Source organism: Vidua chalybeata, chromosome Z (genome assembly GCF_026979565.1).
Source record: "Vidua chalybeata isolate OUT-0048 chromosome Z, bVidCha1 merged haplotype, whole genome shotgun sequence".
Lineage (NCBI taxonomy): Eukaryota > Metazoa > Chordata > Aves > Passeriformes > Viduidae > Vidua > Vidua chalybeata.
In genome coordinates, this window is record NC_071570.1 from 54,055,694 (window position 1) to 54,127,782 (window position 72,089).

At 39.4% G+C, this 72,089-nt stretch overlaps 1 protein-coding gene across 1 annotated transcript; it reads right to left on the bottom strand.

Annotated features, from left to right (window-relative positions):
* Positions 1–8,603: 8,603 nt before the first annotated feature.
* GRAMD2B (GRAM domain containing 2B) lies at positions 8,604–37,108 on the bottom strand. Its single transcript, XM_053932534.1, has 14 exons — positions 37,017–37,108; positions 24,997–25,119; positions 22,848–22,929; positions 22,470–22,536; positions 21,428–21,531; positions 17,920–18,015; positions 17,228–17,299; positions 17,030–17,110; positions 16,291–16,402; positions 14,504–14,626; positions 14,227–14,314; positions 13,641–13,742; positions 11,937–12,030; positions 8,604–8,860 (listed from the first exon to the last, which is right to left on the bottom strand). Exons 1-14 carry the CDS (start codon positions 37,106–37,108, stop codon positions 8,819–8,821), a joined length of 1,278 nt encoding a protein of 425 aa, XP_053788509.1. The 3' UTR covers positions 8,604–8,818.
* Between the last annotated feature and the right edge of the window lie 34,981 nt (positions 37,109–72,089).

Below are 72,089 nucleotides of genomic sequence, written 5' to 3' on the forward strand. Positions count from 1 at the left end.
CACTAAGGTACAGTATCACCCCAAACCTCCAAATCTGTTCAGAATTCATTGACTGAAGCATGAATCTAACAGGCTGTCAAAACTATCTATTGCAATTAAGGAAAAAAACCCACTAAGAACACAAAGGAAGACAGAACAGAAGAAACATTATTTTGATGGTTGTGTTCCTCTTAATGTGTTCTTTGCTGTGAAAATTGCCCCAATTTCATGAAGCATGCTTTGTGAAAAAAAAAACCAAGCCAAAACACCACACCAGTCTCTTTGTTCTGTGTTTCTAAAAATCATCTCTGATGTTGCAAACCATGCATTTCAAATATCTGTGAGATTTATGTTAGCCATTGTTTGTCTAAGGACTCTGGCTTGCATGCTGATCCTATCATTTTCTCTTCCGGCTGTTCACTGCCTTCTTCTTTATGAACAAATACTGAAAGTTCACAGAAAGGGTAACTCTTCCTTGTACTTAGTCTGTGTTATTCCACGCTGTGTTATTCCTATGGGAAACAGTAAATTTGAAGAATACTTTGCACAATTCTCTTTTAAGTTCTTCACACCACAAATTTCCTAATTAAGTGAGAAGTTTGCAATTCCTCAGAGTCTTAGCTTGTTTCTTTGGTTTTTTTTTTTAACTTTTCTTTTGTATTTTGGAGCCTGCTGAATTTGCAAAAGATGAATGATTTTCTTGGTTTTCAATGTCTTTTGGCTACTCAGAAAACATATTTTGAATTCTGTATTTAAGCTGCTAAGAAAACTTCTTCTGCAATGTGGGTTAAAACATGGAAGCCAGGGTCTTTCACCATTTGTCTGCCAGAAATGGGACCAAGTTCTGTTGTAGAAATATAGCAGATATTATCTGAGTCAAAACAGTTAATTTTTCCCCTTAATATCTGTAGACTGACATAATAGTCTCTCTATAGCATCTCCATGAACTTGCTATTTTTATTTTTTTTTTTTTAATCTGTTCCATCATTCTGAATGCTTTTCATTCCTTGGTACTGAGGGAATAGTTAACTTTTGTTATGGCCTAGTAAATTATGAGAGCTGAGCCAAAAATATTTGTCCTCTTTCTTCTTCTGAATTTGTGCTGTTTCTGTTTGTATAATTCTGTCTAATTACTCTAGATTTGTATTTGCTGGGGATAGAGAATCTGGACCTACCAGGCCACTTAACTAAGACTCTCTTCCACCCAGGCAAGATGAATACAGTGAGTGCAGCCAACACTCAAAAATCTGTTTCTTCCCCGTCTGTTATGAACATTTCCTTTCCACTCTCCTCTTTCCCAGGAGAGTGGGTGCAAAAAGCTGTATTTTTCTCCAATATGCTTTTCTGCTGTCCTACTCGTCCAAGAAAAAAGCTGTCTGTGCTTCCCTGCTGCCTTTCACTGTGGAAGCCTACATTCACCCAGCTGGGGTGCCCTCCCAATTTCTCATCAGCAGGGCTGACTGCCAGGGATCAGAGTTACCAAAAAAGACCTCACACTGCATGAGCCACAGATGTGATGGTTTAACTGCAGCATATCCTGACTGCTGGGCAAGAGCAATCCAGGAACATCTTGGGCTGAGCGAGGTCTGCCCCTGTCTACGAGATTTCCAGAGGAATTATTATTGGTCCACAGCCACACAGTGCAGTGACAGATTTCAATATGAAGAGAGTTCCATCTCTGACACAGATGTGGTCAGAGCATTGCAAGGTAAGATTTTGGCTTGTGCATTGAATCAGAGGCTGAACAGGATCTTGGTTACACTGTTGCCTCATCCTCCTGTTTCCCACAGAGGCCATGTGCTCCCCTCTGAAACAATGCTGTTTTCTCTGTGGCCCACCAAAAAGTCTGCATCAGTTGCTGTCCCGAAGCATTTGTCAGCTGGATTTGGTAAGTTTTCTCTGAGCTAGGACAGGGAATCTAACAAAACGTAGCTGTGACTGTTTTCTTTTTTGTCCAGGCATGTGTATGATGGTCCTATCCAACCTTGGCCTAAGCATAGGAAAGTGCTGCTAAAAGGGAAATAGATACCTAAAGCAGCATCTTCCACATCTACCCATAAGATATGAATTTATTATTACCCCAGACTCTCATAAATTCCAGTTCCACATTCCTCCACCAAACTGATTACTCAGATGCTCTAATCTATTTAGCAAAGCAGATGCAGCAAAGTGATGCAACATACCTTAGCAATGTGAACTTTGCACAAAATATTCCAGCTGATTTTCCTGGAAGAAAATAAGGGATACTGCACCACAAGTATACTGGTAGGGATGGCAAGCAGCAGCACATGACCAGGAAGGTAGTGATCGTGGGGTGACAGTAATACTGGTCTGTAAGGAAAGCAGCTGCTGGCAGGTTGTACAATAGTCACAACTGGCTTCAATTAAGTGCTTAATGGCAGAGGAGATGGACATGTGCAAGAATCAGAAATGACTCAGGCATATGAATCACTAAAACCTTAAGGATCAGGCAGTGCTGATTTCTTTACATAATTTTTAATCTCAGGAAAGACATCAGAGTTGTGTAGAAGCCTAACTTAGTGCTGCTGACAGATCAGGTCCATTGTCTGTGACCATGGCTCCCTAGGGAAGCACAGAGGTACAGGACAGGTGTGCAGAGAACTTCCCTCAGAATATTCTTGCAGTTTCCAGTGTTGCTTCACATGGAATTAGAGAAACAATAGAGGAAAAAAGCTGCAATGTCAGCAAAGCTCCTAAAGCATTATTTTAGGCATTGCTCATGCATGTCTGCATTTGATACCGGGCTCTTTTACAGACTCTTATCCATATCTCTGGTGGAAAATTAACTGGTTTTGGATGGGTTACTATTTAGAAGATCAGCTTTTGGATCCAGGCTACATCTGGTAGAACAACATGGGAAGTGGAGACAGAGGATGGTCTATAAACAGAAGAAGTGAGTAGCTAAATACTAGAGCTCTCAATATTCAGCTACAAGCAGTCTCATATCCTTAGTCCTAAACCTAACACAAATCTTGTACTTAGTTCCAACCCACAAACTGTTTTTGTGGTAGCATTTACTGTGATGGTCAAAGAGTGATTGCAGAATCAGAAATCCAGGAAGAGACTTGGAAGTGTGAAGTATGTGTTCATACAATCACAAACTTGGCTTTTCATACAGCATTCTTCCTTACAGCCATTACTATTGATCAGAGTCTTTAGAAGTGTAACCATTTTCAAGTCAGCTAATGCAGATTATATTGTTTTCTTTATGTGTGCTGTCAGTGGCATCACTTAAACAGTTTTTGGGAAAAAACATAGAAGGACATCTCTTCATGCGAGTATCATAAAACTAGTGTTGAAGCATTTATGTTTCATGATCTATTTGTGAGAGAAGGTCTGTGGTTCTTTATATAAGTTGTGGAAACAGCTGCTAGTACAAGCTGGCTTTCTTCCCACCTTGCCCTTGCTCTGGAATTAGTCCATGTGTGCACATTGCCACGATAGCAAGCTCTAAGTGCAGAAAGAATTCAGAGCTGTTTCTTGTATGCCAGATCCAGCAAGTAAGGCTATAATTAAGTTACTCATTACCTTTTATTCTTGGAGAGAGCCTTTATCCATCTACCTGTAGATAGTGTGAAGAGCTGATTTTTAATTTAGTACTTAACAGCACATCGGAATGATTTTCCTTTAATCTCCTGCTAAGCACTGCTAAAATGCCTAGTCAGTGGAAAATTACCTTATCAATACCATTAAGTGAGAACAGGAGTTGAAGAAGCCTTTATTGTACAGTCCAAAGTACCCGCATTGCCAAAGACTGTAAAATCCTTTTTATGAAGCTTAATGTAGAATGTCACACCTCTAGAAGATGATGCAGCTACTACATCATCAAGACATGAGTTTGATGCTTATTTAAAGCCAGGGAAAGGTATCTTTTCAAATTTAAGGACATAATGAATATTTAAGCAGTTTCCAAATGGACTTAGTACAGAAACTGGAAAAATAAGAAAGTCACATAGACTGTAAAACACATCAGCAGAAGCTCTACCCACAGTGGAAAAATTAAAAAAAAAATGATGAGGGGGAAGAGCTATCCAGACTCAACTCACAGAGACTGGCAGGGCAATCTTTTCTACAGCAACTCTCTTCAAGAACTTGAACTAATTTTCAAAGTTTTTAGTACAGATGTTTACTTACTGAACAGGCACCCGACTCAGGGTGGACTTTTTGGCACAAATACTGCCCATTGTGGGGAAAATAGATAAAGTGATTCAAGCAAAGCATTTTTAACTTCAGTAGGGGATAACTAGAATATTCTTGTCCATTTTGTGCATGAACCACAGTCTTTGGAAAGGCTTTACTGACATACCTTGAATTCCTGGTCAAAGTCTGCTGGCTAAGGTGCTGCATCCTGACCCCTTGTTTGTCAATTACAATAGATAAGAAACTAGGTACAGGAATAAAAAACCCACCTCTGATTATCATACTAATCCTGCTAGTATCCTCTCATACACACTTCTAATCAGTTTCTTCTTGGAATCACCCCTTTTGAGGGTACTACCAATAGCAGGTGTAATCAAGGTCATACAAACACTAGATCACCCAACTCTAGAACACATTGTCACCCAAATAATTTGATATTTGATCCAAGATGAGTAGGCATAGTCTCACTGGCCAGTTTGACTAAATGGAAACTTGAGGGTAAGTACCTCAAGTACTTACTTACTTGAGGTGCCACTAGGAAGACGACCAGAAGGTCTGAAACAACAACAACTGTATAAGTCAAATGCCTATATTTTGGACAGGAATAGTGATAGGCATCACAACATTCCATGAAGCCCAGGGAATAAACTCTCACAAGTGTTGTGAATTTACTGTAGATTATACATTGTTTTATTGTTTGCATTTGACTGATTTTTTGTTAAAATCCAGGATGGCTTGTGATAAACGGAGAGTAACTTTAGACAAAATTAAATGAAATTTACTGACATATTTTTGTGGCTGTTCAATGAACAGCAGGATATTATGAGGCTCTACATTCATAAAATGATACTACACAGATTTTAAAACCCAAGAAAGCAAAAAACCCATCACTTTTTGAAGTCTCATTACATGCAACCATGTTTAGCAGAATGGTCCACTGGTTTCAAACCATAAACCTACAAGTGTCAGATAAGATGAGTCAATTTTCCCTCTTCAGCAAATTTGCCTGCCAGACTCAGTCTCACCAGGGAAACTGAAAAGCAGGTGCTGGTAAAATCCTTTCAAATGACATTATTCCTCTGCTGTTTATAGAAGCATACACACAGGCACTGAACACAAAAAGAACTGTTTGCTCAGTGTAACTGTTTGCTTAGTTTTCTGTCTAAATAACCAGTTTTTTCTGATCATTACTGCATGTCACACCTGGTCTGTAAATGCAAAATCTCCTACATATTTGGGAATAACACCTCACTAGCAGTTGAAACTGAACCAGCTGAGCAAAGGTCTGGATATCACCAGCCTGGGTATTTCTTTAGCATTTGTCAAGTGACTATGAGGTAGAAACATGGAAATGAAAGCGCAGGTGTAGCAGGAAGCAGAAAGCATTACCACACACTTGTACAAAGGTTCACGTGAAAGCAGTTAATAGTACTAAATTCAGATATACTCAGACAAAAACACATACAAACCTGTTTGTCTTTCCTGCAAACATGAATGGGACCTACTACCTTTGATGTTCTGTTGAGAGGGAGGCTTTGACTCCTGCCTAGATTGCTAGCTGCATCCTTCACACCAACAGTACCATAAACTTGATACCTTGAGAGAGAACTAATTCAACAATCCCTGAATCCAAACAGCCAATACAAATCCTCATTACTTTTTTCACTAACTACAACTAGAGAAAACATAAGTGATGTGCCCCTCTTGCCTTCCACCTGGAAACTCAAAGCATCTTCCCAAAATCTGGTACTACTAACTACTAGGTCCTGCATGGCTGGTAGAACTCAGCTGTTTTTCTAGCCTCTGTGCTGTCAAGGACAACAGGTAGACAAAACTGGAAAAACACACAAGGAATTTTAAAATTGGCTTTTTAAAGCAGATTTCTATGCAGCCTATGCAGCAAATTATGAATGATTGTTACTAAGAGTGTGTGCTAAGAATTTTGTGTGCATTTCTGACTTTCCTAAAGTCACACATCTTTCCTACCTACTTCTGCAAACTCCCACTTTTGCCAAAAGGCAAAACACCTCCTTGTAGCCTTTGTATGCACTACCTGCCACAGACACTGGAATAAGTCTCCCTGCTCTTTAACAGACTCCCAAGCCTTGGGGGAAGCAGCTTTTCCTTGCTTATTCCTGCTGTAAGTACTTCCCTCCCAAACACTGGGGCAAACCCCTTCCAGTCCAGTTACAAACCTGAATCACAGGATTTAAATCACTCCACTCATTTCTAAGCTTTCTCCACGTGGGGCCTCGCAGTGCTCTCTGGAGTACCTCAATACTGCATGCTGCCCACCTGTGCCCTGATGCCTGAAAAGTGTGACAGCCTGAAACATCCTCCTCTTCCCTCTAGGGAAAGGGGGAATGAGGGTAGCACCTGAGGGGCAGAGGTCACACTGAACTGTGCCAGTGCGTTCACGTGGCCGCTGTGTCACAAGCCAACCCTTTCTCTGGAGTGTAGTTCACTTTCCTGTATTAGAAGAACACTGTTACACCTTTGTCCAGACTCGCCTCCCCTGGCATGCTGCTGCAACAGCCTAAAGGGCATACATCCACCTCTGATTCCTCATTCCACACAGTAATTATTTTGTTCCGTATGGCTAATGATAATGATTTATTAAAGGCACCTATCAAATATTATCTCTCTCCCTGTTCTCCTGCAGAAAAGCATAGCCTTGACAATGTAAGGTAAGTAAAAGGCTAACTCAGTTCAGCTGCTGGATATAACCAAGTCTTCTTGTAGTTCCTTTTCATAAAAGTGACTCATGGCATCGATTTTCCAACCACAGAGCTAGAGACTTCTGATAAAGAATTAAAGGGAGAGAAGAGAAGGCAGAGAATGAGCTTGAAAGTCCAAAACATTACATAAGCTGTGCAACTGTAGAAGAATGTAGGGAAAATAAAAGAAAAAAATTAAAATTAACTTATTTCAAGAGTTTTCTTGTGAAGCTGAGTTTTCCAATAAAGTCACAATAGTTGACGAAGCAAAGGCAGAGACTTCAATAGGGAGAACGGTCAAATCTCACAAATTTCTTACATACTGTGATCATGTGGAATCTTGAGTCAGGCAGGTATTCCAGAGCCTTCATATCCCTGTAAGCTGCCTCACCATTCTGATACCCATCCAATATCCTCCAAGGAGAAAACTAGAGAAACCTGGGGAACTTGAGAAAACTATTAACGTGTCCCCAAAACTCTGGGGGCCAAATTTTCTCTTACTGTTGTCACTGAGATCCAGAAAGAAGTCACACACAATGGAGTCAGAGGAAGGACTGCAGCAGGATGCAGTTCCTAACCCCTTGTGTTGTGTGCTGGGTTTTGCACAAACTTTGTCCCTTGAGGTGTAAGCCTCATGAATATCACACTTGACTAAAACTGATGGATGGACTTGGGTTCATCCAAATTATAGTATTGAGTCACTGGTTTTAAAAAAGTTTATTTAAACAAAGTAGGTACATTTCACAGAAATGGTTATAAATGCATAGCATATTATAAACAATGCTGTTACTTCACAGATAGTAGTTATTATGCTAAATATTGCTTTTTAAAAACTAATGAGCCTGCTTGGTGAATCAGAAAGCTAAAAATCCCCATCTTAGGCACTCTGGGAAAAAACAAGTATGTGATATAATGAAGCAGGTGTCTACTTTTTCATTCACTCCACTGATTGTTTGTATTGCTGCACCATTAATTTGCCAGTTCTCATTATGTGGAAATATCCAGTCCCTGAAGTCACATACCAAGACTAGATTTCCATTTACTGGACTACAAATTGCACTTGCTCAGCCAACCAAAGCCCCATGCAACTCCAAGGAAAGCTGACTGAGGATCTCCACACTGATTAATTTATAGGACAGAGACCATATGAGTGGACAGAAAACAAGTACTTTTTCTAAGTTGCGCAGGTGCGTCACACCCATATTGCTATCATAAGTAACTCAATTGCAAATTGGCAAGTCCATACAGATTTCAGGTTTGACGTCAATGGAACCTGAATGCCCAGTAGAAACAGACCTTACCCACTATACAGTGTCACAGAAAGTGGAATTGAGCCTTTTTACAGCACTGGAGAACTGAGCAGACCTCAAAACATTCATGACTTCGCATACCTAAACACAGAGGCATTTGTTTTCTGATCTTTGTGATGTCAGAGATTGTGCAGAGAAGTAAGTAAAAATGAAGACTACAGCACCAATCCATAATCATAGCTAAAACAGATACTTGCTCATTCACGCAACACTTCAGTACATGAATCATGACTGACATTCTTCACACATATATTTGTATGACAATAGGCATAAAGTACATGTTGAGGTAAAAGGATATGCACCAGGTTTGCACTGGTGAAAGCAACTCTAAAATCAAGCAAGCTATAAAATCCATTAATTCACACACAAAAGAGAAAGAAAAATCCCCACATTTTTAAAACATAGTTGACCAAACCATAGATACATAGATACATAGATACATGTAGACCAAACCATATATGTTTGCAAAATATATAGATACATGCTGAAGAATCAACTGATGTTTTTGCATGATGACACGAGCTTTACAGTAGTTTAAGCTTGGCTTGGACTAAAAATAAAGAAGCATGAACTCTGGCCAGCAGAGCTCCTTTGGAACAGTTTGTCAAGACAGAAGAATGAGGTCTGAAGCAGTCCAAGAACATTGGTGTTTCACTCACCGTCTTCAAGCAGTTTTTGTAAGTTGTTCTGTATCTTAGAAAAAGAGAGGGAAAGAGTTGTGAGGCAAGAAGTGTTATGCTGCATTTTAAATAAAAAATAAAATCAAGACATACTCTTCAATATACTCTATCTGGATGTTAATTCTCTTGCACCTTTTCATACCTGTGGTATTCCTGTTAAATGCTTCCTTTATTTTAAGTGTAATATAAGTGCATCAAATGGAACACCTAGACAATCAACTAGCAAGTTTCATATGATGAATATCCCCTGAAATTTTCTCCTATAGATTGTCTCCTCCATTAGTCAAAAGAAAATAAGACAAAAATAAAAATCAGAGCTAGAAGCAATGGGACAAGAAACTGAATTATTTTCACCTTGATCAAAATCCAGTAAAAGCCTCAAACTTCCAAGTCACAGCTCTATAGCTAAATGGATAATTCAAATAGTTTTGTAACAGCTTCAGCCATGATACATGCACAGTAAAGTATAGTCTTCTAACCATTAACAGACATGTCCCATTTACCAGATTTAGTGAATTGATTGTGGGTTATCTTCCTTTAGCTGCAATGAAAGTAATGTCAGCCAGTTGCATCCTTGAGAATAATTTGAACAGATCTATTTTTACACAGCCTATTTATCCACTTTTCATCTCCTTGTCCCTAAAAGCAGAGAGGAGGGAACAGAGTGGGTCACATCCCCAGACACACATGTCAATATCTCAGTATCTTAGTAACTTGCCAGCAGGTTACAGATTTAGTCACAGCTACTTTCAGGCTTTAATTTGAGGAGCCACTGTACTTCCTGTTCAAAGATACCACATCCTGATTTCTATCTCAGATGCACACCTTTCCCAAGAAGGACAATTTGAGGAAAGGGAAACAGTAAGAAGCACTTAATTTTATGAGAGTTGCTTCACATCAACATAAACAGGAATTTCCTTTTAGCTTGGTAAGTTAGTGTAAGGGAACGAGTAATACTAGGCCACATTTTCCCTCCCACAATTTAATGCTTTATCCTTTGATAGACACAGTGCATTTTAACAAGCTCCTAAATGCAATTAAAAGCCAAGTTAGTATAATTTTGCTAAACATTGGTAGTTCCTTGGCTCCAAGTATGAAGGCGAACTTGTAAAAATCACAAGGTCACACTGAAAAAGTCATTGCAACATATTTGTGCACTAACCAATTTTTAACTTGGTTAACTTACTTAAGCAAAGTAAGTTTTAGTTTTTAATCTAGATAATCTCAGTGTTCCAGTTTACAGTCCTGTGGTCACAGGGAAAGTAAGGGGAGACATGACAAGTTATACTAGAACATGTATACTAGAACATGTAACTGCTGCAGCCAGTTACCAGCACTTTTCACTAAGGCATATGAAACTGTTAAGCAACTGCAGTAACTTTGCTCAGAGAACAAAAAGCTATTATATTTCTAACCACTGCTCATCCAGATTAGAACAGGATGTGGCAATATGCAGCTACAGGCAATTCTGATTTAGCCTGTATGCAGAGCACTTCATCACCCCGAATACTGGCAGATAAAGGTAAGTCTTTAAGGCTCCAATCCTACAGACACTAAACACAGAAAAGCAAGACACTAAACAAAAAACGCACACCACTTAAGACTCTAATTCAGGACAGAAGGTCACTTCTCTGGGAACAGCTGAATGACCTAACTATCCAGCTGTCCATTACTGTCTCCACACAGAGACTATATAAGGGAGTTGGACAATGCCTAGCCTTGTTGCAAAGCGCTGGCTGGCTGGCTTCCCACTGAAATGAGGTCTCCTATGAACCATCTTGCCAGCCTGTCCCAGACAGCAGAAAGCAGTAACCTCTTAAATGACCTAATTTGGCTGAAGACTGTCTATGGTAACCATCTGGTAAGCATTTCCCCTTTGTATTCACACTGTTATTATCCAGAAAATACAGAGGGGTTAAGCAGCATTACTCTAGATTTCCATAGCCAAGAGGGTGAAGATGTGGGGGAAGAAACTCCTTTTTGGCAGTAGTTCTAAAACCTATGCCACACATGTAAACAGTGATATTATATAGTCTTAGCTTTATGCTATTTGAGAAATTTGGTTTGGGGGGAAAAAGGTGTTTAAAAACCTTGGCACAGACTCAGTTTTAGAAACAGAGGCACAAATATCCCATGTGACTTAAGCACAAAGGAATTAAAGTAACTTTTGGTTTTGTTCCACTAGTGCTTTTGTCATGCTCAGCCTGTGTATGTGTACCTAACACATAGTATTTCACCCACCAGTACCAGGTGCATTTGTCAAGGTTTGGGGGCAGGTGGGGCAAGGTCTGCAGGGGCCACAGCAGTGGGCCAGGGCCAGGGCCTGGGCCTGCCCTGTGCTGGACACAGCCATTGCAGCAGCATCCAGCAGACCCATCACAGGGCACAGCCATGAGAGCAGTGGAGCCTCTGGTAAAGTGTTTTAGAAAGGGGAAAAACACCAAGTAAGGAAGTAAGATCTGCACACCCACTTGTTTCACACTGGCTTCCAATTTAAGTCACCAAATACATTTAGCTTCCCAATTAGAGAATGGTAAAAAGCAAGGGTCAAGTATAGGGAATTGCACAACTAGTGCAGCAGTATTTGTGTTGCTGAAGTAAAACAAGAAGATCTCAGCCACTCTGTGTGAAGAAGCTGACTACATATGTAAGCAAGCACCATTTTTCTTAATCAAAACCCCAAAACTCCAACAAAAGCCCCAAACAGAAAAATTAATCAAATACCATTAAAGGTTGAGCTCCAAATCCTTAGCTCTGATGGATTAAAAAAAAAAGAAAAAAGAAAAAAAGAAAAAAAGAAGTTGAGATCACTACATAATGCAATAATCACCCCTGAAGTGTCTGCCTCAGGGACACTTGGCTTGGTTATAAGCTTCAGCACAAGGCAAAGCTTTTACACATAAAAGCTTTTGTGTGTTTATACTAGGGCTAATTTATAGTCCAAAACCTAGTCCTTTGTCTAGGAAAACCTGCCACCTTTTGGTATTGAATCTGGGGGTAATTCAACACTTCTCAAGATAAAAGATTATAGAAACATAGCAAGAACCTAATTTTTCTATCAGCATTTGCATTATATCATACGATGTTACCTTTTCCAGTTTTCTAAGATTAGCAGTTAACTCATCACAAAAGGCGTCAGCATTGATTTGCAGGTGAGATCCCAAATCTCGGTGCACTTGTTGTCTGTCAAATAGAATGAAAAAATAAGTATGACAGACTCAAAAAAAGAGGAAAACAGAACTGGATACATGTGTAGATGGCAACACTGCCAAAATTGTAAACTGTACTAGTTTACAGGAAAAAAAAAGTGCTAAGTCACTTCTTGACTACATTTTTTACATGATCTCATTTTCTAGAAGTTTGGATAGAACACTTTAGAGCTATTTCCACTGAAAAGTTCTGTAAGTTCAACATCCTGTGACTTGGAGGAAATCGTAAAGCCCAAGCCCTTGACACTGCAGCAGTACTGTACTTGTACTGTTTGGGATCAGAGCAACAGAAACAGCACTTTCTTGTGTTAGTGTTTCTGAAGAGGGACATAGTATCCTGCTAATAAAAATATGCCAGAAGTGAGAAAAAAGGCTCTTGACATTGCCTACTATGTGGGACAGGTTTACCCCACTTCTGGCATTATAAAACAGTAAAATATAAATGCAAGGCTGCATAGATAGAGCACCATTTCCCTCCTATCCCTTTTTTTATGGAGAACCTGCCTCTGTCTTCTGACACAATGCATACAAATCCTACTGCTTTCCACAGATGACAGCTGAGACCCGTTGGATCATAAACAGCACAGTCATTGTTTGGTATGACCACAAGTTCAATGTCAGAGTGACCTGTTTTGTCATGGATGGGTAATCAAAGAAAGCTGAATTTAAAAGCACACTTATGTAAGAGCTTGATAAATTTGAACCACTTTGCAAAGTTCCACCATGCCTGAGTCAGCTCTGTCTTGAATTTTATTTTTCCCTTCTCTTTTTCATGTGGTGCTTCTCCAGCTGTCATCATTTCCACTCATGTTGCATGTGGCTGCAGATTTTGCACGGAGTTTACAAATGACTTTTGAAGTCATATTTTTCAGAGCAGCTCAGAGAAAAAAGTCTGTTATATGAAGGGGAGAAGACTTAATACAAAATCTAATGCTCAATATATATAATTATAATATAAATATAATTTAAATATAATATAATAATATATAATAATATATAATAAAATAATATATTATATAATAATATATATAATAGTATTCTCACCAGTATCCAGTTTAACTTCCTAAGACAAGAGCAGGGAGCCAATACAACTTATAGAGGCAAACTGTGGAAAAAAACCACATACCTCTGCACCGCCTCTCCACATAATGTTTGCATATTTTCTATCTATGCAAGATGGAGACAAAAAAAAAAATCAAAAAAAACTAACTGCAGGGGCAGATGATAGCCACGACTCCAGCTACAGAAAGGAATTATTTATGTAACTATGGTCCCTTTCCCTATTTCCTCTTCAAATACAGAGACACCTATCCCTTGGTGCGTTTGGATTTTGCTTTGGTTTGGTTTTGTGGTGTGGAGTTTTTTATTTCAGAAAGACAGGATATCAGTTTCTAAATGGTATATAGACAACACAAAGCTTTATACAAGCAAGACAGATGTATTAGCTGAAAGAGCATGAAGTATGTTTCTAACAAACGAATCAAATTATGCTAAGACTGAAGACAGAAGGTACACCTTTTTCATGGAATCATTGCTCTGGAAAAAGATTTTAAATCCCCACTATTTTTCCAGAGTTTATCTTACTCCTTAATATGTGAATCAAAGGCTGTCATGGACATAAGGCGTTCCTCCAGGACACTGATTTTATATCTCATGTAGAAGGTAGAAAGTATTAAAACACAAACACTGTAAGAGAGAAAAATAAAGTATATCAGTTAAGGAAACTTTAGCAGTACCTGACAAATTCGTTGTTAAAAGCCATTTAAATTGTTACTTGCATGTGTTCAATAATAAAGGTATTGTTCTTAGAAACATTTCAGGAATACCATCAATGGCATTCAGACAGTTATGAAAATCTCAAACCTGAGTATGTGTTTGCTAAGTGGCATGAAGAAGGAACCTCTGCAAGTACTTCAACACTTTTCACATTTTCTGAATCAAAAGACCCTTCGCTTTTAAAAGTAAATGGTCAGTTTAAGTATAAGCCTGTCACAGCAGGCTTATATAGATATATGTATATACACATTTCTGGGAAGTGTAAAGGCCACAATTCCCAATAATTTCCTTTTCTCAAGTAAAGCTTAGATTATATCCATCATGCTTACACTATATCAATCATGTAAATATAAGAAAATCCTAGTTTTTGACAATCTTGTTATTGTTAACTTACAGAATTGCATAAAATACAAGTACATGGTTCAGAGATAAGAGCTTCTGGGACTTCACTTTGTGGAGGAACATGAAGGCTTCTGAATGGCCTGCAATGGAAAAAACCAAATCTTACTTTGAGCAGAGCAGACCACAGAATATAAACAGTGTTCTGAAGAATTCAACAGGTGATGCAGAGGGAGAAACAAGAAAGAGATCTTCCATGTTATGTGAACTGACATACTTATGCAAACTTATCTCAGGTCATTCCAGCTGAAGATCTGTCCTTGATTTCTTACCATTTCGAGGACTGTTTTGGGCTTTTCCATCAGGCCCATGTTTACTATGTGCATCTGAATGAACAGACTTGGCCTCTGGCTTGGAAAATTTCAAATGAGTCTCTGTTTCAACAACGTGATAATCTGGGAAAAGAAAGAATTTTAATAGACGTGAAATACGAAGTTAAAGGAAATTGCTGATAGCTTATTTTGGTCAAGAAATAGAGGAAGAGGAGAATATTAAAAGGTGCATTTCTGTACTTTTGGGTAAAAAGTAGAAGTTGGTTTAGTATCCTTGAAACAGTTTACATACTAATTCCACATCAACACTAAATAAAAAGAAGCACCTGGATTGAAAGATGATAATATTTGTTGCATTTATATTCCAGATCTTTTAAAAGATGGCAACCCATGAAAATCTTGAAAGCTAGTACTGAATTTCTAGGCAGAAGATTATAGTCACAAAAGTAATCTCTCAAAAGGCCTGAATTTGCTAGAGTAATGATTCCAAATTACTTTAATAGCAACACCAAATGGAGATAGTGCATTGTTACTTTAAAAAGGACATTAGAACTCCCTTTCCTGACTGTCTTTAAAAATGCCAGTGGAATCTTGAAAGAAATGGAACAGAAAAACCTAATCACACTCAGTTTTATGCTCGAGCTGTTTACCCTGGACTTGCTCTAATGATGCACAAAAAACAACCATGAGTGACAGACGTGCCTTTCACCTCTGCTTTCAATTCCTTTTCCTAGGATGGTTCTTTGCCTGGATATTGGTTTTCATTTGTGGAAAAAGAAATGGTTTGAAGTAGTTACTAGCCATCAGAAAGTAATACAGCAAATTAAAGAATTATTTAGAAGCACTTCTGTGGCATGTGATGACGCCACTATTTAATGAACAGCACCACACAATTAAAGACAGATGCACAATAAATATCAAATACCAATGAAAGCAAATAACTCCAAATCATTCTGCTGAACAAAAGACACAGAGCAAAAAGGAGAGTTAATAAAAAATAACGATAGATAACTGCTATAAAAAATGACAGTATCTTTCAACAGTTTCTTATACAAATTATAGTCAAGATGGAACCCAGAGTACTAACAGCATAACAACACATTAATATCTTAACATATATTAATTGTACAAGAGAACAGTCTAGGTTTTCAAAATAACATTCAGCATGAGCTACACAAAACAAGTATTGCTGTACTCATGAAGATATGAAGTATGAGTTATGAAGTGAGTTTCAATCAGAACAGCTGCTAGTTAGGTGAAGAACTTGAGACAAGAGATTACAAAGAGTGTGGTAAAGAAAGAACAACTTTGGATGGTATCTTCAAATATCTTAATAGCTGCAAAGAATAAAATTAATGTTTAAAAAAACCCACCAAAAACATGTCAAAAATAACCTTGATGACCAAAAGCCACCACAGTACAAAGTGTTATTTGTATAGTTCAGAAGTTGCACTATGACGTGAACTACTTTAGAATGGGTTTTGATTGTTCATTTTTCCTTTGGGTTTTAAAGCATGAACAGCTCCTACATTCTATTTCTGTGCACATGGCTAAGCAACTGAAACCGGTAGCAACCATTTAGATCAGCTGATGACCAAGTCATTGCCTGAGTCTGGATTGCAGAGGGCCATAGTAACAGAAATGCAGATACCGGGGCCTTGAGGAAGATCTCAAAATCCACATAATTCTCCAGGACCATGGAGAATCTTGATTCCACAACAGAAGGGGATACAGAAGCAAAACTGAGCTAGTCCATTCTTCTCTTGGGGCTCCATGATCCCACTCACCTTGGAAGCACTCCAGCTCTGGTGTCTGTGAGCCTGTGCTGCTGGACTCTTCCATCTCTTGTCTGCGCTGCTGCACTATTCCATCCAGATCAGAATAATCTTGGTTGAAATCCTGATGGGAAGAACGAAACACAAAAAGTCTCAGCCTTGTTCTAAATTGAAACAATCTAATTTCCTCTAGAATTTTAACAAATTATCAAAGCTTTAGAACTGTTTAACTAGGAACAATCTCTGATATCAGCATGTGGAGATCAAACAAAAAGCTCCATAAGATCACCAGAATTCAAGCTTCATCTCCTGCCTTGTCTATAAGAAAGACTGTTAAGTTAGACAAGTTGTGAAGTCCAGGAGAAGTTCACAGACTTAGACTCTAGTCATCACAGGCAGCTTCACAGCTCTTTCATATGAGTGCTTTACAGAGTTTTACAGAGGAAGGTTTGCTACTAGAAACACTGCAAAAACTGTCTATGGCAGACTTTACGTCAGTACAGCGAAATCTGACTGCTAGATATGAAGAACATACAGACCTTGAATAAATCCAAAGCGTACGCATGTATATAAACTGCACATCATGGATAATTATGCTAATTATTCCAACTGTTTCCCAGTGTTAAAGACTCGTGGAAATTCTAGAAACAGATGTCATGATTTTCTTCAGTTTCTTTTCTTCAGGCATTATAAACAGTATTTGCAATGAAAGACGCCATGCAACAAAAGAACAAACTTCTAAGCCATTTACCAGGTGCAGAGTTCTAGGGCGATCAGCCCTGAAACTGTTTTCTGCAGAAGAGGGATTTGGACTGTTGCCCATGCTTGTATCCTGAAAAAAAGCAGCACTTTTAACACGGAACACAAGCAGAAAGTACCATTTCACAGCAAGATAGCAGTAATGATGAACACAAAGCTACATACCATCTTCACTGCCACTAGTACTTACGTCAAGATGTATACAGATAGATTTTAATAGCTTGTAGGTGGTATCTCTGGAGAGTAGTGAGACAAACATGTACTGCAAAATAAAAGTTCCATGACGTTTGCAAAAGACAGTCTTCCTCTTATCTAAATAAAACTTGGTGATTTTGTTAATTAAGTAACAATTTTCAAGAACTTTAGTTTGGCAGGAGGAACCTGCGGTCCTCCTAAGCCTTACGATGTGATGTTTATCACACAAACACAGAACAGGTACATAAAAGTTAACATGTAGAACAAGACCATATTCCAGATCTGTTCTGTCTTTTAAAAACACTTTTCATGCTATGTTTTACCTACCCCTTAAAAAAACTCCAGACAAAATCCCAAACTTGCTTTTATGTACTGTCTCCTGCACTTACAGAATATTTGTGCAATGAAAATGCTCATAGGATAATCACATTTTCTACTGATTGATGCAACTACAATTCCTGAATGTCATTGTAAGCAACAGTTTTTTGTGTGTCTAAGGTATGAGTGGTTAGGTAGGAGATACAAGTAAACGGAAGAACACTGACAAGAGCTGCTAACAAGAAGGTAACTCTCTGTGCATGCACCTCCTGACTCAGCTTTTTCCTCTGGTGCTATGAATTCTTGGAAAAAAGGGAATGAACAATTACAGAGAGCATGTGAAATACCTTGTCCTCTACCAATACTTACCCTATCTGTCACTGTTGCTATAATCAGAGCATTTGGCACAAGAAGGGCAGTTTTGGTTTTCTTCAGAAGTGTCACTGACAGCACAGGTATACTAATCTGAAACAAGAACAATGTAGCGTTGGAATCCAAATACTTGCATACAAATCTGCATCACGCTCTCTCCGGAGGGGCCAGCCCAGCTACTGGGATAAGCCAGACCTTCACCATTTTAAGATGTCTCCACTACCCTTCTGATTACTATTATTTCATGTAAAATAAGAAATAGTAATAATCTGAAACCATACCTAACTACTTTTACTTCAGCTTTTATACAATACTAATCCAGGCACTAGTTTGTGTCTTTCTTTCCTGATCCCTTCTGGCTCTCACAAGACTATGGGCTTAGTGCACTGCAGATCAGCAAAATGAACCAGTCTTAAAGCTATGCTTCTTTGTTTAGAAACCAAGTCTTTCAGAACATATTAGACAAGAAAAGCTTGTTGAATAATGAGCATAAAAGTCTTCACACCACTTACAGATCTGCAACAAGCAGGTGAATAAACAGCTTGTCCTTCAGCAAGGTTGAAAGACCCAATACTGACATACTTGCTGATTTCAACTGATTCCTGTGTGTACCAAGGAGGCAGTCTACGTTTACATTGAAAAGTTCTCAATTTTCCTTCTTCCCTTATGTTTACATCCAATGCCATTACCATAACATCTACTAAGTTTCAGAGCATTTCACTTCAGATATTCTGCATGGGCTCTTCCTGTAAATCCCAATTTACAAAGGTAAAAAACCTGGTTGGAGACAGTGACTTGAAAAGCCTAGAGATTTAGTGCGTTAGGCAAACAGAATAATCCTGGATATGTAATTAATATAATAATCATGGCTAATAACATCCACGATTAAGAAACAGATCTTGTTAAAAATATCCTTGGCACCGGCTCTCAGAACTACCTGAGAAATTTGGAAGCAAGAGTCCATAATTTGTTCAGTTGGCAATCACAGCACTGAATTAAAATATGCCACTGGAGGAGAATGAAGCTACTCTGTGCAGTTTCTTGTTAACTTGTGTTCAGAATAGTAACACAAAATCATGAAATGAAAAATTGTACCAGGTAAAAAAAAATCTTTGTGGATAACAGTTTGGTTGCAAGACTGTCAAATACTGTTTGAACAGAAATCCCGCTACAAGCTACAAGAAAACAGCTTACAATTTTTCTAGTTGGTTCAAAATTTAACTTAAAGAACTTTAAATCAGAGATGTAAGCGGCATTCTACTGTGTATAGTTTAGATGGATAACATTACTGTAATCAAAACTAATGTGTCCATTCAGCACTTGCTTACTGCACAGTTCCACAGCATTAGATTGGAAGGGTGGAATCACTGTTTGATCACAAATGCTTTTATCTGGAACAACAATTATTTCAGAATAAAAGATTTACCTGCAGGCAACATACAAAGTAATTTAAAAGTGTAAAACAATGTCTAAATCCAAGAAAGACTCAAGGCCAACATATATAGCCAAATTAGTGCTACCTGGAAAGAAAGTTTTTCAATGCCTATTCAATCCTGCAGAAGCAATCTTTTACTTTTGAATATACACAGTGTCTTTACTGCATACTCAAAACTCCTGAATTGCATAGCTGTCCCTTGCATGAAAGCCTTCAGAAAAAAAAAAAAAAAAAACCAAAAAAACCCTGCAGGTAGAACTCCTGTCAAAAATTAAATGGAATGTGTAGATCTGCTGTTTCTCACAATAAAACACTTTATCCCAAAGCTCATATTGTTTTATAAGTTTTAAGAAACAGAAGCTTTGCCTCTTGGAAACTCTGTCAGTGTATCTGACTGCTAAAAATGTTCCTCTTCCTGTCCAGCTTGATTTCCTCCTTCCTTTCCCATGGCATCATTTTTCAATGTATCCCTGATTTTAAAGCTTTTTTATTGATGGTATTCCTAAAAACTGAATGAAGCTGTAAATAAATGATAAGCGCTATCTCATTAACTCTTAATTTTCTCCACAGTGTTTACTCAATTCTCGGTCTTATTTTCAGAAATTTGCAATATTGCTATAATTAAATTTCCAGTGTTTATTCTACCTATCTTGTAAAATGTTTTCACTCTTCAGCATATAGGTATGTATATATATATATGTATTTAAAACCCTGTTGACAAGTAATTTCCTACTACTACATCATCATCATCATTCTGCATATTTTTTACCAGTTTTTCTAGTCAGTAAAGTTCTACCATATTCTTGTATAAATTTATCTTAGTTGACATTAGAAAGCTGTTCAACAATTTGAAGTAGTTGCATTTGTTCATGGTGAACAAAAGATAGCTAGTACAGCAGCTTAAATTTTAATAAATTGCAAAGATAGCTGTTACTAATATTGAATGACAGTAGTCAACCAGTTGTTTTTTGCTTTGTGTCATACTGCTTTCACCAACATATACACCATCCACCATATACACTGTCTATGACTAGAAGAATCCATTAACCAGAAATCAACAATAGTCCTGGGCCAAGTAGTGGAACACAATAACACATAAGGCTGCTAAGGACAATGTGCTGTCAATAATTTTAAACATTCTATAACCTGTTACACTTTATAAAAAGCCCTTTTACAACAGATGGTACATCATCAAAACAGTTGACCACAGAGAAATGAGATAATCTCAACCCCTAAACTGATTTCAGGATTCAATTTACTGGATCTAACCAGGAACTTTGTTCAAGGATGCACCTGAAAGGAAGAAGCCAAAGAAATCCTTGAAGCAAATGATCTGTTTCCCCAGAAGAGGTCAAAACCAAAGCAGTTTATGTAAACAAAGTGCACTCCAAAAGCTCCAAATCAACAGACCAAGTCTTTGTTTTTTCTGTATGCATATAATTCACCTCAGGGGTACTAAGCTTTAGGTGGATCACCAAGAAAGACTAATTTATGGTCTTCCCAGTTCACCTATGAGACCTGCATACTGGGCTCACAAGTAAAAACCTTGCCGACTTGTTTTTCTTTTATTCTGTTCTCTTTTTATGCAAAATGGGACTGCTAGAAGAATTCTTCAGAGAGCTTTGCTATTCAAGTCAAAAGCCAGTTTTAGTTCTTCCTTTCTAAATGCCTTAATATGCTTGATCCTTCTCTCCAGTGCCTCATCTATAGCCTTGGAGCCCTTAATGTTTTTCGTCTTCATTCCTTCTGCTCCTCCTCCTTAATGTACTTACCCCAAGAGAAACATTTTTGCAATTTGTGTTACATGGGTTTGACAATGCCCTCACTCCTGCTTGTCAGATCCTTTCATCTGTTTTTGCAGACATGAAGTCCTTAAACAAGAGATTAAATCTCTAATAATAATAGTGTTCAGTTCTAGACTATATTTCAAGCATCACTTATAAATAGTGATTGTATTCAATAAAACTTGGAAGTATTACTATTCTAGCCTTGCACAATAATTTGAACTTCTGGTGATGAAAAAGTTGTTAAGAATAGCATTACCATTCTATACATAAACATTTTACTAACCTTAGTGTCTTTACCAAAAACCTTGGAATGGAAGCAAATCCAGTTTTCAGAAAGGAATAACTTTCCTTGGTACAGAATTTCTTTCTGCAGAGCACAGGTAAAGCCTGAAACAAATAGAAATTCTATAATCTTGACTGTAATCACAACCCAAGCCAAGCCAATTTGGCTTCTGCTCTGTTCTTTTTACAAAGCTATGATATGTTTAGGTTTATATCTTTTGATTAACATTGTCAAACCTCAAAATTTTCATTAAGTTTAATTAATACTGACAAGCTCCGAAGGTGTCCCAGGCCTAAGTTTAGACTCAAAGTATTTGAAGGACAACAACTGAAATAAATAAAATTAATAGCAACATGCAACTACCTTCCAAAGGTCAAAAGTATTTTCTGAGAGAATACGATCTAGGTTCCTATAAACTTTACTAACTTCTAGGTAACTGTATTACTTAAATGTGAAGAGCTTAATGAAAGGTTTTGTCTTTAAACTTCCAGCTCTACCGCTGTTGTCTAAACTAGATGTCTAATAGGGATGTAACACATGTAAAGTAATACTGCTTTTACTTCACAGACATTGAGCAAACTATCTCACTCATGAACCACCTTCCCTGCATTCATTTCAAGAAACATTTGCTATACATGTCTGTGTAGAATTCCCTTCTTCTAAGTACTACATCATTAAAACATTAAAACATCATCAACAGCAAAAACTCAAACACTCAAGCTAAATCACTTGACCAATGCTGTCTCAAGTACTGTCTTCATTAAGGAAGATTCAGTACCAAAAAATACTGCATTAGCTTACTCTCCAGGAATGGCAAAGTGGGGTACAATTTCCAAATATACCAAACATGCAGAAATCTAAGTTTTCCAAGATTACAACAAAATGCCCATTGCATGTGGATCAAAGCCTCGTAGCTCTAATCAACTGGAGTTAAAAGTTTTTAAAATTTAGGTAGCTCTTCTTATACATCACCACATTTGTTTGGTAACAACATTATCTAGGATCTACAGCCAACAACAAACAACACGAGATTAATACTTACTTTGTTTCAGTGGCTCATCAATGGGAACATCTAGAAACAGCTTATGAAAGTGTGCATTTGCCTTCAACTAAAAAACAAAAAGCCCGACAACAAAAACACACACACTTTATTAGACAGTCTGACAATCAAGTAACCTGCTCCACTTCCTGTTCCCCACACACCTTCCCATTCTGCCCACTTGTTTTGCAAGAAATCCTCATTTTTTTCTATGTGACTATTAAGGCTATATTGTGCTTTACCCATACTCTAAATACACTGATGACAAAGGAATCTGTGTCCTTATACAACCATGAACTATAGTGTTGCTAAACAAAAGCTCTGTCATGGTAGTAATGTGTTTACTTTTACTCTATGTAAGCAGATGAGTCTCTGACTTACCTGATTTGAGGCACGTTTTTTCCTTTCAATCTTGGAGTCACTCTTGATTGTCAGAACTGGACTATCTGTGCTGCTCTTGGTCCTGAAGATTTAAAGCATTTGATGTAAGCTTGGCCCCAGTTCATTGGTCTTGGTAAGTTACCAACAGGATGTGTTTTTTCATGGAACATAATAATCCTTTAGATAACTTATCTAATTCACCAAGGATTATGCAGAGATAAAGAGGAGCATATCTTTTCTTAAATTGCATCAGTCTGCTGTGACAGTCTGATGAAGATCTCCTTTTAATTTAGAAGGGGTATTCTAAATAACCAACTAGTTGGTAAGGAAATACAAGAAGTTCAAAACATTTTTCCAGCTTAATGAATTATCACATTGCTTAGCTTCACCTTTGTTTCTGGGCAACATGTGAAATACTAATACTAAGCAAGCACATTCCTTACTAATTCAAGGGGGAACGGGGTAACTAAGCCAGCTCAGAGTAAATTCTATTGTGACTGCTTGCAATAGATAACAGAGCAATTCAAGATAAAATTATATAAAGCTTAGTAGTTGAGGTGGAAGGCAGTGTACAGAAAGCTATGAACTTGTAACACAAGGTGTGAGCTCATTTGAAAAGTACAACAAAGAAGAATAGGTGTACAAGTCAGAGGATGGCTATGAACTGTGTAATGTAGTGTAATGAAATCATTAAGACAACAAGCAACCCTATAGGAAATGAAATGGAATTCTGAGTGCCAGTTGTATACGTAGCTGTACTTGTACAGCTCCAGCCATCTATAGTGGGAATCCAAACAAAACCCCAACCAACTTTAAAAAAAAACAAGTACAGATCAAATTCTCTGTGGACAGCTGGGGAAATCAGTTTTGCCTGTTTTATACAGGAGGAATCAATGACACAGATTCTTCAGAAAAACAAAAAGAGAAGTAGGACAACTGTTTCATAAATCACAAAGAGGAGAACACTCTCTCTGAGATCTATGCGGCACAGAATAAATGCGTATTAACATACTAATAAAATCAGGTAGCTTTTTTTCAGAAGCCCTCAGATGCAAACTGAATAGCAGTATTAAAAAACACATCACAGGATTCACACTAAATGACCCGAAAAAATATGTTGTGGTAAAGATACAGTAGGGAAATAAAGGTGCTACAAAAGTTTCCATTACTGCACTATTTGAGTGAGAGGAAGAAAAACCCTGAATGTTATGGAAACAAAGCAGGAAAGAGATTGTATAGCAATCTGACTTAGACAGCACAGACACTGGCTGCATATCCCAGGCAGTCCCTCATAGAAGAAAACTCTAAAATATGTGAGTACAGGTATTTGTGTGCTTATGTAAAGTACAGGTCAAACTGAAACAAACTGCAAGCCTGACAAAAATCTTATATTTAGCCTTCACCAAAAGTAGTCAATTACAGCATACGAGAGGTAAGATTGCAATGTTTGGGAAAAAAAAATGATAACATATTCCTTCAAATACCTTTTCCTCAAAGACGCTTCATAAAATTCAATTATGTTTTTTAAAATATTTGCCCTGTGGTCAAAACAACAGTGTCAGGCTGACCACGAACTTTTGCCCTGACGGTTCAGCTGACAAAGTGAAAGGGATGCAAAAGTTCAAGCCGTCCATGTGGGATTTTAGCTTCTTTTAGAAGCACTTAAAATGCATTCTAGTTCTCCAACAAAAATAGAATGAGTGTCTTTGTGGGAACATTAAAAAAATCTGATGCAATATATGTCACAGAGTCCAAAATTAAAACTTATGTCATAGTTTTACCATTGGCAATCAATATTCCAGCATGAAAGTGTTCTGGAAACAGGCCAGGACTAAAACTGCAGCTCTGTTTGACTGCCTGTCAAATTGATTATGAAAGGAATGTAACTAGCAGTGGCACCAAACAGTGCAATATATTTTTTCCTAGAACAGGGGAACTAAACCAGCTCAGAGTCTAAATTCTATTGTGACTGCTTGCAATGGGTAACAGATCAGCTAAGGAAGGTGCCTGGATTCCAATTCACTTGCATAGTATGCAAGCTAACCCTAGGATATCTGATAAATATTGCTACTCAGTCTAGCTTTTGAAGTGGGTTGCAGCCATTCTAATTATCTTACTAGAAGAAAACTGACAGTATTTCTGACATTACCTATCAACATCAACTTTTTTCCGGTCATCAAAATACTCCATTTCAGTAGTAGGGGTCTGAAGCGACACAGTGGGTGATTTTCCAGCCTTTCTTTTTTCATCAGTTCCATCTTCTCCATCTGAACTGCAGGGGGAAAATAAATAAATAAATAAATAACCAAAGGAATAGAAGTGTCTATTTCAGGATTTACAGTAATGTTGAATGCCACAGCAACATGTTGACAATACAGCACATATTAAAGAATATTGTAACTTATTGTAACTTATTGTAAAATTGTAACTTATATTTCTGCTGAGATCCTTAAAAAATCTTTGTCTACAGACTCCACAGTACTATACATCCGAGCTCCAGTACTGAAATTTCAGCAATGAAAAGTGGAAAATTGAAAGACTGCCATGGATATCTCAGCACTCATAAAATTTGTAGCTCCAGCTTCTGTTCTGAAGAGAATGTCTCGTTTAGGAAAAATGCATTCCATGTTCAGTACTCAGATGACTAATGGAAATAAATTGATTGGCAAGCCATGAGAAGAACATCTTGCATGACAGCACTTGGTGCTTAGCAGATTATTTGTGGCTCAATATTGCAAGAGGAAGATGGGTCCTATTTTGCCTTTTACTTCCCATCTTCTATGAGAGTCCACATGCAGAATATTCACAATAAAGGTTTCTCTCCAAGTACAAAAAGTATTGGTTTTATTTCACAAAAGCAGCACTGCCACCACAGTGAAGCACATGCCACCAGCATGTGCCACTGCTTCAGAAACATGTATTACGGATCCAGAGTCTGAAGGCTAAGCAATGTGCCACTAGAGCCTCCCCCTGGCTTCCCCTTCCATAATTTTCCAACAAAATGACAACTCAGAAAACTTAGGGAAAAAAAGCTGTTATTAATGGGGTGTGAAGAATGATGATACTTCAAAATGACATGACAAATACATACACACAATTGCCTGCAGAAACCTGAAGCTTCACAAAAACGATAGGATGCTCTTAGGATTAAAAAGGAAAGCCAAACCATGTCACCCATTATTATAATGCCTGGCCTGAATGACTCAATTTACAGAAGCTTTCCATTAAAATGTTTCATTTCTGCTATTTTACAGCAAGACTACAGCCATCATGTGACACTGTCTTTACTATGAACAGGTTTTTTTTCTTACTGAGACAAAAGTTTTGTAAACAGAGGTTCTCAAACTAATTTAATCTTCCTTTAGGAAGGGCACAAAAAGATCTTTTGCTTTTATTACACTCTGATGAGTAAGATCAGAAGATATGCCTCACCTTAATTGAAGTCTGATGAGGTGTTATCCTACCTCACAGCTAAACTAAAGCTTATGTCACAGGACAAATGCCTGGATTCTCAAGGCATCTTATATTCACATAGAGCAGTTATTTCCATATCTAAGCCTTCTACAGCACCCTTAGCACTCCCCACCACAGAGGCACTGAATTCCTACTCCCTAAGTCACATGTTATTACTGTGACTTTCAATCCTTTCAATTATACACAAAACCACTAAGGAAAAACCCCTATTATTTCCCCATAACTTCACTCTTGGATCAGCTCTGCCTTGACCATGCATCATCAGCTTTTATTTTCAGTCAACATAAATGACAACTAAATAGGAAATTCATGAGATTCAAGTGGAACCCAATCTGCCTGAAAAACCCAAATAAGCAGCTTTATGCTGTTTGAGATTTTAAACAGACAGACAGACTACCTACTCGAGGCGCTCCCTTCAAGCATAGGGGAGTTTGCATTCCAAAAGTCTGTAAATCCTGCAAATATCTTATTCACAGTCTTGCTATGTTCCTATTATCCAGATCCTTGGGCTCCAAGAGTGGCCAGAGAATACCAGAAATGAGTGGAATAAGGAACAGGGTGAGGCAAAATTGCCAGATTCAAAAAAAGCTTAGCATAAAAATTCCCAAGTGAACAGAACTACATAACACAGGATTGTTTTTAAGATTAGTTGCTTGAGCCTGAAGCCTGACTGGTGTCCATCACTGCCTTGGTCAGCCTGCTATTCTCACATGGCAATGCTACCAACTGATCAAGGAGCCCTGTCTCACGTCTCTATAGTACAAATATCTTTTAAAAAACCCTATAACACAGGCTCTACCACTCACTTACATCTGTCAGCATGGTTAGATGCTTTGCTGCTTTTCTTACTTGCAATTCATACTCCCTTTCCCTCATGCATTCTTTCTGTTTTCCCTAATAACTTCTACTAGTCCTGAATCTCTAGCATCTGAACCCATTCCATCCAGCTGCTTTCAGATGGCAGAGAGCTCAGCCATCCCAATATGCTAATCCTGCTGACAGCTGCGTGTGGGAATGCTGAGCTAACTTGTGCCAACCTGCTCACGTCTCCAGGATGCCTCCTGAGAACAGCAGCACAGCTGTGAAGAGACTCATCCATGTAACGCATGACACTGACAGTAGCAATACGGCATATTCCTACTAGCTGATACAGTTTCACCACGTCTATCTTTCACCCAATGTCCTTAAGCCTCCTTTACATAATGAAAAACTACAGATGGATTTGTCCTTATATTTCTGATAATTATGGCTCCACACAGCAGGTGTTTTCTAAGTATCAGAAGAACCTTCCCTTCCCTTCCCTTCCCTTCCCTTCCCTTCCCTTCCCTTCCCTTCCCTTCCCTTCCCTTCCCTTCCCTTCCCTTCCCTTCCCTTCCCTTCCCTTCCCTTCCCTTCCCTTCCCTTCCCTTCCCTTCCCTTCCCTTCCCTTCCCTTCCCTTCCCTTCCCTTCCCTTCCCTTCCCTTCCCTTCCCTTCCCTTCCCTTCCCTTCCCTTCCCTTCCCTTCCCTTCCCTTCCCTTCATCACAAGTAAATTAAAGCACTCCTCACATTCTCATGAGTGAGTTGGTATAACCCATGAGAAAATATCCATTGCAAATGCATCTTTTGGTTCTGTTTGATTAATTGGATAGCTGTTGGCAGACTGACAGGATTTGACAAAGGAATCAAAGTAGTGTGAACAGTCCTAATGCTAACAATAGGGTTGTTAAAGCTATTCTTACTCCCTTACATGAGTCTATGCAGGTAAAGGACTGTATTACTTTTACAGAAACTTAAGGTCAAAGGGAGAGACTTCAAATGTTTAAGGATCCCAAATAAAGATGATAGACTTCGGCAGGTTTTTAAAAGCAGAGAATATGGAGCAGGATGAAGAGACTTGTCTAGGCGCTGTCCAAAAGACATACCAGCAACATGCTTCAAGCAGAGATGACTACAAGAAGGTAAGATGGAATGTACCAATGCTTGGAGGGATATTGTTCAGCATGCTGCAGGTCACAGGTCTCTTTCTAAGCACTTAGTTTCCTTGACCTATCATGTGCTTGAGAAGCAATCATCTCCAACTATCTTTTACTCGGACTAAAGTCTTGAAGTTTTCTTTCAGAAGAGATGCCCCATCATTCTACTAGATATTTTTTTCTATGCCACACCAGTCTGAACAAACCTTTTTTGCATGTCTAATCAAATTCTGGATTGCTTTATCTGATGAGCTTGCATTCATACTGTACACAGTCCAATTACTTCTCACCCGGACTGAAGAAAATACTTTTCCACTGCATACTCTCCCACTGTCCTCTCCATACTGGAAAAACTAATAATAGTGCTCAAATTGAGGATTTAGGTGTTGTCTGTACAGTCTGGTCACTCAGAAGCAAAATGCCTCCTTGTAGCTTTATAGCCATGGTCTAGTGTTATGTGGCACACAGCACTGTTTATATGAGATAACACATCTCCCAGAAACAATTTCTCAAAATGTTGTGATTTAATCTACTTTGAAGACCACATGCCATTCCTACCATGCAAAAGAACAGCTAGACATTGACTATCACTAAGACTCCCAAATTATCAAAACAGGCAGAAAATTAGCTACAGCTACTCTAATCACAAAAGGGCAGAAAGCTGCTTAACAACTGCTATAATAGATGTTAGATTGACACAATGTATCCATTTGGTATTTGTATAATTCCATATACTTAGTACACAGCTTGAGGTTGAACTCTGAAGAAAAGAAAGCAGCTGACTGTGAAGTGCACAACTTTGTATGTCTTTTGTATAGTTCATCTACAGCCAGCAAATGGATTTATACCAAATACAGAGAGTAGCAAAGCATTAATGATGGTGTGGAGATGTGAAACCCTGCATGACACAGAAGGTGAGTTTGCCAATATGAATAGGTATGAACCAGACTGAGATTTAACTTCCTCAGGTTGTTCAATGAGCAGGCTAATTCTCTTCTCATGAGATCAAACACGGCATAATGGAGGCAGAGTTACACAGCTGCACATTAACAGTGTAAAACATGCATATGGATGGGCACACTTGCACACCATGTGCTTCTCTAGGCATTTCTAGGATGAAACACATCTGTAGGCACAGCTGAAATCTTGAGGTCAGATAGCACCAAAAGAGAAATGAAACCAATTGTTTAGGACTTCCTCAAAATCTGAAACTAATTTTATATATCAAGTTAATTAATTGCAGAAATGCTTACTGTGGTCTATTCCACATCTATCTCTTAGAAAACAATTACTCACCTGTGAATAGTTTCATATGTTTGTGTTGCAACGTCTTTATTAAAAACACAAATGAAATTTTGGATTCAGTACTGAACAGAAACCCCTCCAACACTGTAAAGGACAGATTTCTCCTCAGCTGAACAGACGTTTCACATAATAACTAGATCAAGTTTCAAACTGCCTTACCACTTGGACATCAGCAAGATCAATGTGACACTGCAGACGTCATTAGCAAGTATGTAAATTCTCTGCTCTAAATACCATCTATTATTAACTGTCTGTATTCCCTGTCTAATCAAAACCAGACTGCTATCAAGTTCCACAGGGAAAAAAAAACAAAAACAAAAACAAAAACAAAACCAAAAAAACCTCACAGAAGAATTCCCTGTGCTCTGAAACCAGAGACACTATAACAAGATACTTTACTAAGTTAACACCAGAACAGGAACACAAGCCATTTAGCTCTCTTGTCTTCTCAAAAGTTTCCCTTTCATATATCTACTTCAAAAAGCAAAAGCCCTTTCATATGTATCTTCACTCAACTCCACAAGATTCCCATAATGCAGTTTCCATGGGAGTTTCAGTAGGATGACCAACAACTATTTATCTGAACATAGGCATAGTCAAATCTAGCACACAACAGAAATCTGTGACAGACACATTCCTGGGGGAGAAAAAAAAAAAGAAAATGAAACAAAATACACTCATTCACCTCTACTTTGGATGGGAGCATGTGTTTTTCTCATTCTTCAACCTGCTTGCATCATGTTTTCATATCTCCTAGTTCTAGCCTACCTAACCTTCTAACCCAAAGCAGACGAAAATAGAATCACAATTCATACTGAAAATGAAGTGTACAGTCTTAACTCACATGCTTATCTTTAGCTTCCAGAAGTGACAGGAGAAAGGGAAAAGAAAAATCCTGATTTATGACTTGTTCAGGTGCAAAAAGAGAGAAAAGGCACTTAAGTGCCAGGTCTACCAATTGTTCAATACCAAATTAAATTAAAAAGATAAATACTTCAACTATGTACAGTTTTTATGTTCAATACCACCATATAAACATCTATCAATCAGAGCTGTTCCTTAACTCAGGCAGAAACAGTATGTACCCATCTGAAAAAATAAAAGCATCTTTACAATCACCAGATCACCAGAGAATAATCATAAAGGTTTGGCCTCATTGCCTGAAGCTGCACCTCTGGTTTCTGGAAGAAGAACTCCAGAGAAACATACCTCAATGACGTGGATGCCAGTTTTTCAGCATTAATTGTGCTTTGAAAAAAACTAAGTAGTTACATCAGACTCAAATACTTAAAAAAGAAAACAAAAAACCAAAAAACCACTAAAAAAACCCCAAAAACCAAAATGCAAAAGAAAAAAAAATCAGACACCTGCAATTATATTAACAACTATTATTAATAATGCAGTTATAAAGCAGAGGTCTGGGAATAATCTTATCAACACTTTTATTCCATTCTTGTCTGTTAAAAAGTGAAGCTGCCATGAGATCCTTGACCAGCAGCTTCAGTTCTATGGTAGGTTTAGAAATAATGAGAAAAAAAAATATTCTTCTGACAGGTTATATACAAAGAGAAGGAGGGTTGTATTTTCTCATAAAGCAGTGTCTGAAAACTGGCATTGATAAAAGAGAATCCAAAATAATTGATAAGATTTCCCTGTTTAAAGTGTGTTAGATGCTTCTCCTAAATATCTTATTTACATTTTTTGTGAGGTTCCCCACCAAGAATCAAAACACATCCAACTGAAAAACAATGAGATGAAAATGAACTTCTCATTGCTTCTATCTACTGTGCTTTATCACATTTTCCTTGTTTAAAACACAATACTAATTAAGGAAACAAAAATTAGAAGTTTCAAGGAATACACGAGTACATTTTTGATGCTTCATCACACATTTCACAAAGGACAGAAGTGAACCATTCACCAAGGATCTGACAATGCTGAATTTCCCATTATTACCTTTTCAACCTATGACTATTCTTACAGAACTGCTCATGTGTTCATGGAAAAGACCAGATCAATGTGGATAATTGAATACAAAAGCTTCCATTTCACACTAGAAAATACTAGCTCACAACAATGGGTCTAACCAACACCAGTCACAACAGTGCCTTTAACTGTGACACTGAACTGAAAGAACCGTTTTCCTTCCAGAGTGATGGAAAAAGGTAGTCTTATTGGGATCAGATGTGACACATAATAGTCAGACACCTGCTAAGGACAACTGGATTTTCTATTTTCACCATTTTTTTCTATTTTTCTATGTCACCACGACACTGAGTCTGAATGCCCTCAAAAGCCTGCTTCTTGAATCTGAGCCTTTCCACTGGCCACAAGCTGTCCTCCATGGCAAAACACACTCACTCTTATGCCGGCCATAGCACGATTACATGTGTTTTAAGATTTCTCTAAACCAAATAGGAATATATATAATCCTTTATTTACTGGACTTCTGTAAGATAAACTTCCTCTTGAGAAAAAGGCTGAACAAATCTAAGCAGGTCTTCTTGAACTAGTATAGCACAGATGGCAGCTACAAAGTATATCAAGAGTCTTTTGCCTAGGTGGCCTGTCTTCAACAAACAGACTGAAACTATAGCCAGAGGGCTAAACTGAGGCACGTACAGGACATGCCAGGGTATGGCTGGTTTTATGGGGGATGTACAGAACTGCTGTTTCATAGTCAGATAATTAGGCTTCCATCTTCTATCCACAGAGGGCGAAGGCTTCAGTCTGCCTCTATGTTCTCTGTTCTGCTGAAATTGTCTGCTGCCTATCTGCAGCCTACATATTATTTACTGTCACTCTTTCTGGAGCTTATTAACCTCCCTAACCTTAGTGCGCTATTTTTCAAGGACAGAGGCAAAGACAGTCAGTGCCAAGTAGAAGTTTACTTGAAGTAACACAGGTCTGAAAAGATTCATTGGAAAGGATATACGTGGACTTGGCAACAGCTGTGTACAGAGCATACAGATCATTAGTCTCAGCCTCATTAGATAAGCACATAATTTCTAACTACATGACTGCAACAATTATGGAGATGGAAGTAAGAAGACAATACAGTAATGGGACATTTATGCATCACCTGTCAAATACCAGCAACAAATTGTGTTCCCCAAAGTTGTAGTTATTATGTTGCCTAACAAGCATTTCTCACAGATTGCATATAACTAGTAAATACATTAGCTACATGAAGCACCTGGGTGGAAAGAAAAAACTCTTCAGATCCATACCATGTATTTGCACATGGTAAAATTATTTTTAAAAAGCTGCTTTTATAACTTAAGCATGCACATAAAGTGAACACAGTAGGAATGGCAGGGAGAAAAAAAAAGGAAAAAACAGAAGTGATCAAAAAACATCATTATGAACAAATGAAAGTTCAAACTCATGGAAAACTCCTGTCACACACATAAATTTAAATGTTTCATTTACAAGCCTCTCCTTTGGAGATCATGTGTTATAACTTTTGCTATAAGAGTAAGGAAGAATTACTAGGGAACAATTGAAAGATATGATACTTAGTATGTGTTAGTATCTTCATCCCCTGGAAGTACATACTTATATTTTTCCTCTTTGCAGAAAAAAAACAAACCCAAAAAAAACCAAAAAAAAAAACCAACAACAACAACAACAAAAAACAACCCCCCCCCAAAAAAAAACCCAAAAAAACACCACAGTAGAAGTTTGGCTGCTGGAAAGGAGTTAACCTAGATCAAAGCTGAAATAAAACTTTAAGTCAATAATAAATGACTTCCCTTTTTTTCTCTGTATTTTGTGTTTTTCTCAAGTAACAGACTTTAAAAAAAAAAAAAGTGAATTTCGATTAAGTACAAGTCAGTCAGTTAATTCTGTTCTAATTTATCAACTGATAAACAGTTATTAAGAAACATCTGTTACAGTAGAATAATATGCCAGACAAACAAACCATAAAAATCACATTCTCCCTGCCCAGAAGTACCCAATTTGCTTGGAAGCATTTTCCACTGCTTGCAGCAGCATATAGCATATTTTCTCCAGTACCTGCAATGCATTTTTGCCAAAAGAGAATTAAAACCTTTCACATATTCACATATTTCAGACTCTTAAGTCCCAGTCCCTTCATTTCTTTAAGTTACACTCAGTAATTGGACATTACCTGATTCTATAAACCATAAGGGGACAGACAGAATGTGCCACTTAATGTTAGCAAAATCTTGCCATATTGTAACCCATCACATTACACTTATACAGACAGATTGAACTATATGAGAACAAATATTACCAGTGGCACCAGAAAGTGCTACATGGACTTCATTAGAAGCAAGCATGGGTAAAAGCAGAGGGATGTTGACAAAGCATATGAACTACTTGCTATTACTCCTCTGCCATTTCTCCTTAATGTATCACACTCTTATTGTCAATGCTCAAACGTCTGTTCCACCTGCTGTCCCTGAAGTAAGGCCGACAGCTTCTACAGGAGGTCCAGTGCCATCACAAATAAAACATACTCCACTTCCCAGTCAAAAAAAAAAAAAAATATTCTCTAAATACAGTGCAAGGGTTAACTCCTTTTTGGTCCAAGGCCGTACCAGGAGGTAATGGTTGCAGAGCTCCACTTGGAAGGTTTTTTCCGTCCACAAATTTTTTATTTGTTTGGAAGGAGCTCCACATAATGACAAACTTTTGGCACATTACTATTTTGGGTAACAGTGCCCATCTTCCCCAGAGTGTTATCTCTGGGGTTACAACTCACAGAGCTCTATTGGAAACTTTGCAAATATAAAAGTATCACTAAACATGCCAGAGTAGCCCATTTTCTGAATCAGTATGAAAATACTTAACTCTTCTGAATCACTGTTGGATAAATACAATCTTCAAAGTTTCTAATTTTGAAACACTTAAGAAAAACTAATCCAAAAAAACCCTGAAAAAAACCCCAAAAAACAAAACAACCCAAAATACTTTTACAGCTTTGGTCTTTCAGATGCACCTACTCCCCAGGGAGCCTTTATCATAGCAGCAACATATTAAGCTATGAAGTTCATCTCTAAACTGAACAATATTCTAAGCATACCTCCAGGAGGTAAAGGTTACTGTATACACATAAATCTCCTTACACACATGAATCTCTCCTCCCCCAGAGCTTTGGAAAACACTAAAGATTCCAACCTCTATAACTGTGCTAATATTTTTTCAAGTAGAGGTCATGATGAGCTGTGTTAGTTGCATATTGCTCCCTGGAAGTACATGAGGGGAATGAAGCTCCACCAAATCCACAAACACTTAAGTACAATATCTTCTAACACCAAATCTTCAACAATTAAACTTCTAGCAGTCTCATTTCTAGCTGAATTAAAGCCATGCTTCTGTTCTTCAGCTGAACAATCTCCCCTGTAACTTCACATTAGTCAAACCAAAGATACATGGCTTGTGAGGTTAACTCCCAATCAAATGAACACAAGAGTTTCTCAGACAAGTTTCTCAGTAAAGTGGGGCTGGAAAATAAATTGCTATTTTGTTTCCAAAGAGGAAATGCTTCAACAATTTTCTAGTTTAATACAAACCTTTCCAAGTTTTTTTTTCCTCTCCCAGTCTTTTCACCCTCCTGCTGTCAAGGCTGCTATTGCTGAACACTGTATCTTAAAGTGTGACATACTGCCTAGCTCTTCCCTGCATGACACCTACTGAACAGCAAAAATTGATAGCTAAAAAAAGCTAGAGAGTCATAGTGAGTAAGACTTCTCTGTTTATCACACTGGCTAAGACTGACCTTGCTTCTAAAACTGTTAACTGATGATGGATTGACAGACTAAACACCTAGGGGCAAAACAGATGGTCAGTTACCTGTGCATGTTCAATGCCTCGGGAGATCAAGCTCTCCATATACTATCTTGGACTCCTAGTTCTGTTTTCAAGAGAAAAATCAGATACAGATCTTGCATACCTGAAGAATTTCATTAGGTTCACTGGCATGATTCTGCGCAGGGATCAGGATCCAAGGTTTGAATTCAGAAGACTCTAGAGAGGGTCTGGGAATTATGTTTTATTTGTAGTGTAAAGTCACTGATGTGATTACACCATACAGGATAAAGGACACTTAGAAGACACTTTGATTCCCAGTACTCTCTAACAAGCAAGTTATTTCTGGGAACAGATTTCACTGCAATACATACTTTAGGAATACACCTGCTTAGACATCATGCGTACAACAGCTGGGGGAAAAAACCCAAAAACCAACACAGACTTAGAATTTGTTTCAAGAGAAAGAGCTAGCTGCTGGTAACTTATTTGCCTTTCTCCTGGAAGCTGTTTAAGATTAAATATTTGTGAAGAAAAGTTCTTTGGGAAGAGGAATCATCCCAGTTTAGGAGAAAGTTAACTCTTTTTAATTTATTTTGAGAAGAAAGCCCTACATGTTTTAGTTTCTTGTTTCACAGATGCTTAACTTCTCAAAACCGTCCCTGGGACTGCCAAGACCCATGTGAATTGGGAGCCTGGTATGGAAACAGACAGCTGCTTGATATCAGCAATGTTTTCACGTGATGGTCATTGCCATGGCTCACAAGCAACTAAACAACATGAAATCTCTGCAGGAAGCAAGACACCAATGCACGAGTGAGACTTTAACTCTGGACGTTCCCAGTCATCATCACAGGCTGGGAAGGTCAGCAGCCTCAGGGGAGTCCTCCCACCCCTCTGAGCACTCTGACTTCTCTACCTTCCATCAGTTAGTCGAAGCTGACAGCCTTTACCAGCCAGCAGGGCCTCCCCTTCCTCATGAAGAATATTTCCAGCCTCTTCACCTGCTCAATTGTTACGGTACTTCTCAGATTAAAAAGCAGAAGTGTGAGTATGGGTATAGCTACGCTGGGCTTGCCCAGTGGGGAACTATGCCAGGATCGGCAAGTGACCACCATTCTTCGCCTGAGAAGGGATATCCTCCACTTTCTGGGACATCAGAATAAACTCCCATTTTATTGTTTCTTGCCTGTATCAGACTTTGTAAACTTTCGATAAAGTTCTGGGTTTTCCTGGCACCCAGAGGAAAGGATCACAGCTTCCCACAGGAGCCCGTGCACTTTAACATAAGCGATTAAGCACAATTACTGTACTTAAGTGCCACGGCTCAGAAGGATTTTCAGGCTGCTGGGTGAAACTACTAGAAACAGTATTTATACGCCTTGCTCCTAAAACTGTAACTTCGCAGTTCAGCTGAACTCGAGCGCAGGTCTTGGCTGAGCGGGGGTGTTCGCGCTCAACTTAAGCCTGGAGGCGGAGCTCCCTTGTTGACTCTTCCCGGGGAACTTGCAGGCGGACGCCCCCTACAGAGCGGCCCCAGCACTGGGGGGCTAACCCGCCGCCCCCGCCCGCAGCTCCCCGCGGCCCCGGCGCTGCCCCGCGGGCGGTTCGGGCACAGCCCCAGCGGGGCTCCTCTCCCGGCGCGGGCACTACTCACAGACGCGGAGCGCCCCTGTTCTCCCGCCGGCCGGTGGCCCGCGCTGCCCTCGGCTCCTCCGCATCGCACCGCGGCTCGGTCATGAGCACCATCGGCACGGGCAGCACGACTCACTCACTCCGCCGCCAGCGGATCAGGCCGGGCCGCCCGCTCCGGCCTCGCTGCCCCGCCCCGGGGCGGACCCGCCGCCGCCGCCGTTCGGGCCGGCAGGAGCCGGAGCCGCCACAAACTGGTTGAGCCCGCCCGGCTGGGCTCGGCGCCGCCCGCGCCGCGGAGCTTGTGAGGGATGCACCGCCTCGCTCCCCGTGAGGCTGATCCCTTACGAGCTTTAAATTATTCAGTCGGGACGCTGTCGCGTGAGACGCCGGATCCCGCCGGCTCCAACAAAAGCCATCCTTAATGTTTTATACGGGGGTACAGGAGATAACGCATTGACATTGACGCAGTCCCGGGGGAGAAGGTGGCGGTGGCCGGGGCCCTGGTTTCTGTCAGTGCGCTTCCCCGGTGACTCGTGGAAGCAGGCAGTAGTCCAAATACTGATACTGGCCTCAGGACTGCTATACTAACGTGAACTTCTGAAATGACTAGCTGGTATTTCCATCTGCGGCTTTACATCTTGAGCAGACAAGTAGGTGGTTATGTTTCCTTTCTCAACAGCAGCACCCCACGCTGCTTTGTACAGAAAAATCTCAAAACCACTGAACAGGTAATGTTGGAAGGGACCAGTGGGTCCAGCGTTCTGGCTCAGACAAGACTATCCGAGAGTGTATGGCACAGGAGCGTGTCCAGACGGTGCTTGAATATCTTCAGCAAGGGAGACTCCACAACCTCTTTGGGCAACCTGTTGCAGTGTGTGGTCACCTGCAGAGTAAAAAATTCTTCCTCATGTTCAGGTGGAACTTCCTGTGCATCAGTTTCTGCCCATTGCCTTTCCTGTTGCTGGGCACCACTGAGCAGAGCCTGGGTTTGTCCCCTTGGCATTGATGAGGTCCTCACTCAGTCGTCCCTTCTTGAGGCTGAAGGTGCCCAGCTCTCTCAGCCTTTCCTCAGATGGGAGATGCTCCAGACTCTTGATCAATTTAGTAACTCCCTGCTGGACATCTTCAGGAGTTCCTAGTCTTTTATTGAGGAGCCCAGTACTGGACAGAGCACTCCAGATGATGCTTCACCAGGGCCAAATAGAGGGGGAGGAGGAGGAGCTGAGGAGGCCTCTGCCCCTTCACCTGAGCCATTGAATGGATGGATAAATTAAACAAGACTGGGCTCACTACTGAGCCTTGAGAGACACCATGAGTGACCGGCCTCCAACCAGAGCCTCTGCTACTGATTGTAACTGTGGGATCTGCTGTTCAGCCAGTTCTCAATCTGCCTCCCTGTCCTCCCATTCATTTCACTCTTCCTGAGTTTACCTGTGAGTTTGCATTTTAAGAGACAGTGTTGAAAGTCTTGAAGTCGAGGTAGACAAGATCTGCTGCTCTCCCCTCATCCATCCAGGTAGTTGTTTCATCGTGGAAAGCAATCAGGTTGGTCAAGCATGATTTGCCTTTAATGAATCCATGCTAAGTACTCCTGATCATCTTCTTGTCCTCCATGTGGATAGAGGTGGCCTCCAGAATGAGGTGCTCCATCACCTTTCCAGGGACTGAGGTGGGGCTGAGTGGCTGATAGCTCCCTGCATCCTCCTTCTTGCCCTGTTTGAAGACAGGGGTGACATTTTCTTTCTTCAGTCCTCAGACACCAGCACTTTTGGGTACGTCAAGCCCATGGACTTGTGTATGTTGAATTTGCCTAGGTATTCTCTAACCCAATCCTTCTTGACCAAGGAAAAGTCTTGGTTCCAACATTCCTTTACCCTGGTCTCCTGGGTCAGAGATTCCTGAGGGCTGGTCTTGCCAGTGAGACCAATGGAAAGGTGGTGTTCAGTAGCTTTGCCTTCTCTGAATCTTCTTACTTTTCCTTTTATTACTCTGATGTATTTAAAGACATTCTTCTTTTTGTTTTTGACATCCTTGTCCAAATTTAATTCCAGATGGGCCTTGCCCTTGTCTCATTTCTACTAACATGACAAAATTATCTAATACAGTGTAGAAAACCAGAAAGCTGGCTTACTCCTGGCCTTCCTTGGGCCTGTGCTGGCAGAACTGTGGGGCAAGTTGAGTGGCCTCAGGAAGGTTAGATTTAAGGTGGTACTTGGCACAAGTCATCTTGCATGGCAGGCACTAATTCTGAACGTACATATGAAAAATGTACTACTTGGTTAATACCCCAGTTAAGTTTCAGTTTGGTGAAATTATGTTTTAATAAAGCTTAAATGGACTCTGTGGTTGTAAGTACACAATCAAAGGAGAGAAAATCCTGGGATGAGAGTTCAAAGTAGCATGTCTAGGCAAAGGTCTATTTTCATGTTTTAACAAAATTAATAATAGAATAACTTCCTTACAGCTGATTATTCACATGAGCTAAATGGAGAATATGTATAGTAGAGTAGTTTCTTTTAGTGAATATCTGTGTAGGAGATAGATATGAATATACATTTCAGATTGAAAAGTGTATGAAGCAAATTAATCACCTTTGAATATTTAATCTTTAGGAGATGCAAGAAATAAGTTTTAGGTATTGTTGCAATACTTTCAGGAAGTCAGTGATAAGAAAGAGGTCTTAATGGTGAAATGCTTCAAGACTGCCATAGTTGCTTGGGTACAAAGAGCCTGCAAAAAATGTGAGATTGCTGTATGATTTTTGGTAGACCTTGTGGGCTTAATTGGCTCCAGTACAGGAAAATTTAGACTATGTGCTAAAATGCATAGAATGGAAGACATTTAAAATGTCTGTATTTCTGGGAGACACCATTAACTAATGTTCATGCAGTATTTAACATAAATGTCGAGTCACATGTGGAAAATAAATGAGATTTAATTTACAAGGGAGATTATTCAGCCTGTTAGGACCTGTACTTGTGAAACATTGATTGCTGCTATTCTTCCTTGTGGAGCCCCTGAGTGTACTTGGCACTGCTTTGCAGAGCCTCTCCCACCTCCTAACACCAGACACAACCTGTGGCAATATAACAGCATCTTGTTTATCCAGCCATAATGGAATAGGAGCCATTTCAACTGCCTGGACTATGAGTAGGGCTGGAACTGGTGGGCTGGGGAAGGCGTCATGTGTCTGTTCAGGCCCTTTTCTTGGGTGCAGCAACCTATGTGAGGTTTTAGGTACTCTGGGGATTGACCTTGTGTAAGTGTGCAATAAGAAGGCATGCACAGGAGGAGTGGAATCAGTAGGAAAAGTGACTGCCTACCCCCCATCTTGTTTTTGCAGGCTTTTCATTGCACTAAAAATGTATTTGCTAATTTACATTAGCAAATTACCTCCTAATTTTGAGGCCGACTTGTGGTTGAATAATTCCTGTGTAACTATCTGCAGTTCAGCAGAAGTGCTAGTTTTAGTAGGTGAGAATCTGGCTTCTAGATATTTGAATAAATAAAATTAACTTATTTTGAGTGCTTAGATTTTCAATCTGTCAGGTGTAACCACCTCTTTATGAAATAAACGCTGCCATTGACTGGTCTGTTCATTCATTGCCAGAGGTTCCTGTCTTTAGCTCAGTGGTGGAAGAATTATAAAGGAGTTCCTTGTTCCTGGAACTCAGTCTCTCTTGTAGTTTCATCTGACTCCATTCTCAGGGTGTGCACAGCTCTCTGATTTAAAGAAATCTGTCTAGTCATTTAGTGCAGAAGAAACTTACATTCAAATAAATTGATGCCTAAAGCCTCAGAACTAAAAAAAGGAATCCTTGCTTAGTTATTTCTTCCATATCATGATATCTTAACATGTCAGAGACTTGGTTCTGGCAGATTGGTCATACATGTGTCCTTAGTCCAGTTTGCTTTTATCTGATAATGACAGTGGAAGTAATAAGTAATGATCCAGGACTATAGCTTGTGGGTTTTTTTAGGATTTGAAAAAGAAACCCTGTGGCCAAGCTCTGTCAAATTGTACATGGTGCAGTAACTCCAGAGTGAGAGGGGACTCTCCTGAGTGATAAAAGCTCTGAATACCAGGTTTCTCAGGAATATTCAGGGAGGAGTGCCTTATATTAAACAAGCAAATGTGCAACTGCTCATATGAGTGGAATATACTTGAAAACCATATGCTTTTATAATGATCAAGTCTCACATAAAAAGAAAAAAAAAGCACAAAGGATCTTTAACTGTACTGTGATAATTGCTCATATATACAGATACAGAAAAGCAAGTATTTGAAGATCAAGCTGTCACCAACAGACTTGTGAGAAAAGCTGGGCTGTGTTTTTCTCTAACTGCTGAAGGGCAGACTGGGGAGAGAAAGAGAGTAATGTACTATAAAGTTACTGATTACTTTTTAATGCCTGCAGTACTGGTGATGCTGTATAGACAAAAATTCACATGTTCCTGCTCTGAAGAATATATTAATTAAGAATATATTAATATATCCCTTAGAGGGGATTCAGGGTTTTCAGTAATTAGGACCTTCAACATTATGTGCAACACAGCAAAGAATAAAAAATTACGGATGAAACAATAGGAAAAACTTTCATTGCAAAATAAAAATATTTCAGATACATATGAAAACACAGAAAAGCAGAATGGGGAGAGACACACTGAGTCATTTAGTTCATTCCCTGTCCTGAGTTAAGTTAAGGCCTGCTATTCCTGTGTCACTCCTGGCAAGACTTCCGTCTAAGTTGTTCTTAAAAGTCATCAGTGTGTCCAGGCCACCAGTTCCAGTGTTTGCTGTCATCCAGGGGATGTCCTCAATGTGCAACATGATTTGGAGTCCTTCTTGATGAAATCTAAAGCCTTTACTTCTTAATTTATTAAATATGAAGAACAGTGAAAACCTGTCTTTTGCTTCTCCTCATTTTCATTTTATCTTTAGTCTCAGATAAAACATATAAAATCTGGATTTGGACTTCTCTTGTAGGCTCAGATGTTTCCTGAAGCGTGATCCCCCAGACTCAACACCATTGGTTTTATGAAGGCTGTATAAAGAGGAGTTTAAAAGATTATTTCATCTGTCCTATATCACTGGTCATATTTTGCAGTAAAGTGTTTGTGTTTCACAACAGGTGAGGCTGGCTCAGGTTTAGTATTCAAGCACTAGGACCTAATGAAGCTTTTATAAATATCAGCTGAGGTGCTGTCCTCTAGTACATTGGCAGCAAATTGTAAGACTTGATTAAGTATGACCATCCACATATCCTTTGTGCATTTGTTTTTTTTTTTTTTTTTTTTTCTTTCCAATCTGTTTCCTCAATTTATCACAATAGTTATGAATCATATCATGAAGGACATGAAGCAAGAAACAGTAAAAGAGCCCAATGAGACACACCAGAGAGGTCAGTATAAAAAGCAGTGGAACTGCTACCCATGCCTAGAGATTCATGGCTAGGACATTGCAGTTGAATGATGAAAAAGACAATCTAGCTGAAAATAGACAGTGTTAGAGGTTGTCTTAACCAACAAGGTTTATTTCAGTACAGTCATTGTGGCTGTTCATAAAATATTTTTCAGCTTATCTGGCAAGTATCAGCATGCCTGAATATGAGGAAAATTCCTTGGAAAGAAACAAAGCAGAAAGTGAATAAAGTGGTTACAAGCATTCTGTGTGTTTTGAGCACATTTCTCTTCAGTAGAGAGTTCTTCTGTATGTCTTTGCAGGTGTAAAAATATATTAAGAGATACAGCCTCAATAGTGCCTGAATACAAGTACTTTTGCCTAATAGGTCATTGTATATGTCTTGTCTTCAGTTTTCTTTGTGATAATCTGCATTGGTAGGATTCTGTGAAAGCCATGCAAATGTCTTGGAAGCCATTAAGTGTTGAAAGACCTGCTAAGTCCTTATAGTTGAAATGTGATAGTAAAGCAGTCTTATGTTAGATACTGTAGAAATAGGAGTGCTGATAGTATGAGACACAAACTAATAGACATTTGGAAAGATGTTGAAACAGGGAAAATATTCTAATTGCTATAGTACACACAAGTAATCCACAAATCAGAGTGAAGCCAGCTTGTGAGATGTACACTACAAAAAACTACAAAACAGGTAGTCTTAAAAAGGTGGTGCAGCATTGGAAGAAGTTGCCCAGAGAGGCTATAGACTCTGTCTTTGGAGGGTGCAAGACCCAGCTAGACAAAGCCATACCTGATTTCAGCTGGTGTTGATGATACTCCTGACTCAAGGAGGAATGTTCAAAAACAGTGTTCAAGTTACTCAGTATACCTGAAGTATGCTCAAAGTAGGTGGAGCCAAGGTCCAAAATAGTCTGTAGAAGATAACTAGGGCCAGAACACAGTGAATGGTGTGATTTTGTAATGAATGAAAAGCAGTTTTGGCCAGTTGTGTCTTGTTCCTTACCTGGATTAAGAATTTAATAATTTATTTGCTTTTAGAAGTTTGAGATTACTTTATAGATACCTACATCAGGTAATATTTTTCTTCTGAGCTGTTTAGTGGAAGTCTTGTTTGACTATATCTTCCTATTTTTTGTTTAAGGTAGCCTGGATTACTGTATTGGTTGAACCCCCCTTTGGACAGGGCAGTGCATGGGGCAAATGAAGTAAACTGGGCTGAAAGCTAGTTGGAGAACTTATCACAAATGGTGGAGCATGCCAGGACTGTTCCTTGTGGCTCCATGCTGAAGCAGTTGGGTGAATGAGACTGTGTTACACTGGTGCTGTAACACCCAGCAGGACAAAGGTGAGAGACTGCCACACGAATCTTCTGGCGTATCAGTTATATTGTGTCAGCCCGCCTCTTAGTGAGCAGGTAACACATTGCACAGGTACTCATCAGCATATTTACTGCCATTTTAGGACCGACGACCTTCAAAATGACTCGTGTAGAGTCACAGAAGACACACTATATGCTGTGAGCCTCACCATTGTCTTACTGTGCCGTGGTGATCAAAAGAACAGTATGGGATGGAGGGTTAATGGAAAAACACAGTACAGCTGTTGAAATAAAGGAACGTTCATCTCACTCCAAATTGTTCATGGCAACTGTCTTACATACTGGAAAAGGCAACCTTGTGACGTGTTAACAGTTGGTTTTGCCAGCTGTGAGAAAGCACTCAGCCAGCTGGCATTTTGCTGAAAAACACACATCACTGTCTCCTCTTAGCTCATGATAAAAAAAATAAAGAGCAGTTATGGCATATTTTCGTGCAGTATATTGGCCTAGATGCCTCATGAATGGCAATGCTAACATATTAGAATATTGTGATGCCTAGATCTTGTCATTTAAAATGATTGTATGAAATCTGATGGCAGCAAAATCCGCTTTCTCCATTTATAATTTAAAAAAGATATTTCCATTTTTAATAAAAGATATATGTTCTCATTTAATATATTGTCCAGCTGTGCTAAAAAAAGATAAATGTAAGTATTGCTCGTTCTTCTCTGGTGAGTCACATTAGCTTGGTTTGTCATCTTCTGATTATAAATGTTCAAGGAAATCCTGGACAGTATCCAAGTGTGACATCTCTGTATACAGGTGACTTGGACAAAAATTTCAATCCAGCTACAGCTGTATGTTTAGGGTATCAAACAGATGATGTGTACCTAATGAATGAGATGCATGCATATATATAATTACTCAATAAAGGAATACATGTGGGTCCTTTTTGAAGCCACATATACCTGAGTGCATGCAAACATTCATGATATGTGTAAATATGGTAATCATTTTGTTGAAAAAGACCTTTAGTCATCCAGCAGTCTCTGAAGTGCAGCAGTATGTTACATTAAGTATGTAAAAAAAGAAAACTGTCTTGTTTGAGGATAAATTTAATCTTCCACAAGAAAATAGAGTGCCCAGACTTTCCAGAAGCTTAGGAAAGGTTTGTTCTTAACTTTAGAAGATGAAGGTTAAAGTGAGGAACACAAGATAATGTGAAAGAATTAATCATACTATCAGTTTTCTCACAGTTTTTACATCAGATGGGGTTGTGAATAATAAGCTATTTGACTGTGCTTATACAGTTACTGTTCTATCTCATTTAGAACTAGGAATTATATTACTCTGGGGGAAAAAGAAACCAAAACAAGTGTAAATATGTCTTCATAGTCAGGCCAGTAAGGGTGAATGCCAAAGCCCAAATGCAAACCATTGAGCAGTAAGGTGGTTGCCAGTGTTACAGGTGCTCATAATTGAGCTATAAAAACAACACACCTTTTAGAAGGTGGTATGTGTGTCTATCTTTTTAACATGACTTCTTAAATTAGTCTGAGCTAAGCCTTAGTCTTACAGCATTACACTAGAAGATTCTGAGGGGTATAATTTCCATGCAGGATTTCCTTTATAAAAGCTTTCTGTCAAAAAATCTTCATAGAGAAATCTGGATGTAGGGTTCCTTTTTGTGTCCAAACAAAAACCTGTCTGTAACAAAACCATCTTTAAAGTTTATATTACTGGTTGTTACAGAGTTTTTCTGTTATTTTGTTGTAAGCAAAAGATAGCTAAATATTAATGCCAGATCACAGATCACAGATCACGTGAGTGCTGTATTTACTGTATTTGTGTATTGTAACGCATTGTGTATTGTAGGCAAATGAGCTGCCAGGTCAGGACTGGAGTCAAGAACCCTTTTGATTTCCATTTTGATGATATATTTAGAAAACAAACCTCTCCATGTTCTGTAATTTTAAAAACTTTGTTCTGTAATTAAAAAAAAAATAGTTTGTAACTTTCACCTAATATCAATGTTACTGACACATGCTGAATTTTTTTTTAAAGCATTTAATATATAACCTGCAATGCAATTATTGCTAAGATTGATGTAAACATACATTATAACATTCACAGAACTGGTGGTCTAAATTGCTGGTCTAAAAAATGAATTTTCTTGTGTTCAATATGTTTGGTTTTTTTTTCTAGGGTCACTTAGGAGATTATTCAAAACCAAAAGCCTTAAGATTTTTCTGAATTTTAGTAGAACTGGATACAGGTATTGACTCATATCATGGGGATGGGCTCCAAATGGGAGCTTGAGATCCCTGGTTTTTTAGCCCATATTTTGTTCTGATGTCAGAACAACTCTATACATTCACGCTGATAAAATGCTGCAAAACATGTGGCCAGTACTTTTATCAATACAAATTTCTGATCGATAATGTATGGCTGACACCTCAGCTTTAGCTCCAGAGTCTTAATTTCCTTCTGAAATCAGTTTTGCTCTATGTCAGGAATAATATGCTGCCATGACGATAAACTTTCCCCTTTATGAAATGCTAATAACTCCCCGGTTTCTGCTAAATTCATGCTCATCCACGTGCTAATTACAGTGAGGTGAAAACAGATGTATATAAAAACTTAGGCATATAATCAGTTTTTCTCGTCAGGCATGAATAATTAGAATGAACAAGAGGGATCATTAATATAATAAATTTTCTCTGTGGGTGAATCTTCATATATAGAAAATATGCTCCAAATAAATAAGACTGTATGAAAATAGTACCTAAAAATGCAGAGCCTGCATTTACTTTTTACAAAAGCATTTTCGGTAATTTTTCATGGGGCTCATTTTCAATTAATTTATCATGACTGTGACAAACACATGAAAAGCAAGTTTGGTGAGAGCTCAGTCAGTCTAGCTCATTGTGTGCTATTGTGCATCCTCCTTATTATTATTATTATTATTAGATTGTCTAATATTTGCAGCCTGCTACTCCATCTTTGCTATTGGCAGAGGTACGGTTTCACAGCAGGGTTTTATGATCATATTATCCTTACTGAACAAGCAACTGAGTAAACTGGTTTTCTAGAAGGCCTGCTCCTACCACTTGATACTTGGCAGGCAGGTATTGATTATTGAGAAACTGGGGGTAAAGGACCTGTTCTTTTTAAAGCCTGGTCACATTGCCCCCAGAGCATATATGGCAGCTTTTTGTGTACTGGTTATTTAGTGGAAAATAAAAAAGTAGGCAGACCTGTCTGCCCAGTGTTCTGGAGAGGACACAGAAAGGAGGGCAACATTTATATTGTCCAAATTAGGAAGTAGTTAAAAATTACCAACTTGTGATTTTTAACTCCAAATACCTCTGTATGTACTTATGTCCCACGCCTAATTACAAAATGAGATCAACAGCCATATGAAAAGTCATGTGATTTTTTTTTTTTTTAAACAAGCTTGAAGTGATTACTTCTAGATAAGAGTCATTGAAATCTCTAATTAAAACTTAAAATTTCTGATTCTCTATTATCTGTTCAAACTGTTGGACATTATCTCTCTGACATTTAAGTTGGAAGAAAGGATGATATGCAGATATAATATTTAAAAGCCCTAATAATATTTCAAAAGAGAAAAATTAGGCCAACAGACTCTTTTATAGTAGTGACCCAATTAGTGATAAGATCTGTTACCCCATATAGAATTTGTGCCCAGCCACAAAGAAATGTAATTCAGCCACACAAAAACTATATAGAGGTTCCAAATCACTCTTAAGGGTTGTTTGGTACCATGCAACAATTAAGGACCAGCTCTTGGCAAAGAATTTTCAAGCAGATTAAGAACCATTAAATGTCTAATGATATTTTGAATAGCTTTTTAAGCTATTTTATTCATGATGGGTTGACATAAGTACTGTGGGTGTTTACTTGTCTTGCTCCTGCAGTAGATGAGGAAGGATAAGCACTAAATGCCAGGAGCCTTCTGACATTGCCTTCCCTCATTTTTTTGTGCTGTCTAGAATGTGCATGATTTATCCAGAACTCTGCATTGCAATGAATTCCACCATAGAGGGAATTTGCAATTCAACAAGTCCATCCTTCTAAAGTAAGGAAACAGATTTTCCCCTATTTTTTTTTGCCATGTTCTATCAGAAAACCCTTTATTAGTATTCATTTAGCAAGTTTTCTACTTCCTTGAATATTTCTTGTGAGTAAGGTGGCACTATCTTGAAAATTAGTTTAATAAACATTATTGCCTTTGGGCCAAAACACACATGAAAATATTTTGTTAAACTCCCTGATCTAACAAAGTTTACATTTGTTTTGTACAGAGATCAAATATTATAGATATTTGGGTGACCCCATAGAGGTCACTTTAAAACTTGAGTTTAATTAGTATATAGTGTTATAAACATTCAAAGCCCTATTTCAGTGTGAATAGATAAGGAAGAAGAAAACAATACCCTTCTGCCCTCCATCACAAGTTTTTCCTTTACAGTAGTGCTCCCCTTCCCAGTGTAATCAGTAACATACATGAAATTACCATCTCTGTGTGCATTTCCTTTTTATATTAAATACCTTATCTAGGTATTTTTGTTAGTGCACTTGTCCCAGTGCCCTCCTATGTTGCTGTCCCATTCCCTCATCATCAAGCACATGCAAAACACTCAAATATATTGGGATTTACCTTATAAATACTGATCCAACACTCTCCGTAGGACTGGCTGGGGTGTCATTACTTGATTTTCGGAAGCTGTTCTGACTTTCAGAAAGAAAAACGGAGTCCTCAAAGGAGCTTCCTTTTTTCAGCATTTTAATAGAGTTAATTGCAGACTTAGGTAAGTTCAATTCTAGAGTGATCTGTGAAACACACAGCCTTTCTCTGCTGTAGGAAGTGCTGTCTTGGTGTGACTCCAGCTCAAACTAGGTTTAAAAATCAGTTAATGAGTAACGTAGTGTTGTGACATCATAAGGGAGTTTTCTTTTTTATCTGCAACACTTCAGACATTTACTTGAGAACAAAAGTCATATTAAATCTGGGTGAACTGTGTCTTTGAAATTTCATTATAAATAACAATAACTTGTTTGGATTAATTGAGGAGTGTAAAACAAGAACTCTATTTCAAATGATGTTTTGGTTTCAGGTTTGTACCTAAAACTGAAACATATTTTGTCATAAATTCTACTTTGTGATCAATCTCTAAGCATCCAAGTTTGAATAACAAATTTGTATATGTTTAAGAAGTGACTACATCCACCTGTTGTGAACATGCCAAAATTATTATATTGCACTTCTCCAGTGACAAGTTGGTCTACATGTGTGCATGAAGCTGCTATAAAAGTCAAATCATTGCAGTTCGGTTTAAATACAGGTAGTCTTTTAATTCTCAATGCACAGGAACCCAAAAAGGACAAAACCAGTTTGTCTAACCAGTTTTTCCATAAATTGGCAAACATTAACTCCAAACTTACATGGTTTTCTGTTTGTTGAAGATTACTATAATGATTAGGTTAGTGAGTGAAATAATCAGAAATCTTTCTTTATATTGCAAATCCTCTTATAGTACTGATTTAACATCCAAAGCATTTAGAAATTCTATTAAACTTCATCTGTTCTATTAAACTTCATTACTGCACAGTAATGAAGATTTGTCTATGAGACTGACCAAAGATGTTTAATGTAATACACTCTTTCTGTTCTCAGCATCTATAAACAACTTGTGAAACAGTACAAATTCTTTTGGACTATTCACAGGTTTATTTGTAAATGCAAAGACATCTTAGCAAACTGATGTCTTTTTCTCTTTTTAAATTTCTTTTGTTTCTGGTTTCTTTCATAACTAAACACCTAGACTTTTTTTTTAATATAAAATTTGCTTGTGATCAGTATTAAGCAAATTGTAATGAAATCTATAAATGTATGAAACAATAATTATTGAAATACAGGATTAGCATAATAGCTAAGAAAGGTAAAGATGAAACAGATACTTCCTTGAAAGCAAAAATTCCAAATAAATGGGAGAAGATTTTTAATAAGAAATGCAGAAAAAAATAAAATATATGCTTTTCATTGTCTTTAAGTATTCCCCATAAAACCTGTACTTAAGGAGCTGTATTTAAGCTACTTGGATTCTGAATTAATGCCTCCTTGAGTCACTATGCTGTACATGTTTGGTTTCCTGCTACCTAGGCCTTTTTGTTATTCTGCACTTGATCCTGTGTGATCATAGGCTACAAACACACGGCTTCTTAACTAGGCAAAGTCTCTGTACATTATTACTCTTCCATAAAACAAGTGATACAACCTTCAACAAATACAAAAGCTTTTTCCTTCTCTAATCGCAAGAAGAATTTGCTTTAGCTCTGTTGTGTTGTTCATATCTATTCACTTAGGATAGGAAGTCTTTATTCTTTTCAAAGAAAGAAACAATCTTAAAAATGTTCAGAAAACTTATGTGACATAGTGAGCTTGTAAATCATCAATATGATGTATTTATCTTTGAAAGCTTATCTTTGTACAGTAAAATGTAATTAAACCCCTTCATTAAGAATCAGAATGGCAACCATGTTCTTTCTCTATGTTAAAGAGCAAGTACAGTGAGAGGGCAATTGAATTTTTCCCTGAAGGAATAATTGCAGGAACATTCTTAGCAAGGAAAAACCTTGGCACGATTCCTTCCTCCCATTTTATGCATCTTTGCTGTTCTACAAAACAGTCAAGTTTTGCAGTTTTGTACAGGTACCGTGCCTACTTGTAAACTACTGTTTTCCATCCTATAGCAAAATAGCAAGTGGTAAGTGTACGTAAGTATGTAAGGCTTTTCAGCCTGCAATTATATGGCTACTTGCATATGGCTGTACTGAAGGGCTTCTAGGTTTGCCATGCTAGTGCAATGCTAACCAGGTCAAGGACTAGGCTGGGGAGTTAAATGCTCCTGCGTACAGCTGGTGCTAGTAAGCTAGTTTCGGTCAGCTCAGGCCTGACTATAGAATCACAGAATCATGTAAATCAAGTCCATCCATAAACCTACCACTGACAAGTCCACCTCAAGAGCTTTGTTGCAGTGATAATCAGTGTTGTGTATGGCCATGTGAAGAAAAACAGGTTTGTGTGACAGTGCCCTGAGACTCTCATGGCTCTTGCTTATTAATAGGTCTTATCCATCTTGAATGTTGCAGCAGTAACTCCCTGGATTGATGAAAAGAAGAGGAGTAGGCCTACAAGATGCATTTCTAGTGGGAACAGAAAGGTACAGTGATGGGAGTGTGGTCATCATATTCTCAACAGATGATTTTCTCTCCTTATTTCAGGCCCACACAAACTGAGTTTGCTCTTGATTTCTAGTGTGTCTGCACAACTATGATATTGAGCTGTTTTGGAGATTGTTTTAGGGCTGAAAAATAGTAGATGGTTGGTTGTGGTTAGGAGGCCAGAAGGGATGACCTGCTGGTGTCTGTATAAATGATAAGACTGGGATTCATGTAATTTTTATTCTGTATGGATCTAAACTGTATTATAATCTTTGGGATTGCCCTGTTTTGATGCAAGGATATGAAAACCGTGTAGTTTATAACCACTAGGCAAATTCAAAAGCAGTTATCACTCTATGTCTTTCTGATATCCATAAATGTTTTCAGGGGAGGTCTAGATACCTACAGAAATGTCACTGATAGAGATGTGGGGCAGATACAGGATTTTTTGTAGCTTCTCACTTCAGACTTCTTAGCAGTAGTTAACAGACACCATTATCTTTTTCTGATGCGATGGATCAGGTGTGGGAAGAAGTTGATACTCCTGATGGTGTGGCTATCTGCTGTACATGGACTTCTCCCCAGAGAATTGTTCTTCATGTTCTGAAGAAACTAGTAGCTCAGTAGCTTGTAAGCTTGAGTAAATTTTTTTTGCTCTATCTCTTGCTGTCGCATACAATGAAAACAACTTTTCCCCTTTATTTCTTGAGTTCTTCTTACTTTCATCTACTTTTCTTAAATTCTATATTCATATTTGGCCAAGTGTATCCTTATTTTTCTCAATTATCAAACTATGCCCTTTAATTCTGACCTTTGTGACTGACACTGTTATTGCTTATCTGCTAGACTATATCTTATGGAGTCTAGGACTATTGCAATTATTTCTGATAGGCAGGCAGAGAGGGAAAAAAAATGTGGTTAGTGTCCTTGAACCTCATACAATTTTATTTTCAGTCTGCAGCAGTTGTCACTAAAAGGTTAGAAATTGTCTGGAAAAATGTACACATTTTTTTTCTTTTTCTTTTTTCTCATTACTACTGTGGGGTTTTTTAATTTGTGGCTTTTTTTTTTTTTGTTTGTTTGTTTGTTTTTTTTTTTTGTTTTTTTTTTTTTTTGTTTTTTTTTTTTTTTTTCCTCAGTCCCTGGAGTATTTCTTCTGAAGATAGAGATATTCAGAAATATATTAACAATGCCAATTGTGTTACACACATTTTAAGTACTTTTGCCTTTACTAAAAGGTCTCATGTTATGGGATAGGAAGAAAAAAATAGTGAAATCTGAGTATTCAGAGCAAGAGATTTCATTTATGCTAGGAAGGACTTTGTGCCTTGTGATAGGTGACTGCTAAGAAATTGCCTAAATATTTCAAGTTGAAGTGATCATACAGGGAGATGCTATTAAACAGAGTTTGTAAAGAGATGTCAGGAAGCATATTTTGAACAAAACATTCAATTTTATTACCATCTGGGAATGAACCAAATGAGCAATAAACCAGCTGCTAAACTTATGGCTGAAGGTCATACTAGTGACTTGAGATGGTAGTGAATGTTATATGTACAATCTTATGCGAGTTTACGTCTTGGCTGGAATGTGGCTACAAAAGCTTATAGATTTTTTAGTAAGGAGTAGGGGAATCAATGAGTGGTCATTTTATCAGTTTGTTCTGAGTCTCAGAATTTACTGGCCTGTAAATTGGACTGCATAATTAGTCTGTTGTGATCCCTAGAATAATGGGGAGGTGAGTTCTTGCTTTATGGGTTTAGCTCTCATAATTTTTGTTTTCTGAGGTATATGCAAAAGCAGCTGCTCTGATTTGGAGCTCACATTGTCTTTCATGGTTAGGATTGTCTCTTTTTTTTTTTTCCTGCTTGAACCAAGTCTATTCAAAAATTATTTTTTTTCCTCTTAACTGGACATGTGAAAAGTGTACCTTTCCACAAATAATTCAAAAAAGAAATATGGGTCACATGTTGGTCACTCTGAAATCAATTTGGACTTTTTTAGGTAAGTTTTATATCTGGTTTCCAATATTCTGTTCCTTCTTCTGATCTTAGATTTCTTGGTTTTCCTCTTGAACTGGGGTTTAATCTGTTCTAATCTGTGCTTTATTTGCAATAGTGAGATACACTCAATTTGTAAACAGTGAGTTTTCAGTTGTGCCTGTTCCTGCTTGAATTTACACAAATGCTGTGTTGAGTATGTGGGATGCTACAGGCAAATATGTAGAATTGCTGTGCCTCCTCCTGTGCTACTCAGAATGTTGCATGGGACCAGAACTCATGTGTAGAATCACAGACAAATTTGCTGTGGAGCAAGGGGAGAGAAAACTGGTCAAGTGGAGTGACAGCAATAGGTGAATATGTAGCATAGAAGAATTATGCCTAGAGGGACACAGGAATGAAATTAATGGTGCGGTGTCCATATTTGTGGAAGCCAGTGACTGTTTTACTCTTCAGTTATCTTGTTGTTAGAACATGCTCTTAAAACTATGTCTTTTCTGCTGTCTCACATGGTGGTCACCTTAGTAGATGCTGTTTCAGTTACTCTGCTGTATGAACATCCAATTCCTTTCCTCATCCTGGAACTCCCACATGCTCTGCTTTTGGAGGTTGGTATTTGTGTCTGGAAGCCTCTATTTCCAGGCAGGAAAAACGTTTTGAAACAAACCCTCATCCAATGAATTTGGCAGAAAGCCATTGGGGTGGAGAAGACAGTCTCATGTGGTGGGGTTATGAAAGGCAACTTTACCTTAGAAGATCTTTGCAGATCTTCTGCAGACTTTGCAAAATTTGCTTTTAACAGAAGGAAACACTGAAGTCTACAAATTCAAGCCTTTCTTGAGCACCTGAGGCTGATAAGGAACAGTAACACAAAAAGTGTCTGAGACAAAAAAACCTGAGCTTGTTGCTCTGAGAGACTTGGGTTTGTTATTAAGAAGAAAAAAACCACTTCATCTGGTTGACTGAAATACCATTACTATTAATAAAGATTAGATCTTTATAGGATATGCTTTAAAACATTAAATAAATTCAGCTTTGTAAATGGCAGTATTTCTCATTCTCTAAATGATATCTAGACTCTTGCTGTATTATCAGTCCACTAAAAAATGTGAATTGATCAATTCTCTTCAGTACTGTAATACTAATATTAATATCTTTATTTACACAGCTGAATCTGATGAGTTTCTCCAGGTTATGTTTTCAAACTTTCTGTATTAATGATGAGGATTACTGACAGACCTAGAGTAAAATGTTGCTAGGAGTGAGAAGTAACTATTTTACCAAGCTGGTGGCTGCTGGCATGAAAGGAAGAAATCAATTCGGTGAATAGCATTGTGAAATGCTGGAAATTTCTGCATATCCATACTATTGTCATCTTTGTAGTGAGCTAGCTGCCTCCTGGCTAGACCTCTGCTTTATTAAATATTTCATTTGGTAAATGAGGTATTGGTATGTACTGTGTAAAATATCATTGCTGACTGTATAGTGACATCCCCTCTCAAGAGTGCATGGGCAAAGACATTAGTGAATAAAATAGGAAATTCCAGCAATGTTCAGCTAGAGTAGCGGCACCAAGAAGATGCATAAGACCATAATAACATTAAAGTGATAGCACCTGGTAATACAGCTGTCAGCAAAGCAATGGCAACATGGTTATAGAAAGCCAACAAGAACAGCTTTATTAATATATCATGTAGCAAATAATTAAAACAGGAATGGCATTTGAGGTATTATAAAAACCCCTACCTAGGTGAATGGAAACTTCATCAGAATTCTGATCCAATCACTGTCAGACAACCCTGTGCTGCAACACTGAACTTAATTTGTAGGTAGGAAGCATGGAAAACCCTCACTGGAGAGAAACTTGCATACAGTAATCATAAAGATGATCTGAACTACTAATGGATTTGGTTGCTTTGATTTTCTCAGGAAGTGATTAGACTAGCCCAGGAGGGAAGTAAACAAATCCATGAAATTTAAGCACTTCAAACCAGCACTTCTGTTCTGTAAAAGGAAAGTGGTGGTTTACTGCCTTCATGTACTCTCAAGCAGAATTTGCCCCCACTTGTTTATATGGTCCCTTCTTACCTCTTACCATATATTTTTAACACAAACAATAGGAGGAAGGGTTAGAGATACAAGATAATTCTTATGTGATTGTGTAGTAGAGTGCTTCCTGAAAGTCAAATAAAAAGACATGTTTTATTTTAAAAGATACTTTTTCCTGTTGAATATCTTTTCAGAGGTTAATTTCTATCCCTGTATACACAGACATCACTTAATCTGTGTTTCTCTGTGTTAAAATCAAAATACTTTTGGCCTAGGAATTATAATTTGAAGGAGCCTTGCCAGTGCAAAAGAACTAAAGCTTAGGTACATTTCTTTTCCTTTGGAGGTTTTATATTTGGCATGATTTAAATTTACATAGGCCTGACATCCTTCCTGCATGAAGAGCACAGAAGACCACAGAATTGACATAGTTCAGAAACAAAAGTCATACTTGCAGCCTGCATATTGCTTTATTTGATTTTGCTTTCGTTTTTGCCTTGATTTGCTTAATTTATTTAATTACAAGCAATTTGTTGTATATACTTGTCCTTTGTAGAGCATTTTTGAGGCATTTGCAAGCTGAGTGATTTCATCTGTCCCTTTTATCACCACATGCACAGTTCCAATACCACAGTTTAGGTCCTGTGAGAGAATGTCTATCCTGACCTCTGGGTCTACTTCTCTTCTAGTGTGAGAGAAGGCAGTGAATTAACTGAATTGAGGGTGACAATGAAGGCTGCTGCTGTAAAATACAGATATGGTGAGCTGAAATCTGTGTCATTTCTGGAGGTATTTAAAAGACTCATAGATGTGGCATTTGAGGACATGGTTTAGTGGACTTGGCAGTGCTGGCCTCAGTGGTCTTAGAGGTCTTTTCCAGTCTAAATGATTCCATGTTTCTATCTCACTGGTAGCTGTAGGGCCCATCTGGTGGTGCTGTGTAGGGCTGTAGAGAAGGAAAGAGTCTGCAGCACCCATCTGCAGATGGGTGAGATCCATGGTTGAACACATGTATTTCTTCTTTTCTGTTTAAAAAATATTTTTTTCCTCTGAGGCTAATAGGCATACAGCCTGCAGCCTAATGGCAAGATTTATTTTAATGTACACATCAATTAAAACTGATTGTTGTACCAGTGTTTGGCGCTTAAGAGATTTTGCACCACATCAGCTACTTATAAAGAAATTGCAATTAAGCAGGGATAGGTTATAACAATAGAGCCTCATTAGTCTAAAATACCTCTGTGCATGTTCTAATGAGGAGCTTAACACATTGTACAAACAGCACCTAATGAAGTTAATGCCACCCTTGAGAGTTGAGTAACAGCAGACCTGTTTTTACAATTACATTAAGTGAAACTTGAAGATGTGAGGGTATTTGGGAAAGGTTAAAAGAACTGGACTGATTTCAATCTAGTCTCTGTTACCAATTAATGCTGAGTGTTTAAAAAGCCTATTCAAACAGCCCATGTCATTCAAATAAGTGGGGTAGGGAGAGCCTTCAAAACTTCAGCTCTTCAATTTGACCAGCAATACAAGACTGTGTCCTTGAAAACCATTCCACTTTAGATTAATTACATAAAACTTATGGTTTGGATCAGTTTGCAGTAGATAGTATCACTCAAAGGAGCTGAACCATGGTAATTTTAGTCTGTGCATGCCCGCATGCATTCCTGAGATGATGGTAATTGGGTTTAGGTTTTTAGCAACCTTTTTTACAAATCTGTTTTAATATTCTTACAGCAAATTTTCCTAACCCTTGAATGAGGGTAAACAAATTTAAAACAGATTAGTGCAGCAAAGTTTACAACTTTGTATCAGTATTAGTATACCTAGAAATTTATATCAGTAATTAGTATATCCAGATGCATGTTTGAAAATATAAGGAAGCACTTTAAAAATCTTTACTAGATCTAGCATTATATAGTAACCCTTTTTTACTTTTCAATGCTAACATAGTTTATTATTAAAAATCAGAGGAATTGAAAGTTTCCTCAGCTCATTGCTCTCTTTACTCACTGTATTCTACAGTGAACAATAAAATATGTGGTAGGTTGCCTGGTAAACTAATAGCATAAGAAGTTGTTGATTTGTGCAGAAAAATCTCTTATGTTGAAACCTATGTTTTGTAGGTCAGTTTGCTATGCCAAGCTATCAATTTGTTATTGGTAGTATAGCAGTGAACAGACTGTTTATGCTTAAACAGAAGACATAGCCCAGTGTTCCAGTAAAATTGGAAACAATGCTTCAAGCCTTTTCACATCATTAACTTCACTGATGTTGTTTTTAATTACTAGTAATTAAAAATTATAATAAATATTGCCCATTAATTTGCCGAATAATCTAATCTGGTAGTAAGTTATTTGTGCTAATGAAAAACAGAAAATGTCAGAAATATTTTATTTTCTCAGTTCCTAGTTTTCTGGATAACCTTTAACATTATTGTCAGCTTTATATCAGAAAGACTAAATTAAACCTCTGCAGTTATCCATTTTGGTTTATAATCAGAATTATAAACCAAATGTTGCATAGTTTAAGAAGTTCGTATTTTGTGCCCACCCTTCTAAGGCTATGTCAATCCTATGTAGAATCATGATAGAATCATACAATCATGACAGTGGAAAGGACCTCCAAGATCATCAGGTCCAACCTGTGCCTGAACATCACCATGACAAATAAACTGTGGCACTGAGTGCCACATTCACTCTCTTCTTGAACACTTCCAGGGGCAGTGACTCCACTGCCTCGCTGGTCAGTCCGTTCCAATGCTTAAAAACCCTTTCAGTGAAAAACTTCTTCCTCATGTCCATCCTGAACTTCCCCCAGTGCAGCTTGAAGCTTCATCTTCTTGTCTTGTCTCTAAAACAATATCTTTTAAAATGCTCTTAAAAGTCACTGTTTTATACTAGGTTATAGAAGCATAATAGTGACTTTGCATATATAAGCAGTTTTCACCAGCATATTTGCTTTCTGTGTATTGTTACTCAGGCAAGCACTGGATTTGTTATTTACCTAAGATGTTGAAGCTAACTTTTGGGTTCAGCCTTGTTTCTGAGCTTTTAATGAGAAACCAGGAAAAGTAGATTGTAATGTGATTCTTGAATGCTTCTCGTGAACTTTATTTACGTCTCCAGCAATAAGAAACCTATTTTCTAAATTCTATTGAATCTGCTAATGATTACACCTTCACTGTCTCCCATTTTCATTCTTATTCTTCTTATACAGTGTGATGTATGTTAATGGCTTAGTGCTTTACATACTTTGTCCCTGCCCCCTTCAGTAAAATTTCCTTTTGGCTCAACCCATTATTCTTTGCCTTCTAAACCTACATGTCTAACTTTTGCGTGTGCATGTGTGTGTGTAACTTTCTTTTTTCCAGGAGAAAATTACCATCATTTGTGGGTTAGCTGCCATTTTTACACCAAAATTTCCTGTAAAGATGACATATTTCCCCCCTGTCCCCTTCCTGGTGTGCACTCAAGGTTTATAGAAGTTAGACTGTTACAGACTGTTATTTTGAAGTGAAGGCAAAGTGGAATAAACCATTTGGAAAAACTAAACTTTCTCTTTGTGTGTGGTGAACTTACGATATTTATCAGTGAGTAAACTGGAAAAGGTTCAGGAAACAAAAGGTCATGTTCTGTTTCTTACAGTCTAGGTTTTGCTTTTTATTTAATCTTCAATGTAAATTATTTTCAAACCTGACTATTTCTTTGAATTAATAAAATGAGATGTCTTTTCCAGCCTATAATTTAATATATGGTTGAATAATACACACTATCACTACAGCAGCCTAAGAATTGGATTATTTTAGACAACAACAGTTAAAAAAGGAGAGAACATATCTCTAAGCCCACTAGGCCAAAGTTTAGTTTTCTGATCTAATGCTGCCTAAACAAAGAGATTTGCTGGAGATCAGTACCATTTACACGAATTATGAGGATAAAGCTTATTAAAAAAAATTCTTCTGAAACTTTATGCTATTTCTTTTTTTCCAAAAATTGTAGCCTTCAATTGTTATTTTCCTGTCCCGTTTTTTATTTTTTTATTTTTTTATTTTTCAAAGACAAAAGTACTAAATATATGGTTGAACAGCACCATCTAGCGGATTCTGTCACCCCGGTGGCCTGTGCTGTGGGGCATTTGCTTTTTTCTTCCTGCGGAGCCGCAGTCATGGACTCACATCCGCCCCTCTCGTTAGCTGCAGCCACCAGTTCCCATTTGCCTGGGATGGGGCCTTATGCAAATGATAGGCTGCAGATCTTGCAGTCAACTTGGAAAGCATTATGCAGAAATTTAGTGCATGACTTTTCTACAGCTTGGGGTGAGTTCAGGATCTTAAAGAATTCATTGATTAATTTAATGGTTCTAAAAACTATTCTGATAACATATCAGTTAAAAACGTCCTTTTCAAATGTTCCCCATTTAAGAGTGCTCTTCATTATCTCTGCAGTGCATTTATGAATATTAACAGGACTCTTCAGCAATGGTCTTTCTTTCAAAGAAAACTTTTTCCACTGCGAGTCATTCACCCTTCTGACTCTCATAAAGTGCCTTAAATGTAGATTATTTTAGCAAGAATTTAAGTTAAAGCTACTTTAAGTGGTTGAGCCACAAATGATGGAACAAACAAGAAAGTTGATATCTGAAGGAAGGCAGATGTCAAAACAGGTGCTTAATAATTTCCTTTTTGCATGCCATTTGTTAGTTTTAGTGCAAAATCAAGAAATTTATATAAACAGAAGGAAGTTTCATAAGTTTTTCTTTTCTAGAAAAAGTATGTTTATTATGAGTCTTTTTCCTCAGTGTTGTCTAGATTACGTGTCACTATTGCGTTTTCTACATTTGAGATTATTGGATAACAGATAATATGTATCCACCAGGTATGAATATTTGTCAGCTCCTGATACATAACCTGTATCTTATTTTGTGATTGGGATGTTCATAGTTTGTTATTTATGAGGGAGGTTATAAAAGTTAAGGTGAAGAATTCATAGAATCTGAATAATAGAAAAGGGGTCTTACAGATCATCTATTTCCAACCCTCACATCACAGGTGAGGACATCTTCCACTAGATCAGGTTGCTCAGGACCCCATTCCAACCTGGTCTTGAACACTTCTGGGGATGGGGGATTCACATCTTCTCTAGGCAATCTGTTCCAGAGCCTTGCCACCCTCACACTAAAGAATTTCTTGCTTAAGAACAGATATACTTAATAGTGTGAAGCTCTTAACCTGTTTCCCATTAAATGTCCATCTCAGATTTCTTCATATGCACAGATGCACTTAGTTTTGATATTGCTTCCTTCCTTTGTAGCTCCCCTTAGTACTAAAGATGAAGGACAGAAGATGACAGACTGAACCTCTGGATGTAAACCTGCATAAAAATCTTATGGCAATATTCAGCTGGAAATATAGACCTTGCATAACTAAGTGAAACTTCACTTGAAGCTGGAGAAAGAAAAGTGTCACGATGCTGTGGTTTCATCCCAGCCAGCCACCAGCCCCAGGTAGTCACTTGCCAGTGGAGAGAGAATCAGAAAGATAAAGGTGAGAAAACTTGTGAGTTGAGATAAAAATTGTTTAATAGGAAAAGTTGTTTAATAGGGAAAACAAAATCCCTACAAACAAACACAATATACTCAGACAAAGCAAAAAAAGAAGTTATTTCACTGCTTCCCATGGCAGGCAGGTGTTCAGCCTTCTCTGAGAGAGCAGGGCCCCATCATGTGTTAACACTTGCTTGGGAAGACAAATCCCCCCTTTCTTCTTCTTCTTCCCTCCAGCTTTATGTACAGAGCATGATGTCACATAGCCTGGAAATCCCCTTGGTCCCTTTATACAGGGCTCACCTGTCCCAGCTGTGTCTCCTTCCAACCTCACATGCACCTTCAACTTCCTTGTCAGTGTGGAAGTATACATAGCAGAAAAGGCCTTGGCTCTATGTAAGCCCTGCTCAGCAATAACAAAAATATTTCTGTATTATCAACTCTGACACAAATCCAAAACACAGCCCCATACGGCCATTATGAAGGAAGGAAAATTACCTCAGCTGAAACCAGCACACACAGTCCTAAAGCTGATATAGAAGTACATACAGTGCTTGTTGGTATTAGTGAGAAGTGCTACTCATTGAGTACTTGAAATTATATGTGGAAGTGACTACATCTAAAAATCCTGAAAATTCAGTGCAAGCTCTTCATTAGAATTCTTTATGGGAGGGAAAAATGTTTGTGTGATTATCTTGTTTGGCTTTTGAATTTTCAAAAGAACTCCTCATCCTTGACTAAAAAGAATGCCAAACTCACTTTTAGATTCCTTAGGACCAAAAGTATTTGAACAACATTTATTTTAAATTGCACTTTCTTGAAGGAGATGGATAGAATAGGGGTCAGAAGTATCAATTTTGCCATAAAATGTGCTGAAGTGTTCTATTTTACCTTCTTTACACCTACATCTATCTGTTTCTGAACTCATGACTTTTGAAGGCTTCTGCAGTGTTTGACTTTATTTTCTGATCTGGAGACTGAATTTTTCTGCCCAATTTCTCTACACAGTGAATAGTTGTGCCTCTTCCCTTCAGATAGTTGCAAAGTCCACTGTCAGGGGTTCTGGATAGCTAGAAGAGCTGATTGCCTGTATTTACATCATATTTAAGCTACACATTTTGTGCTTTTGCTTGTACGAACAAGCTTTGTGGTCTTGAGAAACAGTATTGCGGAAATTAAAACAAAGATTGAGTGTGCTTAAGCTCTGTTTCATCATATGCTAAATTTCATTATTTAGTTATACAGACACAGGACCAAGGATCTTTTCAGTGGACATAATGTGTCCTATCACAGCTCCTTTGACCTTGATACAGCTAGAATGTTGAGGCTGGAAGAAACTTTGCTTCAAATTTTCCAAATCTGACTATTAGTATATTCTTCTCTTCTGTTAAACTGCATCTTGTAGGCTTCTTTCTTCAAGCAGCTTTTTGGCTTGTGAGAGGTTGCAGTCCTTTTGCCACGGAAGAAGAGAATATCTAGTATCCACTTGATTTTTTTCCTGTGGAAAGCAGTTCTTCAGATATTCCAGTGTTAAAAGTAAAGTCTCATCCACTGTTATTTTTGTTGTTGTTGTTATGGTAACTGGATGAGCTAAGAAAGACTTGGAGGTGTTTTGATTTCCTATTATGTTTGATTATGAAGCCTTTGTGTGCTGGGAGGCAGAAGGGAGTCAGCACACTTCTTTCAGTAAGAACACCATTGGCAAGATGGAACTATTAATTTTGGTAATTCTACCAATGTTACTTATTGAATGTACTTCATTGTAGTAAATACAAAACTCTTCCCTCATCTGCCAGTCAATCAAAATGCAGGCGATTGTGTGCTGTTGGCAAATTGGCCTTTCAGCTCATCCCAAACCATGGAAATTAAATCCAAAGTGTGCAGATGGTGATGTGTAATCTCCAAGGCCTGTTATAAAGCTAGATAAAACTGCTAGCTGAACATGCCTGTATTCACTTATCCTCAGAGGAGCTTCAGCTGGTATGTGAAATTCATGATGCCTTCCTGTTATTCCAGGGTTCAGAATACCTAGTCTTTAAAAGGTTAAAGAGTGTAATGAAGAAAGCAAAACTATCTTGGCCTGTGTTGTTTATATTTATATATATTAAAAAAAAATTATATATATATATATATATATATACACAGCAAAGGCTGCACTGAGTCCTGTGTTGCTTTTAAATTTTGGGCTATGCAGCATCAAAAATGCATGCCTATGCTGTGAGGCTTCAGCTTTTATTCTTGGTATCTCATTCAGTCTCTGTATAGTTGCTTTGGTTCTTTGCTCTTGCTGTAATTAACAGAGCTATAGTCTCTTCAATTTCAAATACAGAGTTAGAAATGCCATTCTAAACTGAACTAGTGGCTGGCTACACCTGTAAAATGTTTCTGTATCTGAAAATACAGCTAATACTGACAAAAAAAAAAGGTAAAGAATTTGAAAGAAGGTTTTTTAACAGTCTACACAAATGTATGCTTTGTGTAATTGAAATACATTTTTTTCCCCGATCAAATAGTTCTATACATTGGATGATCAGGAATGGACTTTAGTTTTATTAAAAATTAGGGTGCAAACAGCTGAGGCTTGCTAGCATAGTACTGTTCTCATTCTTGAATTTTTATATTTCTAGGATATGATTTCAACAAAATAAAAGAAGACAGAAGGAGAACACATATATAGCTGCACATCCTAAACCACAGGAACAATCTGAAAATTTCCAGGTTGACCTAAATGCTGTAATTCCAGATGCCTAAATGCTGTAACTTTGAGTATGTCACTTTAGGTAAGTTCACAGGATGGGGGGCTGTGCTTGTAAACATGTAGAGGAATCAACTGTTGCAAAAAGGTGCTGAGATCCTAAAAGTCTATTAAGCCTCATGTCTTGGTGCACTGTTGGGAAAGTATGGGGTCAAGAGGTTGGGCCACCTTGTGCACCAGTTACAGGGCTGCACTTGTGCCACATCAGAACTGCAACTTCCAGACACCTCACCTTGTACCTCAGGTGATGCAGGATTAAAAGAACACTGACATCCATGAAGGGATACTGAGAGGAGATCAGCTCATTTGGTCAGAACGTAGTTTTAATAACATCAAGGTTTGTGCTATCCCTGTATGGGCCATTTACTTACAGGCTGGACTGCATGATCCTTGTAGGGTCCCTTTCAACTCAGAATATTGTGAGTGTGTATGTGGGATAAGAGGGTCCATGCTAGTTCCTGGGGAATCCACTAATGTGTATATGCTTATGAATCTAGGAAGGGGGTGTGTGTGAATGTATGTCTGTTTGGAAAGGTAAAGTTATCAGCTTCGCCATAGCACTCCTCTTTAACAATGGGGATGGATTCTGTTGGCACTTTGGTAATCAGTGCATATTTGGAAATGCTTTTCTTCCTTGAGGGATGCTAGACCAGCTTTGCAAGGTCTTTTCTTGTCCCATTCTGGAGGGACAGGAGAAGCTGAGTCTTTCAGCCAAAGGACTCATACTGGGTAGAAGCAGATTATATTTTTCCTGGAGATACTCTTGTTCAAATTCTCTTGTCAGGGTTAGAGCAGAATGATTCCTAGCCATAGGCATTTCCCTGGGCAGCTGGGCTTGGTCCTGCCAGACAGCAAATGCCAAGGAACTGGCTCTGGCTGGCTGCAGGTTCCAAGGGTAAGTTCTCAAATGTCACCATGCTGCTCCATGGTGGTGACATTGCACCCTGGAGCTTGTGTCTTGGCATGCTGCAGTAGCAAGAGGAGAAGATGACAAATAGCAGTTACCACTTTTCATTTCCAGAGCTGCAGGTGTTTGGACTCAGGAGTCGAGCAGTAAATCCAATTGTTGTGAAATGCTGTAGGCCATATGAGGGCAGTGCAGTGTCCTGCTGTCTGTAAGAAATTTTGGCCAGGGACGAAGAGGGAAGACTGCAGCATTAGGTCTCAAGTGCCCCACTCTGAAAGTTAGCCAGTTGGGCACCTTTCCCCCATGCAGAAGTGCCCTTGTCATTTTTGCTGAAGTGGTGGCTTTGAAGATCCTGCTTGAGAGCCTCCTGAGCCAGAATTGTGATGGACAGGTTTTCAGCCAGTGCCCAGACTGCTGGGGTTGTGGGGTGACTCTTAGCCTGGACATTGGAATTTATGCTGTAAGGACAAGTCAGGCTAAGAGGAGTATCTGGGATTTGGGCATGCATGGCCAGAGCAGGGGCTGCTGCCAGAATGGACAACCATGGGAAACAATGTGTGCCTGAAGGGAGGCAGGACAGCCCCAGAGGCTTGCAGAGACCGCAGGTGTAGAAAGGTGTGAAGACTGAGCTATGATATGCAATGTCTCTACTTCCTTCTCCTTTGAGCCTTACAAGAGTTCTGTGATTTCAGTAGCATTCCTTTAGTCCTGTGATGCTCCCAGATTTTAGCAGACTCCCCATAGCTGCTCTGTAAGAGCAACTGGAATTAAGTGCATTTTCCAAACAATCCAAATGGGAAGAATGCAATGTCTGCCTCCAATTTCTTTGCATGGGATCCTCTGCTTTCATTTTATATTTAAAATTCAGAAAGCAAGCTGACAAAATCTCTTTATGTCTTATAAACATTCTAAATTAAGCATTCCCTTCAGGAGAACTTAGTTTGTGAATGTCATTATTTTGGAACATTCACATGTGCAGAAACACACCTGTACGCCCTTTGCCACAATCTTGAAGTTTTTTCTGACAGCTGCTACTTCATGAACAAGTCCTAATGCTGTCGTGAAACTTATTACTTCATAATGATAATATAATTTTAATAACCATATTAAGCCTCAGTAGCTCTGAACTGATCTGCCAATGACTTGCAGATCCAACCAATATATTATTTCATTATTCTGTGCAGTGTCTGTTTTGCTACATAGTATTTTCAAATACTTTTCCCAAATTAGTACTGTAATAACAGACTTTTCATTCAATAAAGTGACTTTAAAACTTAATTTTTATGCTAGTTTTTTGGAATGGAGTCTAAAGATATCACAAGAAAGTGAAGATGGAAAGTTGGGTTCCAAAATGGGAGAGTCACAATTTGTTGCAAAAATTTGAAGGAGTCATTCCCTTGCATTTATGAAGCACCACTTGATCATGATATTCAAGTGCTTTTAAAATTGCAGGTGCCACAAAACCTGAGACAGAAAAAGGCCTGTCGGTGTTCACAGCATGTGTTGTATCTCTTTATCGGGTAGCACAATACTCAATTAGCAGGAACTGAAAAATGAAAGACATTGACTAGTAGTAGCTCCATTGTCTTGCTTTCTGGGGAGGCAGTGCTCTCCTCAGGGGCAGTTTGTGCTCCTTCTTGAGTGTTTGCAGACTGATTCCTTGACTGCTGCTGCAGTAGAGCTGAAGATCAGAGGCAACTGAGGTGTGAAAGCTTGCTTTTGGTACCTTAGAAGTGTCTGAAATCAGAACCACATAAACATTCTTATTTCTGAATAATTACTGCATACCGCACTTGGTAGTGTGCTAAGACATGCAAAAATAATAATAATAAAAAGAATAGAAAAATTAAATAATGTTTGGCCCTGAAAATATAAGTAGTAAGTGATATTGCAGGTTTTCAGGAAGCATTTGCTGTTGTGACATGGTATATCTGAGGGGCTTCCTACTCTGCAATGGCTTTTAGTTACATGAAAGGATTTGTTCTGTAGAGTCGGTGTTATATGTAAGCATAGGAACTTGAAGAACTTGGTGTTCTTTGCAAAAATTAAACTTGGAGGATATGGTTTTACTGATCAGATGGAGCTGAGTGAGACTTAAGCAAATGAGTTCATTTGCAACATATATTCAAGAAAAGAAAAGATACTGAATAAAACTCTGAAAAGCCATGCATGCTTCATAAAACAGCTGCAACTTGGCAGATAGTGGGTTTGGTCCATTTCTGAAGGTAGATAGTGCCTGAAACTTTAGAGATGATTTGAGGATATGGAATACTGCAGTTCACGAAACTGTAGTGTATAAACATGTAGAGATCTAAGCTGTTTTCCAGAAAAAAAAATTGTATTGGGCCAATTAGCCAAAGAGAGACACACCTTTACCTATAGGGTGCAAAAAGCTTACATCAGTACTTACATTTGCAAACCTTAGCAGAGTTTGCCTAGTATGGAAAAAAACAAACAAACAAAAAAAAAAACCAATACAACTGTCATCAGGTTACTCTGAAATGTAACAAGAATTCCTCAGGCTTAATGTAGTGTGTAATGTACTGAGTTTTTACATTTTTGTTTGTTTGTTTAGGGTTTTAGTTGGTTGGTTTTTGTTTTTGTTTTAATATCAGCTGTGCATTTTCCAGTATCCTGACAGAACAGTAGTTTTAGTAATACTATGGGAATCCACTGACACAAAACAAAAGTTTATTTGTTTCCAGAGAACAATTTTATATCCTGTGAGGCAAGCAGGACTTCACTTTTATGATCAAGTAGGGAATTGGGACAGATGTTAAATGAAAAACTCTAGGCAAGATAACACCTGTTACTGGATAAATATGTAAATGTGCCTGACAACTTTCAGAGAACACTTGTAAGACACAGCCTGAGAACATCTGCCTGTGGTAAAGAAGACCTCAGCCAGGGCAGTTGCGGCATTGTACTCTTTCCCCCGTGGTCCGGAGCAGCTCCGGCACCCTCTGGTGCTGCCTCCCCCCAGACTTCAGGGTCCGCTGCTTCTCTCCCGTGTGCTGCTGGCACCGGCACGCCGGTCAGGGTCTGCTGGGTTCAGTCGCCCGCACTACAGGTCCGAGGCAAAGAGGGAAGGAACATCCAGATCACCCACAGAGGAAGGCAGGAAGGCTTTATTGTCACAGAGATCTGTGGTGGGGGGGTAGTGACCCTTGCTTCCCACTCCACGTGGGGGAAATGGCGCCGGGACCCGGGAGGGAGCGGGATGATATGGGGGATGTGATAGGGAGGGCACACGCTCCCCCCCCCACCAATCCGTGCGTAAGACAGCAACCAACCAGCATACTGCAGGGGCAGACACTGAGCCTTGGGCTGAGTGGGATTGTGGGGATGGGGCGGCGGACACAGGGTTCCCAGGGCCGGACGGGGGAGTGGTTACAGGAGCGGCGGTGGGGGAAGGCCAACGGCAGGCAGCATGGGGCCAGAAACCATGGGGGGGGCAAGACATGGGGGAAGCGTAGGGGTACACAAGACTTAGCTAGGTAACACAAATAAGAACCCCTAAAACCCAATCCCAGGATGCAACAATTCCTTCTTTTTCAAAATATAAAAAATAAGAATGGCTGCTTGGTCTTCTTCGCTGCTCGCCTGACTGCTTCTTCACTCAGTTTCTGCTCTTGGTGTTTCAGCTGCTGCAACGGCTGCCCCTTGCAGATGGAGAGAGCTTGCTGCGATGATGTTGGGGTGGTTCTTCCCTGGGTGTTTGGGGATAGGGGAACTGGGACAACAACTTTATTACAAACATGGGGATTTGGGACACACACAGACTGGGATGGCTGGAAGGTTTTTCTGGGGCTTTGGGGAAAAGCATTTTTTAAAGTGATTGTAGGGTTCTTTTTTCTTTTTGCATCGCCTGTGGTTTGATGCAACCCCCCGATTGGTGGGGTCATCTGCTGCACTCACAGGCACCCTGATGTTTTGAACTACCACCTGCACAATTACTTGATAGATTACAGCTCCCCTTAAGGTGCTGTGGCCTGCTTTATTTTTATCTTCACGCGAGGCAGATGCGCGTTGTTTTTTCAGGTTTTTGGGGGAATGGGGTCTCTCTCCCCCCCTCTCTCCCCTCCCACTGTCCCTGGGGGTGCCCTGCCCAAAAATGGACATTGAACAACAAAATGTCCCCTCTGATCGCAGTGGAAGCATTGGCGTCTTACTGGAGGCTGCTTCAGACCAGCGTTCTTTGGAGGCACAGCATCCAAGGCAACCACGTGGCTTCTGGGCCTTTTAGGGATCTCAAGCTGTGTGTCAGTGTTCATGGATGCTGCTTCTGAGACAGACTTGTCCTGAACCTCCGATCCCTCCACATGCCTCTCAGCTGCCACCTCGACCTGTTCCACTGAATCTGAAAAATGCTCAGAAACCTGCCTCTGCTTCCCCCTCACCCTGCTTCCCTCCCTCCTGGGTCTCCGGGAACCATGGGAATGCAGAGTTGGTGGCTCTTGCTCCCCTCTCCCTCCTCTTCCCTCCCTCCCAGGTCTCTGGGAACCATGGGAATGTGGAGGCAGGGGCTCCGATTCCGCCCCCCCCTCCTTTTCCCTCCCACCCGGACATCCGGGACCCATGGGAATTTGGAGGTAGGGGTTCCCGTCCCACCCCTCACCCTTCCCTCCAACCCGTCTCTCCGGGGCCCATGGGAAGATGGGGGTAGGGGTCCCCGCTCCTCCCTCCCCCCTCTTCCCTCCCACCCATATCTCTGGGACCCATGGGAAGATAAGGACAGGGTGCGGGCAACAGGACGGGGGCTGCCTCCCTCAGGCAGCGGGGTGGAGATGGCAGAGCTCTCCCCGGTGGGGGAGGGTGGGGTCGATGACTCAGCAGGGAGGACATGCAAAGGACTGGAGGGAACGCCCATTCGAGGGGGAACAATGGGTGAGGGAGTAACCTGACCTCTCGAGGGAGCGGTGCCCATGCCCACAGGGAAGTAGGTGGGGGTTGGGTCAAAGGTGGGGACACCGGGAACAAAGGAGAGAAAGGGGCTGTGGGAAGAAGAGGCCCTGCCATGTGGCTGCCCTCCATCTTGGGAAGACAAAGGGATTGAGCACGTGGCCTCAGCCTCCTCAGGAGAACAAAGGAAGGGGTTTAAAGAAACAGAGCAGCATGGGGCAGCTCTAGAACCAGGATTTTCAGCAGGGAAAAAGGGATTGGAAAAGGGGTTTAGGGTCAGTTCCTCAGCGAAGTAGCCAATTTTGCTAAGGCAGGGGTGCTGGGGAACTTGGGGGAGCCAGGAGCACAGCCCACGCTTGTGGGGCTGCCCTGCGCCTTAAAACAGCAGAGTACTCCCCCCTGCCCACCCGGGTTAGGGGAAGAAGGGGTAGGAAAGGAAGATCGGGAAACACATTCAGGGGAAACAACATTTTTGTATGATGGCTCTTTCCCCTCTGTGCTCGCTTCACATGCGGATTCAGCTTTCATCACTTCTGAAATCCGCAAATGGAGGGTGGCAAAGGAATCTTTCACGGAGGGATCCCTGTGTTTGATCCCCTCCGCCAATTTCGCTCCCACCCGCTCCTAGAACTCTTTTTTGTGAGCGTCCCCCGCGGTTACGCATGGGAAGGAAAAGTACAGCCACCTTACAAGCTGTTTAACCGAACTTTTTGGGTAGGGGCCCTTCACCAATAGAATTCCCTTAAGTAGGGTATAAAATTCCTTCTGGTCGGCAGATAGCATGGTCCCCATGCTACTTCTACCCACCACTTCACCCCTGGTGCAGAAAAAGAGGAAAAAAACCCAAAAAAATGCGAAAGATCCCGGCAGCCACCACTTCACGCTGCGTGCTGCGTGTCTGTACCCTCCGAAGTGCGGTAAAGCCCACCCAGGTGAAGGAGAGTATAGCCCGGGTACCCTCCTGTCACTAAGCATTCACCAAACCGGGATGTCTGCAAACTAAAAGCTGTCACCAGGGTCCTCGGTCCCGGGAAGTTTCTCTTCTTTGGCTCTTCGTGGCCGTGAAGATTTTCACTTCCCCTCCCACACAGGCGGCATCGCGTGCCTCCCTGTGGGTGGCAGAGAGTTCACTGACCTACTTTGGGGGAGTTTCTGCTCCCGTTTTCAGTCTAACACAAAGCACAGTTCTGGCACAGCTCTGCGCCTGCGTGGTGGTGCTCCGTGTGGACTGCGCACGCTTGGCTCAACAGCGGCGGCCATTGATCGGCGGCGTGGCCGCGTGCCGGCGGCGACGGCTCTTCGTGTGGCTCCCGGTGCTTCACGGTGCTTCATGGTGAGTCTCTGTCTGTGCAGGGTGACTCCGCCGGCTAAGGCCCCACTGTTAGGCGCCATTTGCGGTGTTGTACTCTTTCCCCCAGGTCCGGGGCAGCTCCGCCACCCTCTAGTGCTGCCCCCCGCCGGACTTCCGGGTCCGCCGCTTCTCTCCCGCGTGCCGCTGGCACCGGCACGCCAGTCGGGGTCTGCTGGGTTCAGTTGCCTGCACTACGGGTCCGAGGTAAAAAGGGAAGGAACGTCCAGATCACCCACAAAGGAAGGTAGGAAGGCTTTATTTTCACAGAGAGCTGCAGTGGGGGGGTAGAGACCCACGCTTCCCACTCCACATGGGGGAAATGGCGCCGGGACCCGGGAGGGAGCGGGATGATATGGGGGATGTGATAGGGAGGGCACATGCCCCCCCAGTCCGTGCGGGTGCCACGTAAGACAGCGACCAACCAGCATACTGCAGGGGCGGACACTGAGCCTTGGGCTGAGTGGGATTGTGGGGATACGGGGGCGGACACGGGGGTTCCCAGGGCCGGACGGGGGAGTGGTCACAGGAGCGGCGGTGGGGGAAGGCCAACGGCAGGCAGCATGGGGCCAGAAACCGTGGGGTGTGGGGGGGAAGACACGGGGGAAGCGTGGGGGTACACAGGACTCGGCTAACTAACACAAATAAGAACCCCTAAAACCCAATCCCAGGATGCAACAGGCAGTAACAGAAATCAATGTACAAAAGCTAAAAGCTAGGTGGCTTCAGTTCTTTAAAAGAAACCAAACACAAGCCAAACCAAACTCCCAAAAAAACCAGCAGAAAATCCCAGTAACTGGAATAGATTCTCCAAGAAAAAATACTACAAGAGTATGGGAGAAGGCCTTAGAATCCTCATTATGTGTGGAATAAAACTTCTCCAGTTTCCATTCCCTGCAGAGGAAAAATAATTGTGAGAAGACAGCTTAATTATGAATATTTTTTTAATTCAGGAAACTTCTTTCAACTTCTAGGATAAAATGTAGGGGTAGAAGACAAAGGACAGAAACACTCATACAATACATTTCTGCTTTGAAACATTTTTTCCAAAGCAGGTTGTTTTCTTTAAAAAACAATTGGATCCTTGAAAGGTGCCACTTGATTTGACTTGAGCATAAGAATAGAATCTGCAGGGTCTGGGGTCCCTTACAATCATGCCACATTGAAATATTTTCCTCTGGCAGCAGTAGTGCTCTTCACTGTGATCATGCCCTCAATTGTTCGAGTATAATTAATTAATTCAGTCTGTTTGCATATATGCATTTGAAATAGTTTGAGGCTAGGAGACAAATGCAGGGGAACTGTTAATTTCATAGTATCTAACATGCAACATAGAGGCTTATGCTGTAAAGTAGCATAAGGGGGTAGATGAATTATTCCCAAGCAGTCTTAAAAGATGATTTGGGAATACTATAGTTTCCAGCAAGATATAGCACATCTTCATATGTAAGTAAATGGACAGAGCGTGCTTTTCCTACTGTATTTTGAACAGTCAGTATGCTCGCACAGTATACTGAACAGTAGTGATGTTAACAAGAAAATTGTAGTAAACATTTGGAGTATGAGATAAAACTTTCAAAGGTTTGTGGAGATTGATATGTA

Coding starts and splice junctions, on each gene's coding strand:
- GRAMD2B (XM_053932534.1), bottom strand. CDS start 37,108: ATGGTGCTCATGACCGAGCCGCGGTGCGATGCGGAGGAGCCGAGGGCA. Junction 21,532..22,469: donor TGATGAGCCACTGAAACAAA/GTAAGTATTAAT, acceptor TATTTGTTTCAG/GCTTTACCTGTGCTCTGCAG. Junction 17,300..17,919: donor TAGCAACAGTGACAGATAGG/GTAAGTATTGGT, acceptor TTTATTTTGCAG/TACATGTTTGTCTCACTACT.